This window comes from Dipodomys spectabilis, unplaced genomic scaffold, assembly GCF_019054845.1.
Source record: "Dipodomys spectabilis isolate Male_0828 unplaced genomic scaffold, ASM1905484v1 ptg000263l, whole genome shotgun sequence".
NCBI lineage: Eukaryota > Metazoa > Chordata > Mammalia > Rodentia > Heteromyidae > Dipodomys > Dipodomys spectabilis.
In genome coordinates, this window is record NW_024870940.1 from 1663798 (window position 1) to 1725254 (window position 61457).

Sequence of the window (61457 nt, forward strand, 5' to 3'; positions counted from 1 at the left end):
GCTCCTGTCCCTGGTTCTTTAGGGATGGCGGGCAGCCCGCTTCTTTCCTCAGACACAAAGAGATTTCTTCCCTCTGTTCCTCAGCAGCCTCCTGCTCCTCCCTCCTCCGCTGCCTGGGCTGGGAAGGAGGGGATGCCAGCCTCACTTAGATGGAGGAGAAGAGCTCAGTATGATCCCTTGCGCCCCCCACCCCCCCCAGCCTCGCGTCTTCTACCTTATATCCAGCTAGCTCACATCCAGAGTCCCTGGAAATCTCCACACCACTGCCCAGTGCAGACCTCATGATATCTCCAGCCCCAACCTGCTCTCTCCAGCCCACTCCTTCCTCCCTTGCCCCAGAGATCTTTCTAGAATGCTGCTCTGCTCACCTCAAATCCAATTAAGATCTTCAGGAGCTCCTTATTGTCAAAGCACGGTCTCTGCCAAGCACCCACCCCACCTAATTTTACCTCTGCCCACAGAGCCCCTGCTGAAGCCAAGAATGCTACTGTGTCTCCAGACATTGCCCACAGGCTCCCTGACCCAGAAGGCCCTCACCACCTTTGGCATGGCTGCATGATTGAAGGTCACACCAGCCTGCTCCTCCTCCCTCCTCCCTCTTGCCTCCCTCCTCCTCCATAGTACCATGTCTTTCCTTTCCCCATCTTCGTATCCCCACCCCCCACTCAATCTTGGCACTTAGTTGGCACTTAATAAATATCAAGGTCATTGTTACATTAGACTGAAAATATGTAGCCCCTGACCACATCTGGCTTACTATCTAAAAAAGGGCTAGAAAACAGTTTACATAGCCGCAACGACATGTTTTCAAATACCAAGACAAAGCACTGGCTCTCACAGAATTAATCAGCAGCAAGGCTGGGCAGCCTCTCCATACACGGTGCCCAGACACCCTCAGGAGTGAGGTGCCCCCCCAAACAGAGGTCGCCCTCTGTTACAGCCACAGATCTGCCTTCCACACACCCGGATCCTTCTCACTCAGAACAGGAGATAAAAGCAGGGACCCGGGGGTGAGTGAGAACTGGCAGCCTTCCTTGGCTTAATCCAGAAATGATGGCTGTCATTTCTACACGTCTCTGTCTTCCAGGCACAGTATCTAACAGCAACCGCAGGCAAGTCATAGATTAAGGCATGGTCTCCATGCCCATGCGGGAATGTTCGTCTTATAAAATGTATACACCTTTACAAGACTCCACTCATATCCTCATGAATTTGAACATCACTTTCTCAACGAAGCCTGGCTCCCTCCTGGGGCTGGTGAGGGGCCTGGCCCAGGCCACGGTGAATGTCTCCTCTGTACTGGCTTCTTTCATCTCTGCTTCCTCCATCTCTGCTTCCTCTTCGGGACATGAGCTCTGTGCAGGCTAGGGCACGTGGCTGTCTGCACTGTCACAGCCTTGCCAGGTGACAGGTGGCTGGCATTCCATGTGAGCGAATGAATGGAGGAGGGAGCAGAAGCGATTCCTGGCCTGCCGTCTGTTCTCCACCCATGGACAGTGCTGTTGACCACCTCCCGGTCTGACTTCTCATGAAATCCTTTGATTATGCCTGGCATTGTCTAGCGTTTGACACATTCTCTAGGAGTGAAGTCATTCTATCATTATGAGACATTCATTCGCTCAGTCATTTATTCAAACACATTTATGGGGATGTATGCTAGGCACTATGCTGAAGTTGTCACAAGACAAAGTAACTACACACCTCACACGCTAGTAAATCAGTTTGCACTTAAATAATATCAGGGGAAATTTGAATTATTTGGAAAGCCCAGCTCTCTTGTTCATTTGGACATCACTTTCAATCTTTTGAATGACACTGTGCATGCAAATAGCCTTCTAGGAAGAAAGAACCCTGGTCACAAAAGATCAGCTACAGACATGGCTGGATGACACCTCCATACGGACTGTACTAATGAAGACTACTACCTACCATCTGTGTCGGTGGGATAAATCAGGATGCACATCTTACCACACGTTTGTTCATCTGCAGGCATGGTGTCCATGTTGCAGATTGTGGGATAGAAGATTGCTATTTCAGCGATCGGCCTCCACCTGACTATCGTCCCGGGCCTGCCCTCAGGTGGGAACATTGGTGTGATGTCAGGAGATGGGAGTTCACACAAGGGGAGGCACAGGCAGGGGGCGGAGACGGAGGAAGCATCAAGAATGATGCCTAGGGGCTGGGAAGTGGCTCCGTGGTAGAGCGCTGGCCTAGCATGCATGAAGTCCTGGGTTCAATTCCTCAGCTCCACATACACTGAGAAAGCTGGAAGTGGCACTGCAGCTCGAGTGGTAGTGTGCTAGCCTTGAGCAAAAGAAGCTCAGGGACAGTGCCCAGGCCTTGAGTTTAAGCTCCAGGACTTGGGGTTGGGGGAGAATGATGCCTAGATTTCTGGCACACGCCACTGCTCAGGGGCCCCATCAGAAGGTCCAGAAACACCGAGTGGACCAGGCTTGGGCTGATGATAAGCTATTACTTTGTTTCGTGCTGTGCTGGAGAAGGGTGTTCCTCGAGAGGCTTAGGGCTTCCGTCTTGCACAACACAAGACTCGGCATCGTGGTGGCATCTCATCACACAGTGAAGAGGCAGAGGGAGCAGAAGGGACAGGGCAGGGCCTGGGCTGGCCCCACAAGCCCAGAGTGCCGGCTGCTGCTGGAGGCAGATGCCTTCTGTAGCTTGTGCATTTATTCCAGAAACCACAAAAGCAGAACTGCTTGCTCCCCGAGGAAGGCAGGTCCAGGCTGGGGAGGGATGAGGAAGGTGGAGAGGACGGGCAGAGGGAATAATTACCTGAGCTGGCAGCCAGCCCTGGCAAAAGTGACCCCAGGAACCCAAGGAGAAGGAGCTGGGCGCTTTCATGCAGCAGGTGTTGGAGTAGAAAATTTTCCATGAAGACGGGCTGTTCCACACGATTAAAATAGCCGCTTGGGCTCTTGGCAGGAGCAGGCGTTGGTTCTCACGTCCCCGCCTGTCCTTCAGCTGCTCGGAGGAGACTAGCCTTAGAGGAATTCACTCTCCCCTCACTTACACTAATAAGGAAGCGGGGAGGGCGGGTGCTGGGGGCAGGCAGTGGAGGCCCGGCAGGGCTGGGCGGGGATGGGTGTGAGGCTGAGGAGGGGTCCTGTGGCGTGAAAAGCTTCCTTGGGAAGTGCAGGGGCGAGGCCGGGGAGGTTATTGACACAGGTGGACTTGTGACAGCGTCAGGGCCTGGACGCTGTGACAGGATCTCGTGGCATCACAGCCGGGTGGGGTGAGGCTTAGCCGGGTGGTGAGCAGAGCATGAGCTGTGAGCAGCGCTCCGCCACAAGGAGAATTTCTGCCCTGGGTGGTTCCAGGGCTGTCATGTCGGTAGGCAGAAACCAGGCTGGAACACAGCACCTTGGCATCCTTCCTGCCCTATTGTGTGCGCAAGCTGCCCTACTGTGTGCACAGGCTGCCCTACTGTGTGCACAGGCTGCGGGGTGTCTTGCTTGTCTGGCTTCCCGTCTCTCCTGCCATGCACCAGCCACCGATAGCGTCAAGGAGGGTGAAGGTGGCATTTTAGCCCTCATCCAGCCCAGGATCTGAGTTCTCAGCCCTTCCCCCATCCTCCCCCACCAGTCCTAATAGCACAGTAGGTTGTTTTCTTAGTCTGTTGTTGTTTCCAGACTTGAACCAGGAAGCAGTGAACTGTCCACTCACCCTCTCCCCTCGCCCAGGGCAACAACGTAGGCAGCACATTCTCCCGGCCATTGCTTTGGTGATACTCGTGTTTTGTCGCAGAAGCTAAGCGTGGCCTTCCTCTGCTTGCTTAACGTCCTACGCAATGCTCTTCCCACCAGACGGTGGCCAGTGTTGAGCAGAAACAAACGCCTTCCTCCTCCTGACTCCAGGCTGCTGTCCGTGCTGTGGGAATGGAGTCCTGGGCCCTCAACCCCAGGATCCACTCTGCTTCCCACAGCCTAAGCTTCCCGGGGCTGCCAAATGCCTCCCCCAGGACCACCCATGCTGGAAAGCCTGCAGCCACGGCGCTTACAGATGCATGACCCCACACCAGCACAGACAGGCCAGCTGAAGCAGCAGCAGCAGAGCTCAGACCAGAGCCATGAGGCATGAGGCATGATTCTGGGAGTAAGAGAAGGCAGAAGAGGGAGGCTTCCAAGCCGCCTGGGGTGGTCAGAGAGAGTTTCCTGGAGGAGGAAGAACGGAGGCGAGAACCTGTTGGGAAGAACTCTCTGGGAGGCATGGAGACGGGCCTACTGGTCAGCTTCCTGGTGGGCCTGAGGGGGGTCAGCCAGGCAGCAAGCATTCGCCATGGGGCCTCCCTGGCCCGCGGACTGGCAGGCTGGTGTCAGGGCCGCTCTGCGGGCTCAGGCCAGCCACCCAGGACCACCCCACGCCCCAGATGCCTCATTGATTGGCCTGTGAAAGGACACTTGGTGGCCTGGTTGCCGAGAGACAGCCCCGGAGGCTGGAGCCAGGATTAGCAAGTGGCCCTGTTTGCTCTCGCTGCGGGAGCACGGAGGACTTTGCTCTCTGCTTATCAGACTGTCCCAGGTCTGAAAGCCCAGGAATGCAGCCCTGGGCAAATGTGCGGATTCACAGGACACCCATTAATCAAACAAGTTCCCATCCTCCACTCCAATACCCCTAATAACCTGACCCCACTTCACACACACATACACGTGCGCACGTGCGCGCACACACACACACACACACACACACACACGGGCTGCCACCAGCTCTAGCCCAGTCTGGGCCCTTGTTTGCCCGGTGGGCCCATGAGGCAGTCCCCTGGGGCTTCCTGAAGCCCTCAAGCTGCCAACTGCCCGGTCCAGCCAGCCAGCCGCATGGTGTTCTTTAAAACAGAGACTCCTTCCTTCAAGCTTCCCAGCTGAGCAGGCTGGATGTGTCCTTTCTGTGGCAGATGGAGCCTGGGGCCTCTGTGGAAAGCCTCACGTCCGGCCTGAGGCCCAGGCTCCAGGCTCTGCACCAAGGTGAGGCCAGGCCCACAGAGCTGGGGAGGGAGGGAAGGTTCCCACCGGTGTGAGACCCGGATGGAAGGTCCAGCTGGGGGGGAGACGGGGGGGGGGGGGGGTCGCACACCATTGACACGGCTTTGGCCGGAGCCGACGGTGGCTGTGGCTACCACACCAGAAATACAGGCCCCTGGTGACAGAAGGGAGGAAGACGAAAGAGGAAGAGAGTGCCAGAACATTCCCCCTGCTGGGCATTTCCTTAAAATTCTGTTTCCGCTTTCCAAGGAGAGGCGAGTAGTCTCAGAGGGTGGCCTACCGGTGTGGCCTTCCGCCCATGCCACGCGCCCTGGTGGACTCGGAGCCACCTGCACAGGTCCTGACCCCGCCCTCCACCCCCAGCACCTCCCACCCCGGCTCTGCCAGCTTCTGCCGGGGTCACCGCAGCAGCCTCCTCTATTTTCTCTGGCGAACCCACTGGACAGAAACCCCTTCCCTGCTCACAGGCCGCGGGCACCGCGATGCTCATCTGGTGCCACGGTTCCCCAGTGCCTGTCCCAGCTGCCGCACACTCGGCGGAGCCCATGCACATCTCGCTGACCGTGGTCTGTGCCTTCTAGCCTTGGCACGCTCTGTACCCATCTGCAGCCCTGGCCCCCTATGCGTGTGTCTCCTGACCCTCCACAGACCCAGCACGCTGCCAGGGGTCTGCTGCTGTTCCCCCACCAGCCTCCTCCGCTGGACGACCTACTGGACCTACTCCTGTGGCCAGCCATGCATGTGTCTCCACTCCCAGCACGGGGCCTGGCACCCGTGATATTTGCTGAGTGCCAGATACCAGCAGTTTTCAAAGGTATGAAAGACCACCCTACAGCTTGAGGGGTACAGTCAGGGGGAGGGTGAGCCACAGAGGGGCAGGGGCCTTTAAAATAGGCCACTTCCCAAGGAGGCATGTCACAGTCCCTGGTGCTCCCCGGATATCCTCTGAGGAGGTAGTAGCAGAAAGTTTGACAACATGACGTCCTGGCCTCTAGCCTCAGGACTCTCTCTATGACAGCTCTGGGCGCCCTCCACACACACACACCCCAGGGAGGTGCTGGGGTGCAGCTAGGGTACACTGTCCCTAAAAGGTCCACAGTGTGCCTACCAAAGGGCGGGGCAAAGCTGGTGTGGTGGTGCATGTCTGTCACCTCAGCTGTAAGAGCGGTAGAGACAGGAGGGTCAAGATTTGAAGCCAGCCTAGTGGGGAGGAAAAAACACACGATCCTATCCGAGGGCACAGGCCCTCTGTTCAAACCCAAACCACCAAAGAAAGAATGGCGGTGTGAGGAGTGTGGCATCTGCCCACAGGTGCCCAGGGGGCTGGGATCTTCTCTGCGGGGCCCGGCAAGGCCAGCGCTCTGCTCCAACCTGAGTTCACCTGTGCCACCGCACACCGGGTCTCCACCAGTGCACATGGTGAAGGCCAGGAGCCGGGCTGGGGGACGGCCGCATCCTGGCACCAGAGCTGACCCAGGTGCAGTAGGGAGGAGAGGGGGCCTTGGCGGCTCCGCGGCCCCCACGGGCGTCCTCCCAGCCGGCAAGGTCACGGTTATCTGCTCTGTGCTCAGGACTTGCGGGCCTGGACGCCCTCCAAGTATGCAGGGGGAGTTCTCACCTAGCCGCGCCTGCGTGCTCCTGGGCTGAGAGCTCCAGATGAGGACAGGAAAGGAAGGCACTAGGAAGCCCTTCCACAGCCACAGCTGCCGTCCTTACCCCGCACACACACGTGTGCACCGTGCGTGCCACTGGCTGAACCCCTACGTGAACGTGTGTGTGCGTGTATGTGTTCATGTGCATTTCAGCACATCTATCTGTGTACCTGTGTCCGGATGTGTCACTATGGACACAAGTGTGTTTGTCTGTGTGAATGGCTTGGGGTGGGGGTGGGGAGCAGGGTGAGCAGAACCATCTGCTCTGGCTGGAGGATGGAGTCCCCAGATGCATTCTGTTTGGGTGCCCCCTTCCAGACCAGGAGGGCAGGGTAACGAGGCCTCAAATCTGCACCGAGAACCACTGATTGCATGAGATTGGCCATTGCCCCTTGGCCGGCAGCAAGTGTCGGGGAGCTCACGAGGCCAAGCCTCACCATCCCGAGGACGCAGCGGGCTACCAGGTGTAGAGCTGTCAGATGAGTCCGCCCAAACCGTGTGACGCTTCTCCCATGTTCATGGAGCCCACTCTACCACAAATCGGCTTTCCTGAAACAGGAAAGCTGAGCATGGCGGCACATGCCTGTAATCCTGCCACTGAGGAGGCCGAGGGAGAAGGAGCTCAGATTTTAGCCAACTGGGGCTACTTAGGGAGATCTTGTCTCAAAAATAGAATACAATAAAAGACACAGACAGACAGACCACACACACACACACACACACACACACACACACAATTCTCGGTCTCTCTTTCATCAGGGTGCAGGTATGTGACTAAGGTTGCCCTGCGCGATGCCCATCAGGAGATGCGAGATGAGGAAGCGGGCTGGACTGACACTGAATGTGGACGAGGCTGCAGCAGAGGCAGAGGCAGAGGCTAGCCCAGCCCCAGCTGCGTCCTGCCCAGGCAGGCTGTCTGGAGCTCCTGGAGCGGTGCCCTCCCTTCCAATGGGCCTGGATTTACTCACGCCAGACAGTAAGTTCTTGCCTTCCTTGACTGCAGCTACTCTGGCTTCCGTGTGCTGTCACTGAGGGTCCCTGCCCCTGGGAACTGGCTCTGGTGATGGCCAGGCCTTCGGCAGCGGGCACAGCGATGCCTGGGAATGTCCAGAGCACAGGCCGCTCCCGGGGTCTCCGGGCGCCCTGCACACAGCTTCTGACCTCCCCCCACCGGAAGAGAACAGCGCTCTCTTTCTGACAGCTCCTGCCCTTGGTCGTGGTGGCAGTCACGCCTCCTGGGTGGAGCCTGAACCCTGAGTGGCAGGTTTCCCACCTCCTGCTCACAGCACGTGGGTGCGTGGCACAGATCGGAGTGTGTGTTAGGAAGATCGATTGTGTGCAAGGGCCTGGGCTGGCCTTGTTAACATTAAAAAAAAAAAAACAAACACCCGCTCATCAGCATTAAAGATGTTGGTCCAATGGATGGGGACGCTTCTCGGTTCAGTATCTCACTGACTAATAAGCCAGTTGAGTCCATCATTACCGGGGCTATGAAGGGAGGAGAGGGTTTGGCTGCCATGGACGGCATAACCTTCCAAAGGCAGCTGGGTGGGGCCTCGAAGGATTGGCAGGACTTGGAGAGACAGAATACGGGGAGGGATTCCCTGGGCCGAGGGGTAGTGCACGCCAGGAGAATCGTCCATGCTCAGGGCCGGTCTGCCAATGGAGGCTTGCGGGGAAGGACAGGGAGTTCTCCCTGGAATTATCAGCTCCTGAGGTCCCCCAAAGCCTGGATGAAGAGGTGACTGCCGGTCCAGGATGAAGACATGACTGGGGTTGAATGGAGATGACATGGCCTCACCTATTCCACCCGTCATTTTGCTCCCATCAGCCTCTCTCTCTCTCTCTCCTGGGTGGAGATGTCCCAGGTGCATTGTGGGAGATTAGCCCCACATCATGGGCAGCCGATGAAGCTGATGTTTGTAAGGCTTTGTCTTGTAAGACCACTCGTGTTTAATGCCAGAAACCTCCCAGTTGTTTTAAAGTCTTTCTGATGGCTTCTGACCACCACACACCCTGTTTCTCATCTCCCTTCTTTGCCTCTCTGCTTCCGTGGCCTACCAGGCTTTTCTGTGTGTGACGGAGGTGGTACCATCTGTTCCCAGGGTGCTAAGGCTATCTACTGACAACATGTGCAGCTCTCAGATGTCTTCAGAGAGCTCGGGCATGCATGCACACACATCTGCTGAGTGTGCAAACATGGGCCCTCCCGGTCCCACAGGAGATCTAACTCAGGTACCCAGCACTGTAAACTCAGCATTTCCCAGAACAAAGTCAGCCTCCTGAACCCCCACCACCCGCATCTCCTCAAACGCTGCTCTCAGTGTTACAGGGCACAAACATCCAAGTGCTGGGAATAACCTGGAAGTGGTCCTTTTGTCTTCCCCGCGCCACCACCTGCGAATCACAGCCCCTACATCTCCGCCTCGTCCAGCCCTGCCCCCTCCTCTCACACTAGCTGACCCCCGTCACTAGCTCTGCACTGGCCGAACACCAGGATGCTCATCTTCCTGCACCCCTCCTTGCCTGGCCACTCCACCAACGTGTGCACTTGACCCGCAGTGCCCTCCTTGACATTCCTCAGGAGGTCAGCATCACTCAGCAAGCAGAGGCCAAGCTCATTCGTGGAACAGTCTGCTCCTCCAAACCCGCCACTCCAACCTTCGTCTTTCACGCCCCCACTTGGTACTCATAGTAATGCTTATTGGGCCTGTAATGGCCGTTGGCTGGGCTGTTTCTTCTACTTAAAATATCTTCCTCTCTCCATCATCATCATCATCATCATCATCATCATCATCATCATCATCATCATCATCATCACTCTCCAGGGAGCCTCTGATTACCCTCTGAACCAGCTGCCCTCTCTCTGCGTCCTCAAGGCTCCTACATCCCATATTAAAAAATGACTATGATTTTATCTGAGCATACTACTATTTGAGTTGAAGGGCTGGGACTGAAGTTGTGTCTTATACAACTTTGGGGATGACACAGATCAAGACCCATTGTATATATAAACTGCTTTGCTAAATGACAAAAAATTCAATACTTAGCCTAAAAAAAATTAGGAAGAGCCAGGCGCTGGTGGCTCACGCCTGTAATCCTAGCTACACAGGAGGCTGAGATCTGAGAATCTCGGTTCAAAGCCAGCCCGGACAGGAAAGACCATGAGACTCCTATCTCCAATAAACCACCAGAAAACCGGAAGTGGTGCTGTAGCTCAAGTGGTACAGTACTCGCCTTGAGCTGAAGAGCTCAGGCCCAGAGTTCAAGCCCCATGACCAACAACAACAAAAAAAAAAAAATTAGGGAGAGTGAGGGAAGGGGAGGGTCTGGAGTGGTGGATAAGAATGTTGAAAGGGGGCTGGGAAGGCTGGGAGTGGCTCAGTGGTAGAGGGCTTGCCTTGCATGCATGAGGCCCTGGGTTCAATTCCTCAGCACCACATAAGCAGAAAAAGGCAGAAGTGGCGCTATGGCTTGAGTGGTAGAGCGCTAGTCTTGAGCTGAAGAGGTGAGGGACAGCGCCCAGGCCCAGAGTTCAGGCTGCATGACCAGCAAAAACAAAAACAAAAAGAATGTTGAAAGGGTTGACATTGATCCAGACGTGCTATGTTCACAAACAGCTTCGTTGAATGACAGTTCCTTCATACAACTACTTAAAGATAATAAAATATTTAAAATAAAAAGAAGATAAAATACTTAATTGTAAAATATATGTGCACCTAATTTTATATTTAAAAAAAAAACACTACTGGAAAAAGAGAGAGGGTTAGGGAAAGATAGGGAATGATGCGATAGTAGTGGAGACTTCAATATCCCACTCATCCATGCAAACATAGACATCCAGACAAAATCAACAGCAAAAAGAGAGGGGAAGTGCATCATAAAGCAAATGGGTATAGCAGACAGATACAATAGCTTCAGAGTACCATTTTCCTCAGAAGACGTGGAAAATCTCTAACCTAAGTAGTGTTTTAGGCCATAAAGCTAGCATTCACAAATATAGATATTGGAAGAATTGCTTGAATCTTATCAGATTATAATGGAACAAATTACAAAAGAAACTATACAAACACATGGAGATTGAACTGCATTTTCTAATTTTAAAAGCATTGAATAAAAAAGATCATTGAATAAATCAAGAAAAATTTAAACTTTCTAGAAGCATATGAAAATGGAAACACAACTTAGCAGAACCTTTGGGGTACAGGAAGGAGAATCATAGGAGGAAACTTTGTATCTGTGAGTGTTATATATATGTATCTATTAACTGATCTCAAATAAATAACCTAATGATACACATCAAGGTCTTGAATCTGAAACTTTGAAGCTACTACAGGGAAATCACATGAATATATAGACATAGGCAATGGCTTCTAAACAGAATTCTAATAACTCAAGAAATAAGAACAAAAATAAATAGATAGCATTGCATCAAGTTTAATAACATCAAATTAACAGGCTTCTGCACAGCAAAGGAACATCTTCCAAGATGAAGAGTCATCTTACTGAATGGGAGAACAATCTTTGCCCTGGTCAGATAAGTATCCAACCAGGGATTAATATTAAGAACTTGAAAAATTAACACCAAAAGAACAAATAATCCAATCAATAAATAAGCAGATGAATTAGGCAGTTCTCAAAAAAAGGTGTAGTATTGGTCAATAAATAGCCTTAAATTGTTTAATATCTTTAGCTAGAAAGGAAATGCACATCTGAACTGTGCTGAGTCCATCTGACTATCATCCAGAAAACACCAGTGCTGGAGAGGACGTGTTGGAGAGGTAGGGTAGGGAGAAGCAGAGCTTCCATCCACTGCTGGCGGGAATATAAACTAACTCAACCACTATGACATCACCCTTAGGGAATGACTCATCGTCACTATCACTGTCATTAAGAGATGGTCAGACCCGGCATTCTAAGAAGAGATTTGAGGTTTATAATTACACCACACTAAACCATTTAATTAATTAATTACACTAATTTTTAAAACAAAGCAACAGTATCAGTCATCTGCTCTGTCTTGTTCTCGCCCCCTGCCACCCTCCCCACACCCATTGCCATTTCTTCAATTCACTAACTTTTTTTCTGCACTATTTAAGCTGATATTTGTTTCATCCAGTCTAGTTTTTTAAAATTTATTATCTTCAAGTAGTTGTACTAAAAGGTTTCGATTCAACATACCAATTTATGAGTACAATGCAGCTTGATCAGCGTCTCCCTTCCAATGCTCTCCCCCACCCTTCTCCATCTTAACATTGTTTACATCTTTACAAATTATATTTGGATCTCTTACTTTTACTCCATCTACTCTATCTTCCTGAACATACAGAAAATACAATAATGGTTGTAGTATCCTTGTCTACTATTTCTATCTGTGTCATTTCTGGGTCTGTTTCTATTGATTGATAGTTCTCTTCAAAAAGGATTCCAATTTCCTGTGTCATTACATACGTGTTTGTTGTTAATAGGCTGACAGGTGTGAATTTCAACTTCTTGGGTCCTGGATCCTTTTCTTCTTTTGGGTCCTGGGGCTTGAACTCTGGGCCTGGATGCTGTCTCTAAGCTTCTTTTGCTCAAAGTGAGCGTTCTACCACCTGAAACACAGCTGGTTAATTGGCGATAAGAGTCTCACAGGGACTTTTCTGCCCAGGCTGATTTCTAACCTCGATCCTCAGATCTCAGCCTCCTGAGTAGCTAGGATTACAGGTGTGAGCCACTGGGGCCTGGCTGCTGGATCTTTTCCATGTCTCTCAACTCTTCTTGAGTTTTAAATCTGGGGACGGTTACATTTGGTGGTGAAGGGATAAACCGTGCCTCTCAAGGCAGAAGTCTGCTATGATGAGCAGGCTGGGGTCCAGGGTTAGCTGGACCCGCATCTCAGCTTCCTGTGCTCTCAGCTGGGCTCCCATAGCTTACCAGGCTTGGCTCCTCTGGTGGACAGGAAGAGGACCTGCTCCTGATTTGTGTGAACTCTGAGGATAGACTCATTCCTCGCAGCCTTTCTGTGGAATCCAGCGATTTCCTTGCACAAACGTGTCTTGTTCTCTGCCAGACACTGCACAGGTTCTGAGAGTTCTGCAGTCCTCTGCGAAGGACCCTGGTGGTCCTCACTGCCTGCCACTCCCAGGGCAGGGTCCCCTCCAGGCGTGGGGGTCCCCAAGCTCCTCCTAAGCTGCCCCTCCCTGCTACCACCTGGAGACTTCCAGACAGTAAAGGGAAGAATCTTCTCTCAGGACCCTCATCCCACACTTTCTGCTGCTCCTTGTCTAAAACCCAGAGTCCATATTTCCGCTTATCACGTGCTGAAGGTAGAAGTGAACCTTGTCCAGGGTGTGCCATCGTGGCTGAAGCTAGAAGTGAGTTCTCAAACAGCATAGTTCCTCCTCGCTGGGCACAGGCCTCAGAGTACCAGGGCTCAGCCATCAAGGAGCCCAGCCCCCGCGCCACCCAGCAGAGGACAGAGCAGGAGAAGGAGGAAAGTCCGCGCTGCCGGCTGGCATCCTCAGAGCTCCAGCTGAGCTTTCCCTGCAACAGCAGAACCAGGTCTCCGCTCAGGCCACTTGGAGTTAGTTTTTCTAATGCTGGCTAGAAATTCAGGTGATTCAGAATATGGTAGAGCACACCTATAACCCTAGCACTTAAGAGGTTAAGGCAGGCAGATCTCAAGTTCAAGGTCAGCCTGGGCTACTCAGTGAAACCCTGTCTCCAAAATAGATAGATAGATAGATAGATAGATAGATAGATAGGTAGAAGATAGATAGATAGATAGATAGATAGATAGATAGATAGATAGATAGATATGCATTAAAAACCAAGTGCTCAAATGCTTTGGTGTATCTTGTTCACAGATGATCTTCTTACCAAGACTTCAGAGCAGTCTCTCCTTTTCAGGAGGTCACAGGTCCAGCCCTGGGCTCTGTGAGCAGAGGCAGTTTTAAAGCTAAAATCCTACCACCTGGGATTGCAGCTAGCAGAGGTGTAACATTTGATAAGCCCCATTTAGCTCGGTGGAGCGACATTGTTTAAATTATTCAAAGACAGATTGCTCTTTCCAGCACCCACCCTCCCCCGTCTTCCCCAAAGATTTCTGCTCCACCGCGGCTGCCTGCAGTGCTGTAGAGGAAATAAGGCGCGGGAGTCAGCAGGGCAGTTTCTCACTGCACGGCAGAAATCGGTTCCAGCCGAGTTCTACACCCATCACACCCCATTATTCCTTGCTAATTGCAAGGCTGGTATGCAGGTTAACTCTTTGAGAACAATGCTGGCTTTGATTGCGGGAGTGGAGCCCTTGCCCACAGCCCCTCTCATCTCTCCCCAGTTGACTCCGCCCATCTGGGATCCTGGGAGTCTCACTTTGGGGTGGGAAGAAATCTGGAAATCTGAAGTGGAGCGTGTTCCCCAGGCACCAACCGGCATGGGAGCGGGAGGGGAGGGGACATCAGGTCCTGTCTGAGCTGAGCAGCCCTAACGCGGAGTGTCCACCAGATACAGCGGACACAGCGGACACTGTGGACACAGAGCTCCCATAAGCTGGTCCAGGGCAGGGCCTTTCTTCACCTGGGCGGTTTACCCCCAATACATGGCACCGGTTCACACTGCCGGCAGGCAGATGAGGAGGCATTATTCCAGGAATACGATTTGTTATTTCCATAACCTAGATTTGTGAGATCATCACTTAGAACAAATGAAAGTAATGATAAAACCACACGCTCCCCTCTCCCCCCGCACAGCCCCCAAAGCCTACTATCTTCTCTCTTACGGAGAGGCTGCAGGTCTTTTCCAACGCCTGGGATCTGGGTTGACTTGGACTAGGGCCATGAGACTGTGCACTCAGGGCACACGTGTGTCCTGGACTGGATCCGGAGCCGGAACACGGGCTCTGCTGGGCGCATGTGCGTGTGAGCGTCCTCTTTCCCATCCCTGTGCCGTGTGTCTGTGAGGAAGGTAGGGGAGGACATGAGGATGTGTATGTTCCTTTTGTACTATTTTTGCAACCATTTTTGGAAGTGCGAGAACAGAGCTCGGAGATGGAGATTAGCTGGCAAGGATTGGGGGTGGGGAGGCGCAGCAGCTTATTCATGAATGACTGTCTACTCACCCAGCCGAAGGCTTCCCTGAGATTACTGCCTTTATAAAATCTAAGCCGTAGAGCCCAGAGTTGTGTAGCTGTCAGAAGCTGAATGAACTGGTCGCCAGGATACAGGTGCAGAAGGGAGGCTGGCCTTTCTCAGGAAACCCCAGAGATACACTGCCAACCCCGTACTGTGCCACTGACTGCAGCCACCATCAGACAAATTACCAAGCAGCAGAGATGGCCCGAGAACAGTTCCCCACCCACCCCACACCGAAGCACACAAACTGTGCGTTGCCTCCTTGTGCCCTGGAGAGCACGGAGCCCAACTCGGGGCTGAACAGGCATCTCCCGAAGCCAGGCTTCCTCCAGCCCTGGGACGGAGTCCCTCACTGTGCTGTAAGCAGCACGACCCACCTGCGGATCACAAAGGGCTTGCCCACGGCAGACACACCTCTAAGCAACAGAGGATGCTCCCTGGAGAGCTGCTGGGTGGGACAATGGCCTAGTCAGACAGTGTGGCCATGAGGGTGGACTTCATAGACCGAGTCCAGGGCCAGCCGCAGGCAGTCTGAAAAGAAGTCCACCCTGCCAGCTTCCTGCCCAGCTTCTCCTAGCAGCAATAACAGACCAACCCCGGGCCAGCATGAGCTCCAAGATTCCTCTGTGGCGTTGCCAGATTTGCCTTTGCATGCCAGTCCAGGAACTCCCACCTGACTTGGACTGAGTCTAACTTTGCTCTGCAGATGCACAGTTCTAGCTTCTCCCCCCCCCCCTCCGCGGGTTCTCACATGCATCATGCACATCACTACAAGCTTCTCAAATGAGCGCGATAAATTCTTTTGCATATTTAAACCCATCCTAGCCTTTCCCTGTTGGAGAGTCAGGACTCACGCAGAAGGGTTTTGGGAGAGGCCGCTCGACTTCATGAAGCTTTTCCTAAGATGCCCAGTTCTGAGGTAGCTCTGAGATCCTTGTCCACAGTTCAGAGAGGAGAGAAGAATGCAGAACGTCCTCAGGAGGGAGGTACTTCAGAATAATGTTCAATAGGAGCTGGGAAGGTGGCTTAGTGGTAGAGTGCTTGCCTCACATGCGTGAAGCCCTGGGTTCAATTCCTCAGCACCACATAAGCAGAAAAGGCCAGAAGTGGCATTGCGGCTCAAGTGAGTAGAGCGCTAGCCTTGAGCTGAAGAGCTGAGGGACAGCGCCCAGGCCCAGAGTTCAGGCCCACAACCGACAAAAAAAAAAAAAAAAAAAGAAGAAGAAGAAAGAAAGGAAGGAAGGAAGAAAGAAAAGAAAGAAAGAAAAGAAAAGAAAAGAAAAAAAGAATATTGTCCAGTAGTTAGAGTGTGAAATATCGTAAATGTAAATATTACTGTGATTAAGAAGAAATAGTAAGCCAGGTACCAGTGGCTCAAGCCTGTAATTCTAGCTACTCGGGAGGCTGAGATATGAGCATTGAAGTTCAAAGCCAGCCTGGGCAGGAAAGTCCATGAGACTCTTATCTCCAATTAACCACCAGAAAACTGGAAGTGGTGCTGTGGCTCAAGTGGTAGAGCGCTAGCCTTGAGTTGAAGAGCTAAGGGACAGTGCCCAGGTCCAGAGTTCAAGCCCCACAGCCAACAAAAAAAAGGGGGAGGAGGAGGAGGAAGAGGAGGAGTAGGAGTAGGATGAGGAGGAGGAGGAGGAGGAGAAAATTGTTATGTACTTACTCAACAGCAAAAATCCCACTATAAGCCAGGTGCTGGTAGTTCATGTTTGTAATATTAACCACTCAGGAGGCTGAGATCTAAGGATCGAGGTTCAAAGCCAGTCCAAGCAAGAAAGTCTATGAGACTCTTATTTCCACTGAACCCACAAAAAAAGACAGAAGTGAAGTTGTGGCTCAAGTTGTAGAGAACCAAGGGACAGTGCCCAGGCCCTGAGTTCATGCCAGTCCCGGTACTGGCATGCACAAAAAATTCTACTGTAGGTTTTTAAACTCAAAGTCCCTGCCAGCCAAGTAACTTCTCACTTTTGTACAGTTTAGTGGTTATGACTTTTAAAAGTCTTATTGAAAGATTACTGGAAGCAATTTGTAAAAAAAAAAAAACAACAAAAAACAAAAAACAAACTTCCTCCCCCAAATGATGAAATTATTCCAGAAGAACAAGCCTAGGATTAGGACTTCTAAGAAGTGAGTGCACCCATGGAAAATATTGACTGGTTGAATCTCTATTCAATCACATGGTATTTAACCCAATGCCAACTGTCAAAGCCATACAGTTTAAATTTTTTTTTTTTTTGGTTGGTCGTGGGGCTTGAACTCTGGACCTAGGCGCTGTCCCTGCGCTTTTCAGTTCAAGGCAAGTGCTCTACCGCTTGAGCCACAGCACCACTTCTGCCATACAGTTTTATATTGGCTTTACTTCTCTTTGTACCCACTCGCCTCTAATATAAAAACATGCCAAGAAAGTCTAGGACCTAGGAAGTTGCTTCAGAAGCAGCCTGGTTTGGAAAGAGAAGGAACACCCGGCAAAGTGAAGAGCAAAGATGAAGGAAGGGGCCTCCAGCAGCCAGGGCTAGTTTCCACAATCAGCATCTGATCAGGGGATGATGGTTGGCAGTTACGGTGGCCTGCAGGGTCCCTTCAGAGAACGCCTTCCCCACACCCTCTGCCTGGGTGAAAACTCTCAACACAGAAGAATCTTGTTCTCTGAGAAGCAGGAACATGCAAAAGCATCTCCACACCCCCAACAGTGCTGGAGACACGGGGAGCCCCATGAAGGTGAAGAGTGGAGGTTGTGGGGTTCACCCCCCAGGATGGTGGTCCTGAGAAGAGTCTGGCCTGACATGGGGCCCAACATCCTCCTACACCACAGAGACCCAGAGCAAACACAGGCAGAGCACAGAACGAGGCCCTGAGCGTATACAGCCCAGCTCATTGCGTTAAGGGCTAGGAATGAGTCCGAGAGATCTAAAGCTACCAAGCCAAGAGCTGGCCTCAGTGTGTCTGACTGACAGCACCGCACCAGCGTCCTGACACCATCCTGGGGCTCCAATCACCAAGGCTTTTCTGGCTTCTGTGACTGTCACCACTCATTCCCTTCACTGGCTGTTAGCCTCGAAGCTGCCCCCAAAAGGCAGACTTGTCTGACTTTTAATTTTCTTACAGAAAGAAATAAACCTTACACTGCAGTCCAAACACACACCCATCCGTGTGCTGAAGATCGGAAACAAGTTCCTCAAAACGATGTTTGCCCCGATGACTTACAATGCATCCCGGTAGCTTCTCTCCTCACCTCTTCTCCTTTCCTGTCCTTATTAAAGATACGGCTCCCTCCCCACTTGGATAAGCAAGCCCTAGATGAAGGGAGAATCGTAGCTCCGGTGGCCCAAGGGTTCCTCTGAAGAGGCAGCAGGTGGTCACTAGTGGGCTGTCACCATCTTCTCTTTTGGACAGAGCTGAGTTGTGACCCAAGCATGTCCCTGCCGCCTCCAGGGACTATCCCAGCTGCCCCCCCACCCCGTACCCCAAACCACGGACATGCCCCACCTGAATGCCAGGGAGCACTTGGCTGTCAGAACAAGCCTTATACTTCGTTCACATTCATCGTGCCACTGGAAAACCTTCAGAACCATCTGGAAAAATGGGGATGTTTTTCTCTTGTCACCTGATGGGAAAAGTACAGGTCAGACCAGGTCAGAGGGTCAGAGGTGCCCATGGTTACCTGCAGTCAGTGTTGTCTAATGCTCGTTCTATCCCCATCCTCTGGGCCTTCCTCAGCAGTTGGCTTCTCTCTCTCATTCCACCTTCCAGTTCAGGCTTTGCCTAGACTGGGAAGGTCGTGAGGCAGAGGAGTTTCCAACCATTCCCTTACGTCCAGTTAGTCAACTAGGTACCCACCAGTGGATGCTTCAGCCAGCACAAGCTTCTGCGGTGTGCACAAGCCAATGTTTAGGGTTTAGAGAGAGAGAGAGAGAGTGGCTTGCTGGAGAAGAAATCTGCAAAACCCTGGCATCTCCAGCTCTGCCGAAGACCTCAGCCAAGCTGCTTGGCCTAGCAGCGACTTCCAAGTCCTCCAACAAACATGGCCAGAAGGCCCTGCACTGGAGTCATATCTTTATTAATTGGTTATGATGGCAGCTTCTTCAAAATCTGGCCTCCCTCTAACCCTCACTCAAGGAGCTGCAGCCGCAGCCCTCAGTTCATCAGAGGCTGAACCAAGGGCTGGCCCCTGGCTTCGTCCATCACTGACAGACTTCTGTCTGCAGGCGTGCAGGATTTGTTGTATTTGGGATTAAATGCGGGGAGGGGGGTGGGGATTAACAGGGTTCCTATAAATACAACTTCTCTGGCTCTTGTTAAAACTCGAGGGTCACAGGAAATCTCTGGTTTCAAACAGCTCTATGTCGACTGATCCTGTTTACTTGAAATGTCTTGCCAAGGTCTAGCTTTGCGCCATTAATACCAAATAAATAATTTCCACAGAAGCTAGTTTTTAGTCCCCTTTGCCAAAAATTCCAAGAAAAGGGACAAGCGCAGAAGTCTTCCATTGCATGTTTTATGTGATGTCCAGAGGAGGGCCGGGGGGGGGGGTTGTTCTTCATGTCAGAGCTGGTGAACCAGGTCAGGACAAGGCCACATTAGGGCTACTGTAGGGACCTCCATGGAAGAAGCCTCTTTTCGGGCTCCACTTGTCCATCTCTCCCCGCGTAAGTCAGCCCTCTGAGAAGGGACTAGGTCATGTGTGGCCTGAGCCATAAATGGGCAGTAAATCAGCTTGCCAAATGAGCACATAAAAATACATGTTGCCCAGTTAAATGCAAAGGCTTCAGACAAAGGATGAAGAACTTGTAGCAAAGATGTGTCCTGTGTAATAGTTGAAACATACTTAAGTCAATTTATTATCTGTGGTTTATAGGAAGGTGAAACTTAATTTGGCACACACACACACACACACACACACGCATACATGTGTCTATATATTTCTGGCAACCTCACTAGGAAGACCCAACGTGCTACCCTTCTGGGAAAAGTTCGTCTTGTTTGCTTGGGGGAGTGTTTGATCATTTTAGGCAGCGTCTCGTTGTGTAAGACAAGCTAGGCGGGAGCTCATGCTCCTCCTACCTCCGCTTCTTGAGGGCTGGAATCACAGGCAGGCCTACACCCCCCCACCCCAAGGCTGGGAAACTTTTAACAGGAGACAATAGTAGACGATGGTGTGGTGGGAAGATTGTGAGCTTGGGCAGTTTGCCAGGTCGAAGCAGTGCCCTTATTCAGAAGGCCCGCTATTCTGGCCCCACCTGCTGCAGCTCTGGGCCTGGTCTGTTGGGGTGCGGGGAGCTAGCACTGCAGGTGTTCCACTTTCCACTCACAGTGAGTTGGGTCCTGCTACCCACTAGATGCACACCATGGGGAGAAGCCGCCAGACAGCTCAGGACAGACAGGGAAGGGAACAGACCTCCTCAAGCCATGTGGGAAGAGGCTGGAATGGACGGCAGGGATACACACCTAGAGGTGCCAAGAGGATGAGATGGGGTGGGATGGGAGAGGGTCAGCGAGACTTAGGGCTGAGGTGAGCCCAGAGGAACCGGAGGCGATTCGGTCGAGAGTAAGTGTATGGCCGAGGAGCCTGGGGAGTGGGAAGGGAGAGCAGAGCTTCTCCTCCGAACTACCTGCGGCCGGTGCTCCAGGAAAATCAGCACTACTACATCACATCAACCTAACAAGAGCGCTTTGTAAAGAGGTCTGTGTGTCTCTGCGGGTTGTGACTGACAAGGAGAGGCCCCACTGTGACTCCAGGACAGCGTATTCGAAGTGTCTGGAAATACTTGGGGTTTGGTATAGGTGCTGCTATGGCTAAATGCCTAAGCCACCCACACCCACCATCCTAGCAGTGCCCTGTTCCAGAGACCCAGCCTACGCTAGTAAATTAGAAGCATCTACTGAGGACCAACTGTGGCCTCGACACTGAGACTTTGGGCTAAGCAGCAGTGCTTGATCTCACGAGTTCATATGCATGTGGGAAGGAAAACACAAAGGAAGTGCTCTGCCATACTGTGCCCACAGAGGCCAGTGCTCGCTCCCAGGAGGGAAGAGGGAGCCATTGCTTTGGAAGGTTTGGTGGAGAAGCAAGTTGAAAGAGGCCTGCGAAGGATGAGGAAGAGTTTTCTGGGCAGAGAAGAAGAGGAGTGCTCAGGTAGTGGACAAGAAGCCTAGAGGGGACCAAGTCATATGGAAGGTTCTAGAGACAATGAAGGATTCCTCAGAGTATGAAGGTGGAGATAGTGCCAGGAGCCCATCGGGGAACTTGATGGCCACTTGCAGTATGGACACTCAGGAGTTGACCAGCATCTAAACACAGCCATCATGTGAGCCTGATAAACTCGGCTATTGATGGAAGACAGTCTAGAACTAGAGACCAGCCAGAGAGGAGGCCATGGTGATAGGGTAGAGGCTGGCAAGGGAGGGCTGAGAGGGAGGACGGTGAAGGAGAAAGCGAGAGGATTTTGGGCCCTGGTGGCAGATCTGTGAGGAAGGAGAGGACTGGGGCGTTTGGATTGGAGAATGAGTGGAGAATGAGTGTGGAGAATGGGTGGAGAATGAGTGTGGAGAATGGGTGTGGTTGGTGTGGGGCAGGGGGCAGGGAGGGAGGGGATGGAGAGATGTATCAGTTGATAGAGCTGCTGTAACAAGCACCACAGACAACTGACCTAACAGACCTACCTCCTGGTAGCTCTGGAAGCTGGAAGTCCAAAGTCAAGGAGTTAGCCAGCGGGTCCCTCCGGAGGCCCTTCCTGGCTTGAGAGAGCCTTCTACATCTCTACATGACCGTCCTCTTGTGTCTCCGTGTCCTCATCTCTCCCTGTGGGGTCGCAGTTAGGCTGGGTGAAGGTTCCTCTGCACGATCTCATTCCTTCTCTGTAGAGAGCCCATCCCCAAGTACAGCCACCTTCTGAAGTCAAGGGAAGGTGTCGGAGCTTGAGCGTCAGGAGTAGGGGCAGGTTCCAGCAGATTCCATCAGATCTTCCACCCCTGCCCAGGAGCCAGCAGACCACCACTGGTTGACAGAATCTGACTTCCCTAAGTAAGAAGAATCCACTTCCCATAGACCAAGCGGCCATCTTGTCTTCTTACCCAGGAAAAGCAGAAGTGCCTGCTCATTGAGTAGCTGCTCGGTGGCAGTGCTCCATCCCTGGGGGCCGTTTCCTCCTCATAGGGACGCTGCGCATAGCCATTGCACCCTTGTCGCTCAGACGCCAAGACCAAGGTTCCCACGCCTCATGCAGCAAGGCAGCCCTACCCCACCAGGACCGTCCCGCAGAGCAACATGCCTGGGGAGAAAGCCCGGTTCTCCCCGGAGGCCCCTGCCATCTTGTCTCTAGGGAGAAGTGGGAGCCTCTATTTTTCCCATCCTAAGCCCAAGCCAGACAGATCTGCCTCCATCGCGCCAAGGATGTGCCTGAGGAACAACAGGTAGCTCGTGGGACACCGGAGCCTCTGGTCAATATTGACCCAGCCATTCAAGGAGGTAATAAACAGCTTACAGGTAGCCTTCCTCACCCGCACAAGCAGGCCTGGGCCCGGGGCCGAGAAGCCATGGCTCCTGACCTGGCTGTACATTAAATCTCCAAAGGAATCCTTAGGATCCTGGCTCAGCGGCAGCCTGGGGGCCGGGGGGGGGGGGGGGCGGGGGAGGCAGGGGTCCATCAAGTAGACTTGTCTCACCACATGGCGCGGGATGAGAAAACACCGCTATGCACCAACATGGTGGCCATGCCTCACAGTTCCTCATCCTGAGGACCGGAGCATGGCGTGTGGCCCTTGGTCAGGCCCCCTTTCCCCTCTGCACACAGCACTCCACGTTACAGTCTCCAGTGCTCCACACACAGGTGAATACATGCTCGGGAAGATGTGCACGCTAGTCACCGACTAGAGTTCACACACAAGGTTCATCCATGCCGGAGCACATGCCACAAGTTCCTTCCTTTTTAAGGCTGAATAATATTCCATTATATGGACATTTCATTTTCTGTTACCCATTCATCCACTGGTGGACACTCAGGCTGATTCTACACTCAGAGCCTTGTGAATAATGCCGCAGGAACACAGGTGTACTAATTCCTCTTTGAGATCTGACTGTCAGTTCTTCTGGGTCTATAGCTAGAAGACAAATGCTGGATCACACAGCAATCCTGTGCTTAATTTTCTGAGGAGACTCCATACTGTCTTCCTATATCCCCACCAACCCCTTTTCTCTAGGTGGTGGTGGTTGTTGCTTTGTGGTTACTATCACTCTTACAGATGTGAGGCAGATTTGATTTGCATCCTCCTAATACTTAGTGATGCTGAGCATCTTCACCTATGCTCATTAGCCATTTACCTCACTTCTTTGCTGCAGTAATAGGAAACTTACAGCTTTTCAGTGAGTGCCAGTGCCTGAGCAAATGGGAGGGTCTGTCCAAATGCCCTTCTCCTACATGGCCATTTTCCAAGTTCCTCTTCTTTCCTCAGAACCCTCCTCTTCTTCGGGCAAGACTCCACATGCCACAGGAGTCTGGTTTAAGAATGATACCAATTGATCAAAATGAACTAAGCAACTCAATGGCAGCGATGGGAGGGAGGGAACGAGTGGGAAAGAGGGAACAGCTGACGCTATGCAAAACAAAAGAAAGGTACATATCACCCGATGTGGAAGAAACAACTGTATCGCAAAGCTCATAGAACTCATAAATGTTATAGACCATGATAGACAATTTGCCCCATGAAAGTTAGAATGTGTTTGTGACTTTAACTAAGCATCACTATCCCACAATACTGTGAAATTTGGGGAGTTAGGTAATCACTTAATCACAATAAAGAATTTGCAAAAAAAAAAAAATGATGTCCATAGGTGTGTGCAAGACTGCTCCTAAACATTTAAAAAGCCTAGAGAACTCAAGACATCGACCAATGGGAACGGAAACGAATGAACCTTCCTCAGAAAAAAGATCTCTCTCTCTCTCTTTCTCTAACCTGCCCAACAAAAGTTCACCAGTAGCCAGGCACCGGTGATTCACACCTGTTACCCTAGCTATTCAGGAGGCTGAGATCTGAGAATCACGGGCAGAAAGCTGGAAGTGGCACTGTGGCTCAAGCGGTAGAGTGCTAGCCTTGAGCTGAAGAGCTGAGGGACAGCGCCCAGGCTCAGAGTTCAAGCCCCACAACCGACAATAAATGAATGAATGAATAAATAAATAAATAAATAAAAGCTGCAGTGCCTGTCGGCCCCTCAGTTACGCCCAGCCACTTGGCAACTCTGCCAAGCCACCCCAAGTCACCTGCCGGGGTCTTCCTGCCTGGTCCTGTGCCCCTCAGCTCCTGGGCAGCGGCTGATGAGAGCGGGCATGAGTGCAGCCACTGCTGTCCGTCAGGGAGGAGGCGGAGGGAAGTGAGGAGAGGGCAGGCCGGGCACAGGACTGAACGCAAACAGCGAGGAACAACCACCCACTTCCTTAGACATGTCCCCTCTCCGGCCTCCCTGCCAGCTGCGAGGCTGAGCTGGCAAGATAGTATAATAACGATTGAGCTCGGCCCAACACTGGCTGTTACCAGACTCCTTCAGTCCATCCTTGCAACAAACTCTTTGGGTAGGACGTCATTATTACAGGGCCTTCCTTGGCCTGGCCACCTGGCTAAGATGAGGCACCCCAGGATGCCGGTGCTGACAGCCTAGAGTCCTTCACCCCAGTACCGAGGTGTCAGCCTCACCTTCAGGCCCAGACCCAGCTCAGCTCAAATGCTGGAGCACTTGGCCCACCCAAGGCTCTGGCCTGCTCAGCTGGGAGCACCCCCCAGAGCGTTGGGAGGAGCCCCGCTTCTGGGGCGGGTCCTGCCACGGCTCCGGCCAGCGCCTGCCCAGACCCAAGGCCGGTTCCACACGAGGATGGCTCCTGCTCTGGGACGCTCTCCCCGTGAGTCCTGCGTTGTCTTCTTCCCGGCGCTCCCTTCCCCCCCAGCTCTGCACTGCCAGGCCGGGGTGGCCGCGCCGAGGAGAGCTGCCTTTTCATGCATCCTGGAGTGGGAGGAATTCTGAGTTTCTAGGCAACCAGCTAAGAGGAGATGAAGACAGGAGGGGCTAAGGCAGCCTGGGGTGCAGCAAGGGAGGACGCACACAGGGGAGAGGGGAGAGGGAGCGTCCCCGGCAGAAGTCCCCCACGCCGGTCACGCATGGCTCCAAGTCCTTCCACGGCAGAGCGGAGGGCCGAGGTGGCCCCATGAGATGATTGTGATAAAAGCTCTTCTCGGGGCTAGCCCGGGCTGCAGCCCTCCTGCCGATGCTTCCCTGTGTGTTTCTGGAGGTTACACTGAGTGACATGAATTCTCGGAAAGCTTTGGGCATGTAGTTTCACGGTGTTAAGGATATTCACATTTATAGGTGATTTGCATCCACCGCGCCACCTGCCACTTGTTGCTTCCCGGCTCCAGGAGAAGGCTCAGCTGTTAGTCATCCCGGGGGGCGGAGCCCACGGGGCCCTCTGGTGCCCTTTCTATCCCAGGCTGCCCGGAGCAGGACAGGGCGCCCACTCTGTGCCCAGCGGTGCAGATTGCAACACGAGCACCTTTAGACTGCCGGTGCCACATGGGCAAGGACTCTGCTATTTATCTTGGCTCCACCTTTCTTATTAATACCCTGCTGTCCTCTTTTAGGGCCCCATAAAAGAACAGAATTAGAAAGAAATAAATAACCAGCTAGCCGTTGGCACTCCCTTTGCGGGGAGATAGGGAGGTGCCCTACTTCCCAGGTTCAGAAGTGGGAAATCTCCCCTTTCACCCCCATGAGGACAAGCACCCAGGAGGCTCCGCGGAGCCCAGGCCTGTCTGCCTCCTGTCAGTGTGGAGCGGTCCCTCGGGCTCCAGGCCCGCTCAGTCCACTCCACTGCTGTCCCAAGCCATGCTTTGAACACCGCTGCGCCTCTCCCTGCCAGGCAAGGGTTTAGCCCCCAGGGGCCTCCACCAATGGTGCTGAAAGAGCAGAAACGATCCAGCTCTGAAATCTGGGGGCAAACCCTTTCAGGGAGATGGCGGGGTCACAAGAAGTCAACAGAACAGGCCGACCACGGCTGAACCCTGCTGGTGGCTTTATGAGAAGAGACAGAAGCACCCACGCCGGGCACTGGTGGCTCACGCCTGTAATCCTAGCTGCTTGGGAGGCTGAGTGCTGCGGATTATAGTCCAAAGCCAGCCTGGGCAGGAAAACCCTTGAGCCTCTTATCTCCAATTAAATAGCAAAAAATGCCAGAAGTGGAGCTGTGGCTCAAGTAGTAGAGCAATTGCCTTAAGCAAAAGAGCTCAGGGACAGTGTCCAGGCCCTGACTTCAAGCCCCAGGACACACACACACACACACACACAATCAAGTGAAAATGCATCTGACAAAACAGGAGCAAAAGGTTGGAATCCACATGTGTCCATTGTGAGTTTAATATCCAGAATACATAAAGTCTCCCAGAAGACCGGCTGTAAAGACCAGGAGGGACATGGGTGGCCACGGCTGACCTCTCGGTCCTGCCTGGTCCCTGACTCCACTCCACTGGGTTCTCTGGTGTCACAGGCCTGCTTCCAATAATCTCCAGCGAAGACATCATCTTTAACAAGCAGCTCCCAAAGGTCAGCAGCTTCCTCAGGTCCTACTTAAGCTACTCACCTCCTGTGCCCTCTGCCCTTTTCTAGTCTGTCCCCATCCTTATTCCTTTATTACCAGTCCAATGCTTCCTGATTTCCCTGAGCCCCCCACCTTGAAAACTGTTCTGGTATTTTCTGTCTTTTACACATTTGCAGCCCAATGTGACCGAGTCCATACTTTCTGTGCCTGATCCTCCAGCCACAAAGAACAGTGGACAGTCTTTAGGACCCCAGGTCCCTAGGACCCCTCCCCCTAGGGAAAGGGGGAATCTCATACCTGTCCCTTCCCCCCAGACAGTCTGAACAAGCATCCTTGGAAGAGGACATTTATTGCCAAGACAAATGCAGATAAGGGAGGATCATCTGTCTGCCAGAATGACTTGAGCTGGCTCTGAGTTGCAAGGTTGTCAGAGTGATTTTAGCACAGGCCCTGGGAGACATGAGGCTCTTACAAACTCTAGATAAGACCCCAGCCTTTAGAGAACTCCGAGGAGTAGAGGGGAGCCGGGGAGTTGTAGCGATAGTCGCCGCTGGAGATAAGGAGAATATATATTTTGTTTAACCAAACCTACTCGTTGGCTAGCGACGCCAATGAACTGGCATCCATCAAATCCTTTCTGAGTTACACGAATACCTGATTTTCCCCGATAAGGAAAAGTGTAAGTCAACACAGCTCTGTTGTAATTGGGTGTTACCTGCCCAGATATTGGACTTTTTATCTATAGACTCTTTTGCAGGCTCCTTTTGGCTTTATCTGCATCTTAGGTGTGACCAAATTGTGTGTGTGTGGGTGTGTGTGTGTACGTGTGTGGTGCATACACGGGGGGGGGGGGGGGGGGGAGTCTCTGTTCCTGAGCATGTCCGGAAGAAATGCCACCAAGAAATAGGGTGATTTGGAGTCCAAAGAGGAAAGAGAGGGAGGTGGCAGAAAAGTGATCGATCTATTTCATAGTCAGACAGAGCTCTGTCTGGTATCCATCAGCCCTAGCATGGGGAAGCTGAACCCAGGTCAGCCCTGATAAGAGGCCAAAGTAGCCGGTCATCGCACACCTCCAGACTCAGTTTCTCCATCCACGAGAGTTCCATCCACCACCACCTATCCATCATGAGGATAAATGGCCTGCATTACGCCAAGTGATGTTAAAACAGGAAAGGCTGGTGGATTAAATAAAGATTTACAAAGAATTATGTCCAAATGATCCTTATTTATGATGTGTTCCGTGAAGGTAATAGACAGTAATTGGAAGAGACTCCAGGGAGAACCTACCTCCAGTGCTTCATTTTCCAGATTAAAAAAAAAAATGAGGCCCAATGAAAAATAGGAACTCACCCAATATAAACTAACTCCTAACTCCCACCCCACCTCCTCTGCTGGTTAGGGAAGAGGTGTCTACAGCCAGAGTCACTGGTAAGTAACATTGTCAGCCTGAAAAGCCATGCCTGCAAAGAAATAATAGCAGCACAGGCAAGCAGCTGTACTCCAACACTGAGCAACAAAGCAAAACAGACAACAGTTCACAGTCTAGGATTGCAACTGTGCAAAAATGAGGGGCGGGGAAAAAGTATCCGCGACCCCCCCATCCACGACTCACTCCCACCACCTCAGTTACCCAGGGTGGGCTGTGATTATATCAAACAGCAAACTGTACAAATAAGCAATTCGTCCGTTTTAGTACTCTTGTTTTTCTGACTTGCGAGATGAAATATCATGCCTATACCACTTCCCCCGGTTCTGAGCATGAATTCCATCCTGGTTGGTTGTGTCTTCCTGTGTCTGATCTGTAAGCTAAACTGTGTTGTGGGTATGTATGTAAGTGTGGGGAAACCATAATGCTAGTGCTTGGTGCCGTTGGCAGTTTCAAGCTTCCACTAGGGTCTGGGAATGGTAGTCCCCGTGGGTGAGGGAAGACTCCCATTTCAAAATGAAAGAAAACCATTGTATTAAGGGGGGTGGGGTTCTAATTGACTTTTTTTTTTTTAATTTCCAGTGTTCTTGCTCTGTTACTGGTCTATTTGCAAATATTATGTTCTCATTGTAAAAGTTTTATTCACATCATACAAAAGTGTCTAAAATTTGAAAGAGGAAAGCCTCCATTCCCACCTTTTCTCTTGTTTCCTAAGCCCGGTCTCTCAGGGTAACAAGTTTGAAGCCTGCTCTTAGGAACAAGCCTGAACCTGAGTGTTTATTCCTTTGTATTTGAGTGTTTATTAATGTGACGGTGGAGGTAGAAACCCTCAGTATCACAGTTCCACAAACAAGCACACTTGTGCTATGGTGACAAGCCAGGAAGGCAAGGGACACACTTCCCACGGAGCCACCAGGAGACAGCCCTGCAAGCTGCCAGAGCAGGTACACGCACCCTCTAGAAGGACGCTGATTCAGCCGGGCTCCTCGTGGACAGCCTCTGAGCCCACAACCTCCAGGACTCAGCCAGCTCTGGTTTAGACACACGTCATTTTGACGGAAGAAGACTTGGAGACACCACTGAGTCAGGGCATGAAGGAACTGGCCACATTTTTTTTTTAAATAAAAGAAACAAGAATTAGAGGGCAGTGGGTGCAGCAGACATTATGTCCACTGTACCAGGCAGTGTTCTGGGAAGACCCCACAGAAGCCCATCTCTGTAAAACCCTCACTATTTTCAACCCTGGATACTTACAATGTTCTATCCGGAATATGTTTGGGATACAAGTAGTCTTGTGTAGGAGGCCCTCCAGCTCCCCCATGTCCCGTCAACACATAACCCCAGCCCTTTGCCCACAAATCACGTGCAGTGCCTCTCCACAACATCCTCAGTAAACAACTTGTGTTTCCTAACCTAGTTGGCATGAAAACTATACTTCAAAGATATTAGCTGTTGTATCAAGTGATCTTTTGAGATTATATTCCAGTTAAAGACCAGTTAGGAGACAGAAACTACATTAGTCATTTTAACAGAGGTAATTTAATAGAGAAAATGTTAGCTATGTGTGGAAAATTAAAACACGCACACACACACACACACACATACACACACGATAAATGGACAGGAATTATGAGTCCACGGTGGAGCATCACATTTTGTAATCGTGGATGCTGTTTCTAGGAGTCCATCACCCCTCGTGGCCCCTAGAGTTGGAAATCAAGAAGAAAAGGCTGAGACTATGCTAGGGAAGGACCAGCAGGAAAAACATCGAGTGACAGCAGATTTGTCGGTAGAGACCACACAGTCCAGAAGGGCAAAAGAAAATCCGCAACTCAGAATTCTGTACCCAACCAAAATATTTTCCAGGAATGAAGTGTTAATCAAGACATTATCAGATGAAGAAAAACAAAGAGAATTGGTTGCCAAATTAATCTTAAAAGACTTAGCTAAATGATTATATTGACATCAAAATAAAAGAATGGCTGGAGGGCCTGGCACTGGTGGCTCACATCTGAAATCCTAGTTACTCAGGAGGCTGAGATCTGAGGACAGTGGTCTGAAGCCAGACCAGGCACAGAAGTCCCCATGAGACTCTTCTCTTCGATGAACTACTCAAAAACAGAAGTGATGCTGTGGCGGTAAAGTGCTAGCCTTGAGCACAAAGATGCTCAGAGACAGAGTCTACGACTCTGTCTACCACCACCAACAGCAACACAAAAGAATGGTTGGAGGATATTTTCTAACCAGAAAGGAAATAAGAAAAGATGGAACCTTGAAGCATCAGAAAGGAAGAAAAACTGAACAAGAAAACACAGCATTTCTTAAGTGTTTTAAATTATATCTGAAGTTGAAGTAACAATTGTAGCAGTGGTATTATGATCCTCAGTTTATGTACAGGGAATTAGTTTAAGATAATTCTAAGTGGGAGAGAATGAAAGAAGATAAAAGGAGCTAGCTTTCTGAAGTTCACTCAAACTGATAAAATGTTGGTATCAGTAGATAGTGTATATCATGCAGTAGTTACTGCACCAACTACAAAGCTATACAAAGATATACATTCAAAAACACTACAGAGAAAAAAAACTGCAGTCTTAAAATATGCTCCACAGGAAAACAGGGAGGAACAGAGAAAATGACAAGAACAACAACAACAGCAGAGGAAAAGGGAACCAACTAAGGTGCTAAAATATAAAGTACATAAATGAGCTCATAAAGCAATTACAAGATAGAATTTAGCAGAGAAGATTAAGAAAGAAAGAAAGAAAGAAAGAGAGAGAGAGCAGCAGTATCCCAGGCCTGTAATCCTAGCTACTCAGGAAGTTGAGATCTGAGGATCAAGGTTCAAAACCAGCTTGGGTAAGAAAGTCCATGAGATTCTTATCTTCAATTAATTGCCAAAAAGCTGGAAGTAGACACATGGCTCAAGTGGTAGCGTGCTAGCCTTGAGCAAAAAAGCTCAAAGACAATGCCCAGGCTCTGAGTTCAAGCCCCAGGACTGACACAGAAGAAAAAAAGAAGCCAGGCATCAGTGGCTCATACTGTTGTCCAAGCTACTCAGGAGGCTGAGATCTGAGGATTGTACTCTGAAACCAGCCCAGGCAGAAAAGTCCATGAAACTCTTATCTCCAATAAAACTACTCAGAAAAAGCAGGGAGTATCCTGCAGCTCAAGTGGTGGAGCGCTAGCCTTGAGCAAAAAGAGGCTCAAAGCGTCCATGAGTTCAAGTACCAGGACCAGCAAAAAAGAAAAAGAAAGAAGAAAAGAGAAGGAAGGAAGGATGGTGGAAGGAAGGTAGAAAGAAAGAAGGAAAGGAGGGAGGAAGGAAGAATGGAAGAAAGAAGGAAAACTCCACACTGATGGTTACGTGTATCTGTAACCTCACTCACATTTTGTATCAAAGTCAAAGTCCTGAGTTTGTTGTATAGAAGAATTGTATATTATAAATCAGTGGGGAGATTTGGAGAGCAAATGGACTGTGTCTTTACTGTGTTTTTATCTTCCTGAGAATCTCTAGTTACTTCAAAGTTAAAAGTTTATATAAACCAGCAGTAAGTGAGCAGCTAACACACTTTTCTAGGAGCTGAGCTGCAAAAGGATGTCTAGTCTTCTTATTTTAATAGCATACATCTTTTCTTAGTAAAATGGAAATGCTGGCTAGGGATGAAATCAATAATACACCTTTTTCCTTTTAGAACATGTAATGTCCAAGGAAGCCTTAATTGTTGAAAAATTGATATAAAATATTTGTCATACTATAAGAAGAAATATTGTGTATCTGCTGGGTGCAGGTGGCTCACGCCTGTACCCCCTAGCTACTCAGGAGGCTGAGATATGAGAATCATGGTTCAAAGCCACTCAGGGCAGGAAAAGTCCGTGAGACTCTTATCTCCAATAAACCACTCAGAAAACTGGAAGTGGCCCTGTGGCTCAAATGGTAGAGTGGGAGCCTTGAGCTGAAGAGCTGAGGGACAGTGCCCAGGCCCAGAGTTCAAGCCCCACAACTGACGAAAGAAAGAAAGAAAGAAAGAAAGAAAGAAAGAAAGAAAGAAAGAAAGAAAGAAAGAAAGAAAGAAAGAAAGAAAGAAAGAAAGAAAGAAAGAAAGAAAGAAAGAAAGAAAGAAAGAAAGAAAGAAAGAAAGAAGGAAGAGAAGGAAAGAAAGAAAGAAGGAAAGAAAAGAAGGAAGGAAAGAAGGAAGGAAGGAAGGAGGGAAGGAAGGAAGAAAGAAAGAAGGAAAGGAAGGAAGGAAGGAAAGAAGGAAGGAAGGAAGGAAGGAAGAAAGAAGTATTGTATATCCACAATTTTCCTTTATAGATAGCCAATCGGTCAATAGGATGTGAGGTATCCTGTTTGTCAGTGTTCTTCCTGTTTCAAATGTCAAGAAAATTCAATGGACCTAATTAAGGCACCACTGAATCTAGAGACCTCAAATATATGTTTTTTGGAACCTCTACAGTCCATATTTCACCATCTTCAGAACCTAATGTATATATGGGTTTTGCCCATGATCCCTCTGGAAATCCCAGGAGAAATCTGAGTGTCTCTTCAAGGTAGCCAGGCTTAGAGTACTCATTACCCCTAAACCATTGACAGTGTTAGTTTCCATCTCTTAGAGAGATGCTACATGAAGTCAGAAGAGACCCTGTGTTGGAACCAATGCTTGCAGACCTTATATTCTAAAGGTAATAAAAAGATGAGCCCAAGTTCACAATGCATGCACACACCCACATAAGATAGAGGGGACTGTGAATCTGCACAGACTGAACCTCAACCTCATGAGCAGGTATCCATCCATCTGAGATTCTAAGCTTGTCTCCCAGGGCTGATTCTGGCGCAGAGTGACTCCTCCGAGCAAGTTCAAAGGAGGCCAAGGATGAAAAGTATTTGCCCCTCAAACACAAGTTAAGGGGAGGATCAAATGGGAAAACAGATGTGAACACTTTGTAAACTGTCCACCACTGGGCAAACAGCTGCTCACATGGCTTAGCAAAGAGTCCAAACAGAGAATGCAAGTCCAGAAGAAGAGGGGTAAAGCCAGAGCCAGCCCAGCCCAGCAGGAAGATAAGAATGCAAGGCCTTCTTGTAGTATGAGATATGAGGATAAATGATCATTCACATGGAGCTGAGAGCAGGTCTCATTGGTAGCATGACTGCTGAGTATATCCGGCCCTGAACTTCATCAAGACAGAGAGACAGACAGACAGACAGACAGAATGTGTGTGTTAGGATAGGAAGTATCTGCCCAACAGTCCCCTACGTTAAAGGCTTAATCCCCAGACAATGTAACCAGCCATTGGGAAGTGACTGGATCACGAGAACTCTGACTTTATCAATGGATTCGTCCTCTGATGGGCTCATACATAATATAATGGCATTATTAGGAAATGGCAGAAAGTAGCAGGTGGGGCCTACTTGGATGAAGTAGTTTGCTGGAGACATACTGAAAGATACCTGGGCACACCTATGTCCCTCATCGCATCCCAGCTCTCCTCACCTCTGTCTCTCTGTGTGTCTCTCTGACTCTCTCTCTCCTTCCCAGCCATCATTAGGCAAAATGCTCTGTTCACTATACCATGATGCTCTCCTTTCACCATAGGTCTACAGCAATGCCGCCAAGTGACCGTGGGCTGAAACCTCTCAACCACAAGTCAAAGTGAACCGGGAACGATGGGAGGGTTGACATGGATCAAGATGCATTGTATGCACGGCCTGACTTCTGGGATTAAAACCCCTTTCTACAACTACTTAACTTTTTTAAGTTAAAAATAAAAAGTTAGGCCCCTTTTTATGGTGTTGCTCTCAGGTATTTGTCATAGCAACTAAAAGTGACAGATAAGAGACATATATAGAGCTGCTGGTGCAGCATCCGGTACCTGGTAGGTACCCAGCAGTGATCACCACAAGCACCAGGAACCCTGGCTCACCAGCATCAGGGAACAGAAAGAACAGGGAGTAGGTGTGACCTGGGGACAGACTCACACCCTCAAGCCGGCCTGGAGCTGGACTAACAAAGCTACCAGTACTGTCTAACCAGATGCCTGGAGTTTTACACAAGAAACTGGCAACAGTCATTTTTTGAATCCAACCAGCCCCCAGCCCCCGGGGATAAACATGTTCCGGTGTAGATGCCGATGCTGGCTGCGTCACCTTCTGAAACCACTGAAAAGCTGTGAACGTTTAAAGAGAGAGTTTTATGGTGAGTGAATTGTATTTTCCATTTACAGTTTTGAAGTGTGGCGGACTGGAGCAAAGAGCAGCCATCAGAACCGAGCGGAAGTGAGGCGTGGACTTGGAATCGAGCCCTGTGAACAGCTTGCTTTCAAATCCTCTGCCCATATTGCAGGGACTTCAGGGAATCTGAGAGTTGCTGCCTGGCAAAGAAGGTGCCAGCCCCAGGAGTTAGTCACAAAGGAACCCACCATCCTCTGGCCATGTCCACAGAATAGAGACCTGCCCACAGGGCTCCTTGTCCTGCTGGGGTCATGGCTGGCTAATACTAGCCTCCAGTTGCCCATTGGCATAGAAGGCCAGAGCAAGCTCACTAGTTTGAAGACAAGCCTCCCCTCCTACCATAGCTAACACTGACAATATAAGTAGTGAGTGATTGTTTTTGAAGTACCAGGCATCAGACTACATGGTTCTCATGGCTATCATACAAAACCTTACTAGGAACTCTATGAAAGAAGAATTCTTACTGCATCCATTCGACAGACTTGAAAACAGAGGCTTTAGAGGTGAAGCTGCTCATGCTAGAGTTAGGAATGTCATTTCTGGCAGCTATCACTTAATCGTATGCTCAGTGTCAAACATGCCAGCAAAAGGACACTCCTCAGAAGGGAAGTCCCAGTGTAAGAGGCACCTGGTAAGGGCATAGGGCAAAGGTAAGAGCTTGTCTCTCTGTCTCTTTCTATCTTCCATCCTACTTGCAAGTTTAGCAGCATTAGCAATTGTTACACACTTGTAATAGTTCATTAAGAAAAAGGTAGCAGAGTACCAGTAGCTCATGCCTATAATCCTTGCTCAGGAGGCTGAGATCTGAGGATCACAGTTCAAAGCCAGCCCAGGCAGGAAAACCTGTGAGACTCTCATCTCCAATTAGCCACCAGAAAACTGGAAGTGGTGTTGTGGCTCAAAGTGGTAGAGTGCTAGCCTTGAGCAAAAACAGCTAAGGGATAGCACCCAGGCCATGAGTACAAGCCCCATGACTGACCAAAAATAAAAAAAAAATGAAAAAGAGAAGGAAAAAGTTTATGTGCACATTTGCATGTCTGCCTGTGTGTCCATGAACATAAGTATACATGTATGTGCATTGTTCTGTTTGTGTTTATAGGGGAGGAAACCTCACAAATGACTCCTCAGAAAGTCTTCCTGGCCTCTTGAGCCTGTGGGTATGCTGCAGTTGGGGAAAACGAAGCTCTGGCTGGTGTTATCAATAGCCAAGACTCCACATCCCTCATCCCCAGGTTGACCACGCAGACCAAAAGCATGAGCACAGGAACATGGGAGACAACCAGCCTTTGCCAAGGACAGACACACTCCAAAGTCACCGGCAGCTGCTTCTCTAGCTCTGTGCCATCAAGCCCTGCCCACCTGAGCTACCGCAGGGCCTTAACTCCAGGCCCAGCAGTGAGTAAACCCCACTAGGGGTGTGATTTCCCCCTCCCGAAGACTTTCACTGGCACGAAAGTCTTCAAAGTCACAGGTGGAGTTTCAAGTTCCCCCAATTACATAAATCCTGTGGAAATTTTGAAGCCTAGAACTTCCTTCAGCCTCACAAAATAAATCACAAATGGATGGAGAGATGTGTCATGAAGGCTCCTAGCATTGCCTCTTTTTTGTCCTTCATTTTGCAACACAGGAATATGTTTGCTATGACTTGGGGCTTCTTCCTGGCCACCGGTGACCCTGTGTTGCTGTAGGAACCCAGACTCCCATGGTCACACATAGAGGACAGAGGCAAGGAGATGTCAGAGCTAGAGTAAATGCAAGTCTTCTCCGCGGTGTTCTGTGAGGCTGGGGTTTCCTCCCTAATAGTTCAGTGTAGAATGAGCATCCTCTGTGATCCAACACACGTGTTCTCTTCACAAAACGTCTGAGCAGGCAGGGCAATCAGCTCCTCAATATGACAACAATTAGGATAAGTGGATATTTCTGCTCTCCAATTTTTAGATCCAAACTCCATAAAAGGCAGAAAATTTTATGGCCATGGTTCAAAATATGAAACATGGAATTCCCATACGATCCAGCAATCCCACTTCTGGGAATATACCCAAAAGAACTGGAAACAGGAACTGAGGCAGATATCTGCACCCATGCTTATAACAGTATGATTTCCAACAACCCAAAGTGGCAACAACCCAAACAGCCATCAACAGATGGATGAATGTGGTCCGCACACAGGCCACAATGTCACCCGGCCACAGAAAGGGCAGAAATGCTGATGTGTGCTGCCACATAGATGAACTCTGAAGCTGTAACACTACATTCAGTCACAAAGGACAAATACCGTAGAGTCCATGGATGCCGGTCTAGAGTAGCCAAATTCACAGAGGCAGAAAGTAGAGCAATGGCCAGGCACTGGTGGCTCAGAACCTGTAATATTAGCTATTCAGGAGGCTGAGATCTAAGGCCAGCTCAGGCAGGAAACTTCATGAAACTCTTAGCTCCAACAAACTACTTGTCAAAAAGCTAGAAGTGGTGCTGTGGCTCAAGTGGTAGAGTGCGAACCTTCAGCAAAAATGCTAAGGAGCAGCGCCCAGGCCCTGAGTTCAAGCTCCAGCACCAGTGTACAGAAGGTAAGTAAAATTAAATGATTGAACTGGTCAACTTGGTGTTGTGTGTGTTTTACACTGATAGCAGCAACTCTGCAGGGAGATCTTCCCCGTGAGCCAATCACTGTGCTGGTGACCGTGGCTAGGAGGCTGCACTTGGGAGGGTGGCAGGGTTCTGCATGTGCACAGCCTCCCGCACAGCTCACTCTTCAGGAATTTTAATGATCTGACACTGCAACCGTGTCTTCTGTGGCACACAAGTCATAGTCCAGGGAACAGCACAGAGACAGAAAGCAATAATGGACACCTTATTCATCACTTAGAAAGTATTTATAACAGAAATGGGGGGGAAAAGGAACTCTCATTGGCGGGGTGTAGACTAGGACGACCACTCTGGACAGCAGTCTGGATCTAAACACAGATCTTCCTTTCGACCCAGCGATTCCACCCCTGGGCATTACCCAGAACATCACTAGCCAGGATACCATAAAAACACTCTTATCCCTGTTCACTGCGGCAGTAGACACAATAGCCAAGTTATGGAAACAGCCAGATGACCTACAATCGATGAGTGGATCCAAAAAATATGGTACCTGTACATGATGGAACTTTATGCAGCCATTAGAAAGAACAATATTATGTCACTTGCAGGGAAATGGATGGATCTAGAACAAATCATGTTAAGTGAGGTAAGCCAAGCTCAGAGAGACAAACAGCACATGTTTTCTCTCTATGCAGAAGCTAGATCTAAAATATACTGGGACAGGATAAATTATTCAGGACTTTAGACATTCATACACACACTCTCAGTGAAGAGTGAATCTGATCATACAAAATAATATTTATCAACATGAACTCCAGGAAATGGAAACAAGACTTTTTTCCTTGTTGCTATTTTTTGACTTGTTTGCTCATTTATCTGTCTTGGGGGTGGGGGGGAAACGGGTACAGAAATGGAGGGACAAAGGGTAACAAATGTAGCAGTGTTACTCAGTCTACATGATGTTGAAGATGAACTACACAACTGTGAGTGGCAGTGGGAGGAAAAAACTGGGAGAAAGTGAGGGAAGGCGTGACTTTGTCCAAAAAGAAATGTACTCCTATATGACCACAGAAGATGCTGCTAAGCGAAATGAACCCCAAGATAGAGACACAAGAGGTTTTATCTTTGTTGCTGTTGTTTTGAATGTACTTATAATGTACTATGTGATTTTTTTTTGTTTCTTTTGTATGTTCTTCCCCCAAAGCCCCTGTTTTCACTGTATTTGATTCCAGTGCCTTACATCTTGTATATACATTTTTCTAATTGGGGAGGGGAAGGGAAATAACAAAATGCTGAAACAAGGATACAGGTTGACCCATAGTAACAATGAGGTGTACAAGACACTATGTTGAAAATGAACTTTACAACTTCAGGGGAAGGGGGGAGTAGGGGAGGTGGGGAGGGAAGGGATGGTAGGGGAAAAACAAAGGAGGGGGTAACAATACTCGATAGGAAATGTACTCATTACCTTACTCATGTAACTATAACTCCTTTGCATGGTATTTTTACAATAAAAAAATATACATTAAGAAAAAGAAATGTACTCCTTATCTGACTTATGTAACTGTAACCCCTCTGTACATCACCTTTAAAATAACAATACAAAAACAAAAACTTCAACCCAATGAAACTCTGGTAACTTCAAGTTGTTTGGGACCTCAAAAAAAGAAAGAGAGAGAAGGACAGAGATAAAGAAACAAAGAAACAGAGAAAGACATCGAAGGAAGGAAGGAAGGAAGGAAGGAAGGAAGGAAGGAAGGAAGGAAGGAAGGAAGGAAGGAGGGAAGGAAGGAGGGAAGGAAGGAAGGAAGGAAGGAAGGAAGGAAGGAAGGAAGGAAGGAAGGAGGGAAGGAAGGAGGGAAGGAAGGAGGGAAGGAAGGAAGGAAGGAAGGAAGGAAGGAAGGAAGGAGGGAAGGAGGGAAGGAAGGAGGGAAGGAAGGAAGGAAGGAAGGAGGGAAGGAAGGAAGGAAGGAAGGAAGGAAGGAAGGAAGGAAGGAAGGAAGGAAGGAAGGAAGGAGGGAGGGAGGGAGGGAGGAATATTCATAAGAAAGCTTCTTGGAAGGGAAAACTATTCCTGTGTGTCTTCTATTCTCCCTTCTCGCATGCCTTTCTAGTTTCTTTCCTACCACACACTGGCTCTTTGATATATGGCGATTCCCCTGTTGTCTCTTCCAGATTCCTGATCTATACCTAATAACATCTAATAATCCTCTTGCCTGGAAGGAATTGTGGTTACATGGAAGGAAGCTACTCACTGGGGACCGTGTTTGTATGTACAGGTTTTGTGTTTTGTTTTCTAGGAAGACACCCGATGTTCCTTCATGAGTTCTCGGCCCTGCCATCACTTGGGGGCCAGCAGAGTAGTGCTGAGCACCCCACAACCATGAGAACTGAGCACCCCAGGACCATGAGAACTCAAGTAGTGCAGACAGTCGCCTATGGGGGAGCGGTGGAAATCATTGATTGCAGAGGCGATTGGAATTTCAAGGTCTCTCGCTATTGTAAGAATCCATTGTAAGAATCCGGACTCCATTGATCTGGATTTCAATTTGGGCTCCATGCCCTCCTTGCTGTGTGACTGGGCCTTTCTGAGCTCTGTTACCTCACCCGGAGTATCTACACTCTGCCTAGCTGCCATTGCAGTGAGGAGCCCCTACAAGCTGACGAGCAGGGTGCTGGGAACAAGTATCAACACCATTGCCAAACCAGGTGTAGCACTGCTGTTATTATTTCTAGCCCATCGCAGCAAATTCGGCCGAGCGGTCCTCCCTGCCTGTCAGCGTGGCCCTGTGTCTCAGCGGGCTGGGGCCTGGAACAAGCCTTCTCCCCAGCAGTTCCCCAGGTCCTTCTGAATGACCTTGAAAAGCAGCTCTGGAGCTTCATGAGCACAGGCTTAAAAAAAAAAAAAAATTCAGCCAGGCTCCATTCCCTAGCAGGGTTTCCTTGTACTTCTACACATACCAAAAGGAAAAGGAAAAAAAAAAAACCCACAGGGCTTTGCTGAATTAATGAACCACTTCTCTTATCTATTTTTCCTGTTATCTAATTCTGAGAGGAAAGCTGGGAGCTCCAGGGAGCTGGGAGACGCAACTCACAACGTCTCCCTCCCACCCAGATGAGAGCAGCCTGGAATCCTGCCCCTGAAAATTTGCCTCCACCGGGCCTGGAAGAGCTGCAGCCCCATGGGTGAGTCCTCTCCTGATCCTTCCAGTGGTCCTCTGCCCCTGGGCCAGGAGGAGCCTGGCGGGGGAGGGATGGTGGAGGGCACATTTGTAGAGGGAAAGACATCAGAGAGCAGACCTAGAGCACCAAGGCCCAAGGCCGTGGGGGAGGCTCTCCCATCTTGTAGAAGGGAGAAAGGAAGGGATTGTTTTCAAGGCCTCTGCTTCACAAAGGCTTCTTCCTGTCCCACTTTCTCTCTCTGCTTCCTTCTCTGTTTCCCTCTCTTAAGTTGGCTGATAGTTTAGTTTCAGAAATGGAAGGGAAAGCCGATCACCTAAAAAAAAAAAAAAAAATCAGGCTTCTGAGCAGGTGTGGCTGGGCGCTGGGTCTTTGCTCCTCTAAGCGAACCCAGATCGCATTGCTGTCATCTGAGAACCCCACTGGGAAACGCAGGCAAGCCCTTCAGGCCTGGCCCATGGTGGAGCTGGCCTACAGGGCTTCTGGACAGAAAGTCTCCATGCTGATTCATGTGGGGCTCATTGGCTGGCTAGCAAGTGGTCTTCCAGCCAGGGTCTGACAGTTTCTCTGCCTGTGTACAAGGCTTCGCCAGGCTTGATGTCGGTTTTAATTTTTGTTTACTCTGAAGCCAGCGGTGGCGGCGATGAGTCTTGCAAGCTTTTGTCCTGAGCTTCACTTTCTTCCTGCTTTGAAGGGTCGATGGCCTATGCTGTGGGCTGGGCATACGTTGGCAGATGAGTCGAACTTAACCTTTTCTTCCTCTAAAGCCCAAGCGTGAGCAAATGAACTTTGCATTTAGCTACAACTGAGGGGCTGAGCAAAGAGGAAGTCTGAAAGAAGAGGTAGAAAAGTAGAGTCCGGCTTTGAGAGGGTCCTCATGGAGAATGGGAGGCATTGTCTGTGGCTCAGGCTGTGGGAGTCTGCACCCTCCTAAGTTGTCTCTGCCTCCTCCTAGATTTGGTTGGAAACGGACAATAGCACTCTGAGGTCTGTAACCTTAGAACTAGGAGAGGCTTCTCTAATGCCGGGTAGGATCTAGCAGTCTTTCTCTGAGTCCCTGTGTACTAAGAAGATGAACCCTGTCGAGGAGAGAATAGAACTGTGTTTCCCATGGACATTTTCCTCCCTCCGGCTGACCCATGGATTTCTAGCTGTCTCAAAATGTACCCCACCTCCCCCGTATCTCCAGCTTCCACACCTCACTTACTCTTCCCAAGGCTGACATTCTCACTCCTGCTTCTGCTCTACGAATTAAGAAAACTGAAAGGATTTCAGCTGTGTGTGAGAGAGAGAGAGAGAGAGGAAAGAAAGAAAGAGAGAGAGAGAAAGAAAGACCAAAGACGTGTCCATCTGAATTGTAGTCAAACTTTGCTGTGTAAAGGCTGGTAGAACCCTGTGGTTTATCATCACAAAAGCGTCTTAGTTCATCTTCTTCTTGTCATTCTGTTGTATTTCTTGGTAGTAGTAATATCAAGGGTTGGGTTTCTGCTAGCTGTGAGGAAAGGGTTTTTGGAAACAGGGTTTGTTAGCTTTTTTACAGGGTTCATTTCTAGCTGTAGACTTTGTCCTCAGTTTCCTTCCAAGGATTTGTCTCTGCAAATGCTTTTCCATTTCCTGGGGTCGTTGGTTGGGAAGGGTACATCTTCAAGACAGGTTTTGGTGTTTGGTGCTGAGATGTTAAGTTGCTCTTCTTGCTCTTCCTTTATCCCTGTTCTCTCCCTTGACCCCAATAAAACACATGTTTCAAGTGGCTTTCTAACGCCTTGTTCTATTTGCCCAGTGATTTACAGGACGGAAAATGGCATCCGGCGAGTGTGTGGCTCAGGGATGGTTTAGAGCGAGACGTGGAGAGGAGGAGGCTCGGGGCTGGGGGAGACTCAAGAGACCCGGGCCATCAATCTCCAGCTGTCTAAACACGGGAGGGCGGAGGACCCCAAGCAATTATCCGAATAATTGGAGGTGGGGGGGTACTTTCACCTGAATTATCCAGATAAAAAGGGGCACCACGAGGAGATGGCAGCGGGCTTCTCGGTGGGCGGAATTCAGCCCACTGTTCTGTAAATCCTGGGATCAGAGACGGGGCTGGGGGGCTGGGGAAGGGAAGCGAGGTTTCTTGGAAAAGTTGGGGGGGAGTGACCACCGCCCCACAGGGCCGGGGCCGCCGCGGGACGCCCGGCCCGGCTGATAACGCCCAGGCCGATCTTAGGTCAATAAACCCGGCGGCGTCAGGCGCGGAGGAGGGTCGGCGGGCGCTGGAGGGGCGGCGGGGCCGGGGGAGGGGTGATGGGATCCAGAACCGGCGGAGCCCGGGGCGCCGCGGGCCGCCGCCCGGCCCAGCCCCGTCCTGGGCGGACGGCGAGGATCCCCTTGTTTCTTCTGTTAAGGGTCGAGGGGGGCGAGAAGGTGCGGTGCATCTCGTTCCAGATTCTGGAACGTTCTAGCACAGAGCCAGAGCCCAGCGCGATCGGTGGCGAGTGGGCGCGCGGGGACCAGGGAGGGACCAGGGAGGCCGGGCCGCGGACTTCCGTCGCCAACTTGGAAGCGCTTTCCAACGAAAACGGCTCTGGAAGTTTCTCCCGCTCCCCGCCCCCGAGCCGGCGAGGCTGGGAGACGTGACTCGATCCAAAATCACGCCCGGAGTGGGGGGACGGCTCACCGCGGGCTCCCCGCCACGCACGCGCCCCGATGCCCAGGGCCCGGGGCGCAGCAGCTCCTGGGGCGCGCGGGCCCCGAGGCCCGGACAGGGCGACGCGGGCGCCTGACCCGCGACCCCGCCGCCGGCCGCGCGGGTGGGAGCGCGGTGCGGGCGCTGGGGGTCCCTGGTAACACCGTGGGGCCGCGCCCCGGGGCAAACCACCAGGCCTGGGATTCGACGCCGCGAGGCCCGGCTCGCCCGTCCTCCCCGTGCTCGGTCCCCGCGGCGCGCGAGGCTGAATCCGGGCGCCCGGGGCCCCTGGAGCGCCGTCCTGCGCGCGCCCCGCCGCTCTCCGGGCGCGCGGCCGGGGGTCGGGGTCCCCGGGAAGCCATCGAGGCCGGGGTCCGGTCCCTGCCGCCCGCGCTGCCCGGCAGAGCCCCAACCCCAGGCCGGCTCCAGCTCCCCAGCCGGCCCCCCAGCTCTTCCAGTCGCCCCCGAACGGGCTGGGGTCCTTCGCCCACGTGGAGCGCAGCGGAGGGGCCGGGGCCTCGCCCTCAAAGAGTGGCGGGGAAGAAACCCCAGGCCTACGCCCGCAGCCCAGGCCCCCAGCTCTCCTACCCCTCCAGACCGTGCAGAGCCCCCATCCCCCGCCCAGCCCGCGTTCGAGTCCCTTCCCGGGCGGCGTCGGGGAGGGGGCCCGGGCGGGCAGCCCCGGCTGGGCCCAGAGAGAAGTGGTTTGGGGGTTTCAGGGCGGTTCTCAGAGGCACTGGCTTCGCCCCCAGGCCTGGGCCGCGTGGGACCCGGGCTGGAGGGCTTGTCCGGGCCCTGGGCTTCCCAGGCTCGGGTCCCGGGGAGGGGGTCCCGCGTGTTACAAACGCCGCGCCTCCCAAAAGCCGGTGGCGGGGACTCGCCCTGGGTCGGGGCGAGCGGGAGGGAGGGGTCCGGCCGCCCTTCGCTCCCACACCCCAGCGTCCGCGGGACCCCAGCGTCCGCGGGACCCCAGCGTCCGCGGGACCCTTCCTTCGCTCCGCTTTCCTTCCCCTCTCCTTTCCTGGGTTCTGCGCTCCCAGACGGTGTTCCAGAGTGTTCCTTTTCTGGCTGAACCCACCTCGCACCCGCCCCCACCCCACAAGCGCTGCCTTTGTTAATTCTTCTCTACCTGCCGCCTCTCGTTCCTAGCGTCCGAAGCGGGCCCGGCTGCGCGGCGCTTCCCCAGGCTCTGCCCGGCCGGCCTCCCGGTCCACTCAGCTCCCGACCCCCCAAGCAGCCGCCTCTCACGCAAGAATTTGTGGCAGAATAAAGATCCCGGGTCAGAGGACCCACAGCCTTCTTGCTGGCGAATATTCTTTATTCTTTGTTGCTGGTTGAATATTCTTGCTGGTGAATATTCAATATTCTTTCTATATAGTAAACGACGACAGCGGTAGCCATGCCATTTGTCCTTCGGGAGTTACTTAAAATTCCCACCAGCGAATAACTATCAAACTCTAATAGCTTTTCAAAATTCCAGTAATTTGAGGGTGGGTATCTCTAATTAAATTGTGATGTGAGATTTTTTAATGTTGTATAAACTTACAAAACTGAGCCAGATGATTTATCCTGTCACAATATTTATTATGGTTTTTCTACTAACCCCTAAGATTTAACAGGAAATTGATATGGTTCAAATAGATAACTTTTCCTTGTTCACTAGCTAAGATTTTATTTGCTTTCTGTTAGATCTCAGTACTTCTATCATAATAATGATAGAACAATTAGCCTTTCCTTGTAGATAAATAATGATTTTGAGTGTGCAGTGTTTGCTTTCTGTAGAATTGGTTGTAGATCACACTGGAGAATTTTCGATGCAATAGTGTTGGTAGATAGTAGGTGGGATTTGCTTTCAGAAAGTGATTAGAGGGAAAAACACTCTTAAGGAGATTTTTTTCAAGAAACAAAAAAATTGCTCTTTTTAAATGCTTATAAAACCTTAAGAAGCAAGATCCTTGGAAAATAAAAATTTGGATGAGCTCTGGTGGCTCATACCTGTAATCCTAGCTATACAGGAAGCTGTGGTCTAAGGACTGTGGTTCAAATACAGTCCAAGTAGTAAAGTCCACAGACTCTTGTCCTCATCCCAAAAAGCTGGAAGCAGAGCTGTGCCTCAAGTGGTAGAGCACTAGCTTTCAGCAAAATAAAACTGAGAGACTGTGCCTAGGCCCTGAGTTCAAATCCCAGGACTAGCACAGTTTTTTTTAAAGTTGTAATAATAATGATAAAATTACAATTTTACCCTGCAAAGGAGGAACAGTGGTACTCACTAGAAACCATGTGGAAAATGAACTTGTAAGTGAGGACCAGAGGGGGAAAACTGGGAGAGAGGGAAGGAAGGGGTGACATCGTCCAAAAAGAAATGTTCTCGCGTTAACCGACTTATGAAACTGTGACCCCTTTCTACATAACCTTTATAATAACAATTGAAAATCTGGAAACAAATAAAAATTTGATCCTGACAGATTCAGAATGGGAGGGCGGAAGCCAGCTCTGCGCCTCCCCCGTCCCTGACTGAAGAGCAAAGGCAAGTGCCTGCCTGCTGTGGGGCTTGGTTGTCCCTGTTTAGACAAAAATCTTAAGCAAAGGAGTGTCTCCACGTGTTCCTGGCTTTTTAAAAGGTTGAGCAGGCCAGGAAAGTTAGAATGAACTTGTGACTTTAAATGAGCATCATTATTCCACAATACTGTGAAATTCCGGAAATTATGTAATCACTTAATCACAATTAAAAACAAAAAAAAAAGAACCTCGGGGGAGGGAGGGAGGGGATGGTAGGGGGGATAACAATGGAGGGGGTAACAAAAATAAATAAATAAAAGGATGAGCAGGAGAATGCAGGAGTTATTGTCTTCCAAGTATACCCTCCAAAGCGGCAGATAGCAGCTACGGATCCAACCCCCTGGCTCACCTGCCCAATTAAAAGCTATGGGGTTGGGGGAAGACTTAAGGTCCTGGAAAGTTCTGGAACAGGGATGCAGTGGAAAGAGCCTCCATGCTGCAGGCTTTCCCACAGCTCTCTAGGCTTCAAGCCCTCTCTGTCCCCTAGCCTTCCCTTGGGGCCGCCTTGGAAAACTTGGTGGGGGCCACAGGGGCGGACTCCAGCGCTGATAACAGAAGCCCTGCTATCTAATCTGGGCAGCAGCATGAACAATCCATTAGACTTCTGCATTTATCTGGGGTTGGGGGGGGGCGGATGGAAGGAAGGGGTTTGGCTGTCCTACCCAGCCCTGGAAAGCTCTGAGAGGGAGCTACACACCCTCTCCGGGTAGGGAGAAAGGGCACTAATGAAATGGGGAGTTTTGTGTAGACTTCCCACTCATGGCATTGAATGATGCTTCCTGATTGATTCCCATCCATGGCAAGACCGCCCTTGTCACTGGAAGGAAGAAGAACCCTTTGAGATGGTGGGATCGCTGTCCTTTGCGCTCCACCTCATCTCCTGTAAGCTCGTGGGAGGATGGTGTAAGACTCCAATTTGGACTGGTATTCCTTCAGACTCAACTCCATCCGCCCATTCTTTCATTCGGCAAACATTTACAAAGCTTTACTCCTCGCCAGGCATTGTGCCTTGTACTGACAGGTTAAATTATTTGCCCAAGATGAGGACTGTGCTGGTCACCGGGCGGGACCCTAAATCAATGATTCCAGTCCCATGACTGCTCACTTCTCTCCCCCAAGACACACAAATCAGAGATGCGGGGAAGGGAAGGGCTGCAGAGGTTATCTGGTCCAGCCTTCCATTCCGTGCAGGAATCCCCTCCCCAGGGGGCCGGTGGTCAGGCCTTTGCTCTGCCCCCCACCAGAGGGGAAGGTCCAGCCCCTGGCAGTGAAGTGGGCCCAGGCCGACTTCATGCTTCACACTTCCCTTTCCTGGGCTCACCTCGGCCTCTGCTGTGACTGTTGGCCTCTAACCCAGCTGTGTGATCCCTCTTCTTCAGCCAGATCCCGGCGGTCCCAGCTACTGATGCTGAGCCCTTGAAACTTTAAAGCAAGCTGACCTTCCTCAGTGGACCATAGGGGACATTAGCTGTTTGGTGAGAAACCACAGGAGAAAGTTAGCCAAAGAATTGCCTGAGCCTGGATTCATGTTCCAGCACAGCCACCAACAAGCTGAGTGCCCCTGAAGAAGTCATTTGGTGTCTATTTCCAGCATATTCTAAAAATACAACACCTCAGTGGCCTTCTCAATAGCTGAGCCCGCCACCTATTTTCAAAGATAAAATCGTTCCTAATATATAATCTAAGATTATAAAAAGAGCAATTACTTGACAATAAGTTTACCACAAAGAACATTCCAGAAGGTTTTTGGCTCCAGTGCAGTACTAAGTGTACATTGTCCCTGGGTAAGAGTCTAGACTCCAATGTTAGAATGATATGACCTGAGCCCCATGTGACTTACTTACTGCCTGATTAACTTGGGCAAATGACTTCAACATTTCTGTCCACTTGGATTTCTAATGCTTTAAAGCGTCTATCCATGAGACTCACCTCCAATTAATTACCAAAAAGTCAGAAATGGAGCTGTGGCTCAAGTGGTTGAGCACTAGCCTTGAATGCAAAAGCTCAGAGACAGTATCCGGGCCTGAGTTCAAGTCCCAGTACTGGCACAAACACAGAAAAATCCTTATACAACTTGATTTACAAGCAAGTCTCCCCAATCACTGAGAAAAGGTCTTCAAATCAATGTATTTGCTTATAATGTAGTTTTGTTTTGTTTCTTAACCTAGAATTTGAAACTCTTCAAAAATTAAATGTACGTTACAATTTAAGTGACAAATTCATAAACATGTTTTTGACTTGCTTACCTGAAATTGAGTGCTGCTGGTGGGTGCAGAATTGTGGGAGACATTTGGGCAATTCAAATACAGAACCGGAAGTGGTTGAATCTTTCGTGGTCTTTTCCCCATGAACAGAAATTCACCTTAAAGAAATTAGTTTTATACGATTCTTTGATTATCAAAATGCATGATTTCACAGTCACACATCAAAAATGCGTTTTACTATGCATTTATTATAGTGAAGAATAGGGACTAACGTAAACACTGAACAATTCGCATTGAGATTAACTGTGTTAAATTCATGACAAGTTATGTTTTCTTAAGATATTTAAACTACGTAAGAAAGTTTCCTTTTTTAAGAAAAATTTTTTGAGGTTTTCGTTTGCCATTGGAGCTAGGGCTCCAACCCTGGCCTTGCACACACTAAACACATTCTTTCTCAAAGTTGCTTGCTATTTGTTTTTATGTTTTTGAGACTCCTGCCTGCTGAGTGTTGGGATTACACGTGTGTGCCACTGTCCCTAGCTTGTACTTGTTAAAATGCATGCATGCATACACATATGCACACAGACAGACAGGAAAGGGCTTGAGAAGCAGAGGGGAGCCCAGTGATTTCAGGAGCTCTTTCCAGGGATTGGTTAAGAATACTCTTGCTTTTCCTCATTACACTTTTCTGAACTCCAGATGAACCACAAATGAGGTCTTATTTATTTTATTTTGTTTTGTTTTTATTTACTTATTTTTTGGGGTCCGGTCGTGGGCCTGAACTCTGGGCCTGGGCGCTGTCCCTCAGCTCTTCAGCTCAAGGCTAGTGCTCTACCACTTGAGCCACAGCATCACTTCCGGCTTTTTTCTTTTTGCTTATGTGGTGCTGAGGAATCGAACCCAGTGCCTTATGCATGCAAGGCAAGTGCTCTACCACTGAGCCACCTTCCCAGCCCCTTATTTATTTTAAATTAGAAAAATAACCATTTTGCGAGGGATGAGGAAGACTGACCCAATCCTGGATGAGCCAGGCATCTGAGGACCTTGCGGCTGGGTTTTCATAACAAAGGCTTCATAAAATGTGAGTCCCCAGTGCAGCGCGAGAGCCTTCTTGGAGGCCACCAGCCTCCAAGGCTGAACTCCCCAGCTCTGGGAGGATTTTCCACCAGCAGCTTCTCCCCTCAGCTATCCAGACTGCGGAGCTCTTCCCTGGCAACCTTGAAACTGCCACGGATAGTGGGGGTAGTGCGGGGTTCCTATAACTTTTCCCTAGGCTGCAGCCCCTGGCTGGCAGGAGGACGTGAGCTGAAAGACCAGGTGCTAAGCCAGCTGGAAAGCGAGCTGATTATCCCAGCCCAGGCCCAGGGAAAGGAGGAGGGAGTGGGGGGGGGGGGGTGGAAAGTCAGACCTTCAGCCATGCCAAGAAGCCTGGGGCTGTTCAGAAAGAACTCTCTGGTGAAGGCCAGACAATTCTAACTAGAACGCCAGAGCCTGGAAACCAAATGAACTGCAAGACAGCTATTAATAATCCCCACGTGCTACGTTTGAAGTTGAACTCCTCAGCCATTTAGAGGCCAAGGCTGCCTTCCTCTCACCTTGTCAACAGGGTGGGAGGGGGAAGGGAGGAAGGAAGAAAAGAAGCAAGACCAGGCAACCGAAGCCTTCCTAGGTATATAGAGCGCTCTGTGTGTGTTTATGTAACACATCCAGAGAAGAGCGGACACAGGTAATACTTTTACATTGGTTACTCAGCAGGAAAGTTTTCAGAAAGGAATTTGTATTATGAGACTAGCAGGGGATGGATACACAGGCAAAACTTCTATCTTCTTTCTGGAATCGTACAATTGTTTTTTGAGGTCAGCTTTTGTTTGTTATTTGGGTGGGTGCATGATGGTTGCAAAGGCAGAATTTTAGGTCATTGTAGCCTGGAGTCTGCCCCACCTCTGCTCATCTCGGCCCTTCTCCGTCAACAATGCAGCAAGGAAGCACACTGCAGTTTTATCTTCCAGCTCATTTGCTGACCCTCTGCTCAGCATTAGCACGGTAGATGGTACTGTCTTGGAGATTGATTTGCACAGGGCAAATTCTTAAAAAATAGTTTAATTAGTGTTAAGTAGGTGTACAATGGTGATTTCTAGTCCACAAATCAGTTAATAAGTACAATGTATCGAGTATGTGTGTGTGTGTGTGTGTGTGTGTGTGTGTGTGCGCGCGTGCGCGCATGCTTGTGTACCAATCCAGGGACTGGAACTCAGGGCCTGAACACTGATGTCTAGTGCTCTATCACTTGACTGGAGTCACAGCTCTACTTCTGGCTCTTTGGTAGTTAACTGGAGATAAGAGTCTCATGGACTTCCCTGCCCAGGCTGGCTTTGAACTGTGATCCTCAAATCTCAGCTCCCTAAGTAGCTAGGGTGATGACAGGCGTGAGCCACCAGTGCCTGGCTAGTAGAAGCATCTTGATCAGCATCTCCCCTTCCATCGTTCTCCCCCACCTCTCCCCTATCCACCACCCACTCCCTCAAGTTACGGTGGTTCTGTTTTCACCCAGGCACATAGGACAGAAGGACTATGTTGGCCCACCCTTCCTCTCCCCACCATCTGCTCCTCCTCTCCTTGTCCACCCCCTACCCCCCAATCATGTTTCAGCTTCCTGGGATTCATTTTGTTAAACTGTTCTTCAGTTGTTGTTCGTTCAGAGTTATACCATTGGGATCCTCTCCTGGGGACAAGTTCTAAATCCCTCTGCTGACTGAATTCTCTGCAAGCCAAATCCTCTGTTCCCCATCTCGGATGGGAATCTGACTGACCCTTGAACAACCATCTGTGACCCTGACCTGGCCAGGATCTATCCCAGAGCAAGCCCTGTGAGGCTGTGAGGCGGGAGGAGAGCCAGGCTGGGAGAGCCCATACCTCTGTCCTTGACAACGACTTCATTTCCTTCTAGCTGGGAACGCTGTGACTGTGCTCGCTATGATAGCTGGCAACTTTCTCGTCACTTTACTATTTCATCTTCCAGAAAAGTCCCTACAACACAGGTTTTCATGAAACAGCCATAGATTCCCCCCAAGCTCAATCTTTGTATAATTTTAAAATAACTTCACTTGTCCTCAACATAGATTGGAAAAGCAGTCAGTCCTTCTCTCGGCCCTGCTTCCAGTGGTTCAACCTAGTAGCACCTGGTCTGCCTCATCTGTGTGCTGAGAACAATGAATAGCATTTATGGTGTAACAAAGTGCACTGAATTCTCCCAGCAACACCCCCTCCCACAGGGGTAATCAGCCTGAGTATTATTAGATATTATGCCCCTTTTATAGTTGAGGAAACTGAGACTCAGAAGCATTGTCTCGCCAAAGGTCATACCACTAATAAGTAACAGAATTAAACTCCAGGGCTCTGCTCTAACAACCAAGCATTACCCCACCAGCCACACCTTCTCCCATTGCTCTAATAGATACTATCAGCGCCCCTCAATTTACCCATCAGAAAATCATGGAACCAAGGCGCAGCTACCAGGTTCCTGGAGTTGGCAGCGCTGGACCTATCCTCCTGTGTTTCTTGGGTGGAGCACCTGGAGGTTACATGACCTGCCAAAGGTCACCCCAGGAGTGAGTGGAAAATGACCAATGTCATTTTTTAAAATTAGTTAAAAGAACTGCCAACCAAGCCCACTTTTATGGCTTATTTTAAACAAGTTAATAAGTATACCAAGCACAGGTTTAAACCCAAGTGAGTAAATGCTGACACTAGTTTATAGATCAGGCTGATAAGAAGCAATAAGGAATTATTCTTCTCTCATTTATCATCTAGCCCCTCCAACATGCAAGTTATAAAGAGAAGCAAATAGCAGTTCAGAACTCCCACATCTGGGGCTGGGAATGTGGTTTAGTGGTAGAGTGCTTGCTAGCATGCATGAAGCCCTGGGTTCGATTTCTCAGTACCACATAAACAGAAAAGGCTGGAAGTGGCACTGTAGCTCAACTGGTAGAATGCTAGCCTTGTGAGCAGAAGCAGCTCAGGGACAGTGCCCAGGCCCTGAATTCAACCCCCAGGACTGGCAAAAAAAAAAAAAAAAATCCCACATCTGAGATCAAAACACTGAAAAGAAAATTGCCCATTTATATTGCATCTCTGCCCAAAGACTCCTGAGATGTGAAAAAAGAAAATATTTGGGAACTATATCTGCATTTCACAAGTAGATACATTTTGTTTGAGCTAGTCATGGGCTTGAACTCAGAGACTGGATGGTGTTCCATTCAACACTGTCCTTCTTCCACGTGAACCACACTTCCACTTTCAGCTTTTTTGTTTTCTTTTGGTGGTTAATTGGAGATGAAATCTCATGGACTTTCCTGCCTGGGCTAGCTTCAAATGGGGATCTTCAGAAATCAGCCTCCTGAGTAGCTAGTATTACTGCGCCACTGGTACCCAGAAGCACATTTCTTATATAGAACTCTACGTTTGGTCTTCAGATGTATTCAATCATTAATTCTTTCTTCAGAGTAAGTATTGAGCACCTACTGCATACTGTGGACAATTATAACATTATTATATACCATTCTGGCCATCAAGAATCTTGCAAATTTTTTTTCAGCTTATGCCTTTCATTAATTCATACATAATCGCTTGTCTTCTGGTTTGTTGAAGCAGAAAGTTAGACAACACTTGCTACAATCATGTCTGTCAAAATGGCTAACAATAAAAACCCAGGCACCACATTCATCTGAAGGGCACTCTCAACAAAGATGGCTAATTTTGCCATTTTCATTCACGTTATAGTATTCCAGGACAGCCAGTTTAACCTTTCTCTTGTGCTTGTTCTTCTTGGGAGTTGGTGTGAGACGTTTTCTTCCTTAGCACAACCCTGAAATCTCAACACTAGGTGAAGAGTGGACTCCTTTTGAATGCTGTAGTCAGATAAAGTACATCCATCTTCCAGCTGCTTACCTGCAAAGATCAGGCTTTGCTGATCAGAAGGAATTCCTTCCTTAGCCTGGATCTTGGCCATTACATTTTCTATAGTATCCAAGGGCTCAACTTCGAGTGTGATGGTCTTCCCTGTAAGGGTTTTGCTGAAAATCTGCATCTTGGCAGTGGTCTCACCGCTGATGGTTGGTAGATTGGAAAGGGTGCCCCCTGCCCCCTGGGGTTTCCTGTCTCTCACTTGAATCTCTACTCCATGGAACTCTAAGAAGGTGCCTTGAATAGGGGAAGGCTACTTGGTAGGGCTGGAGTAGCCACAACAGAGCTGTGGGAAGAGGTGGCTTTGCTTTATCCCATCCCCAGCAACACAATGAGAATGGGGCGAGCAAAGAAGAGTAGGAATTGATGCTCCCAATTAAGAACTTAATCTAAAATTCCCGAGAAGCCCAAACAACCTGGTAGAGAAATGGATTGTGTCCATCCATCTGTTACTATATATTTGCAAAATATGTTGGCAATGTATGAAGAGACAATTTTGCTTATAAGGGAGGTGAGCCTAATAATTCTTCAGGTGTTGTTTAGTGAGCTGCTTTATTTTTATTTTATTTTTTATCAGGTCACATTTACCAATGGATCTCAGGCCCAAAGTTCAATGTCAGTACAGAGCAGCCACGATCTAATAAGTGACTTTACACTCAGCTCCCCACACAGGAAGCCTTGAGACACTGCTGGGAGAAGCAATGGCCGCTCCTTCACCTTTTCTCCAGTGCTGGCATGGGGCTTCTGGGCCCATAGCTGTAAAACAGATCATGTTTTATGGATGGATGGAGGATATTTATTCTAAAATGCTTTACTTAGTCCCCAGAGTAATTGAAGCTCAGCAAATTCTAGTGACTTCTACATAAGGTAACCATACAACTTAGGTAAATCATGAGCATTTGCCTGTGCCACTAAGAATTACACAGGATGGCAGGTGTTCACTAAGTTGTGTCACAGGTGACCAGGTACATTGTGTCACCCCATACAATGACAGGAAAAATAAGACCCAAGTCAGAACTGTTGTGTTTCCTCCATGCCTACAATTGGCATATTGTTTTTATTTTGATGGCTGGTATGTTTATCCATCCACCGGGTATTTGGAAGATACAGAGTCTAGAATGTGACATGTACTCTCAGTGCCCATAGGTCAGCCTCTCCTCAGTCTGAGGAGGGCATACGGTGCCTGTGGTCCCACTCCCAATCCTTCACCAAGCTTTTACCCATCACTGCCATTGACTGGCCCATGATAACTGTGTCTAGTTCTCTGCAAAGGGTGGGAGTTAAACCAGGGTCCAAGGCCCTGGGATTTACCCTGGGAGTCCAGAGCTGCCTTATCACTAATTGCTAATCCTCTTACACTCTGATTGCATTGCAGTGAGGAAAGTCTGGCCTTGGGATTCAGATTTATGGCGAGAGATATCAGTATCCCAGGCAATAGGTTGAGGTGGAAAAGCAGACTGTGTGTGACCTCTCAGGACACCTAGTACTGGCCAGCCACATACATCCCCGGCTGTGCCCCTCAAGGCCTCTTTGACTTCTAGAGGTGTCCTTCGTCTGCTTTGTGTGCTAATTGCTTCATCTGGATTGGACCAGAATCCTACAGGTCCAGTGCCACCCCAGAGTTGTGTGTCAGTGTCCCAAAGAGGGCACCTGACTGATAAGTGGGCCAAAGGTAGGTAGGTAGGCTCATGGTCACCCTACCAACAGGGGACTTTCCCGCTAAGGGGCTGATGCGACATCGCGTGGCATCTTCTGCATGTGATCTTCTCTGCATCCAGAGGAAGACACCCTAGCCTATGTGTCTCAAGCACATCTCATTGATGCAGGGGAGAATTTAACACAGTCTAAGATAAGCTGGAAGCCTGATTTTCTGAATTTAAGTCAGTGAACTGTCACAAAACGTCTAGCACATGTCAGAAAATACAGAAAATACAAAGCTATCTGGCAGGATTTCTGTCGTCAAGGATATTGATATTTGGGGAAGAAAGGGATGTATGTAGAGTTTAAATTGACACCTAATGCATTAGAGCCAGAACAGTAGGGAAGGGTGTGTGTGTGTGTGTGTGTGTGTGTGTGTGAGAGAGAGAGAGAGAGAGAGAGAGAGGAGACTGGAATGGATATGGAAGCTTTTTTAGTATCAAATAAGAAGATATGTTAGAAAGTTCTCACCTTCTTCCCTTTATTCCCCATAGCACCAGTACAGGCTCAGAACACAGTTCCTTCCTTCCTTCCTTTCTTTCCTTCCTTCCTTCCTTCCTTCTTTCCTTCCTTCTTTCCTTCCTTCCTTCCCTTCTTCCTTCCTTCCTTCCTTTGTGCCAGTCCTGAACTTTATTGCTCCAACCTAGTACTCTACCACTTGAGCCACAGCTCCACTTCCAGTTTTTTCTGAGTAGTTTATTGGAGATATGAGTCTCACAGACTTTCCTGCCCAGACTGTCTTTGAACTGCAATCCTCAGATCTCAGCCTCCTAAGTAGTTAGGACTACAAGTGTGAGCATCAGTGCCTGGCTTTTTTCTTTTCTTTATTTAGTTTCAGTACCAGAGCTTGAACTCAAGACCTGGGTACTGTCCCTTAGCTCTATTGCTCAAGGCTAACATACTTTTACCACTTGAGTCACAGCTCCACTTTTGGCTTTTTGCTGGTTAATTTCCTGCCCTGGCTGGCTTCAAATCAGGACCCTCAGATTCAACCTCTTGAGTAGCTAGGATTATAGGACAGCCCCTGGCTTAGAGGGGCAGTTTTTGCATTCTGAACTCAAGGCCCATGAGTTACCTTCACTGCTGATTAAGCTGGTCAGATAGTTAGTGTCTTCACCTGTAAGATGGGTGACGGATTAACTGTGCAGATAGAGATAATTCCTGCAGCTTACTTGGCACCATGCCTGACAAATAGTGATGCCCAGTGTTAGGTATTACTGCAGGTTTCCACTTGCAGCCTTTATCATACTTATTCAAATGGGTCTCCCATTCCGAATTCCTCATGAAACACAATTATTATCTATGGCTAAGACTGAGTTCAAATCTAGAGGCCCGTGTCTCCAGACTCCATTATCTGGGACCAAGAATGAGCCCAGTGGTAGAGAACTACTTCACTTGCACACCTTGGCAAAAATCAATCTGTCACTCAAAGCCACAAAACACTGGCAGAGGAAGGGACCCCGCAGACATTTACCTCGATCTCTTCATTTTACAGACAGCTACCCAAGGCCCAAATAAATAAAGTGACTAGCTTGTGGTAACCGCCTCATCGGGTGGCAGTCACAGGGACAGAGCTACCAGGTCCCCAGGCCCAGGACAGAACCAAGATGGAGGAAGGCGGAGACGGGAGAGGAGGCGCGGAGGCTGGGAGGGAATGAGGCGCCCGGCCCCTTTCGGGCCGAGCAGGCCGGTGTTCCTTCCAAGCGGGGGACCGAGCCAGGGAGAACGCGCGAACCGAGCGGCGCGGAACCCTCCCTGCCGCCCTCCCCTGCGCACGCACCCGCTCTTCGCACAGGTCTGCGGGGTCTGCCCCTGTGCACACAGGCGCACGAACTCGTACACAACCGTCACCGCTGTTCTGACGGCGCCGATCGCGCGCGGCGTCGGTCACCGGTGGAACGGCCGGGAGCGGTGGGTCTGGACTCCCGCGGCCGCGGCGCTTTCCCCGGGACGCGGACCCGGCGCGGGTAAGAGCGTGGGGACCCTGGGCGGGCGGGCGCGCGGACCCGGCGCGGGGACGAGGTCGGGAGGGGCCGCGCAGGGCCGCGCACGCGCGGGGCGGGGAAGGGAGCGGGGTCGGCGCACCGGGCGCCAGGTTCGGGGGATGCTTCTCGGCGGGGCCCAGGCCGGGGCGCGCCGGCGGGGCGGGGGACGGCCGGCCGGGGGCTGACCCCGAGCGCCGCGGAGTCTGCGCCCGCCCACCGTCCCGCGCTCGCCTCCCGCCGCCTCGGGTTACGGGCGGGCCGTCAGTGCGCACCCCATCAATAAGGCCTGACAGGCCGCCGGCCCCGCGGCCATCCATCACCCCGGGCGGCGCGGCCGGCGGCCGTCGGGCGGGGCCGGGCACGCGGGAGCCGGGAGCCGGCGCCCGCACCCCCCGGGGACAGCCCGCGGGGTCCCCTCCCCGGCGGGCCCCGCGCGTCCCGGGCCGGGTGGACCGGGTGGAGGCCCCGGGGGCCCGCAGAGCCGGCGATGGGACAGCGTCAGTCGGTCCAGCGACCCGCGTTCGGCTCTACCCCACTGTTTCATCCCAGTGCCACTCAAACCGTGCGTGTCCTAGATCCCGGACGCGTGTGTGAGCAACGCGGGCCCCCTCGTGTGCGTGCTCGCGCGTGCACAGCCACGCGGAAAACGGAAGCGAGGGTCCAAGGAGGAAAAACACCCTTGAATAGAATACGTTTCCTTCTTCCCGATCGTACTTCCGGCCCGGCGTCCCTGCCTCTCCGGAAGGGACTTGGGCTCTCTTCCCGCGTCCATCCGCCCGGCGCTCTCCCCAGATTCGGGGCACGGGATCCCCGTCCTCTCCGGTCTGCACGGTTGGGGTGGACACCGGGGTTCGGCTGGCACCACCGCGGGGACTCGCACGACTCGCGGGGATCGCTGGAGCTGGAGCGCGGGGCCGCCCGCCGTTCGGCGAGGGTGGGGAATTCAGATAATCCGCTGCCCGGACCGAGAGGCTGAAAGAAGTCAAAGATCCCGAGGCCAAGTTCAGCCTCTGGGGCGGAGAGCGGGCTCACGGCGTCGGTCGGACTCACCTAGGCCCTCCCGGGGCCTCGGGAGCCCCTTTTTCTTTAGGTCCCCGGAATCTCCCCGCAGGCGGCGCGGTTCCCCCGGTTCAGGGTCCCGAGCTTCTTTCCTTTCTCACCTTTTGTTCCCTGGCGGCTTCTCTTAGCCAGCGCTGCAGGGGTTGGGATGAGCTCTGTTCCGCCACCAAACGGCTTTGTTTCTCGTTTGTTTTTGTTATGGTGATGTTTGTTTGTTTTTTAATGTCTCTGCTGGTTTTTTTTTTTCTTCCTCTAATTTCGAGTGTAAAAGATGAAATTAAAACCACTGAGGGAGAGCGTGTGTTAACCTCTCCCCTCCCCTGCATGGGTGCGAAGCCTGTGGGGGGGGGGGGGGAGACGTAGCTGGGGCAGAGCAGTTCCCGCGTGCAGGTCCTGGGTTGGGTTTGGTGTCCAGCTCAAGCGGGAAAGCACCTCGTGTCCCGCGTAGTCAGCTTTGAGGCGCCCAGGTGGTGTCCATCAGATGATAAAATCTGCACATTCAGGTGCCACCATGGCTTTATCTGGCACAGAGCAGTTTTACTCGTTCTTCCTGCCTAGTTTACCTATTGGGCATGTGAGCCCCACAAACCGCACCCGAGTGTAATGAAAACGGACAGAAGAATCAGAGCTATCCGGCTTCTGCAGAGGCACCCTGTGCTGGAAATGCAGTGTCTCACCCCTAATCCGTTCAGTCCTATGGGGGGAGGGGGACGCAGACCCCGGGTTCCTCTTTCAAGCTGGGACTCTGGCTTACGGTTGCTTCGTGGGACTAGATGCATGAAAACTGCTGAGCATCTGGGTGATGGGCAGGTCCCTGTCAGGGAACCTTCTCCCCTGCGGCCAGGGGGTGGCCAGGGCCAGCAGAGTTACTGCATGACTTGGCACTTGCCAGGCGCAGAATGATCTTGCTCCCTCACTGCCTTCCCAGAGCGGGGACCGTGTGAAGTCCTGTCATTGGATGTGACCTTTCCCCCTCCTCTGCAAGGTCGGGAAGACCAGCCCTGACAGTCCATCCTTAAAAAGAAATGCAGACGTTTCTTTGGCATAGAAGGCACTGTTCTGAAGCATTTTAGACACGAGTATCAGGAATGTGGAGGTTCCCTAAGGGAGGACGGGGTGGGGGTGGGCATGCTTTTTACACAGTCAGAGTTACATACAGTAAGCACACTCCTTTCCATGTACCGTTTTATGCCTTTTGAGAAGCACACATTGTGTCCCTGTCAAGGTGAGGAAGGTACCAGAACACCAAGAACACCTGACAACCCTCACTCCCTTCCCTCCTTTGTACTCAGCTCTTCTCAGCAGCCTCTCTGGTTTGTTTTCAGTCTCTCTGGTTTTCCTTTCTCTGGAATGTCACACACGGTTTCTGCATATAGTCTTTTTGAGTCTTCTTTTGGACATCAAAGTGTATTTATGGTGCATCTGAGTCACTAAGTGTAATTGCCTCATGCTTTATTATTTTTTGGTTTCTGAGCAAGTAATATTCCATTGTCTGGACAGGCCTAGACTTGTTTATCCCTTTTCCATTTAGTGATCATCTGTGTGCTTCCAAGTCTGGGACAATTATGAGCTGTAGGTTTTGAAGATCCTAGGAATAGGTTTGGTTTTTTTTCTTTTTTAGATGAAAACATAATTTATATTGAGCCTTTCTTTCCCCCAAGGAATTTTGTAATTGGTTCACCTGCTGGACAGGATGTCATTGTCTTTCACAAAAACTAACGTATAGCCAGGCACCAGTGGCTCACACCTGTAATCCTAGCTATTCAGGAGGCTGAGATCTGAAGATCTCAGTTCAAAGCCATCCCCAGCAGGAAAGTCTGTGAGACTATCTCTAATTAACCGCCAGAAAACCGGAAATGGTGCTGTGTCTCAAGTGGTAGAGCGCTTGCCTTGAGATGAAGAGCTGAGGGACAGCGCCCAGGCCCAGAGTTCAAGCCCCATGACTGATGAAACAAACAACAAATAATCCCTAGTGTATTGAGACATAACTGTGTTGTGGCGGACCTTGATGGATCCTGTCCCCCGTGTCCCGCGGGGGGTCAGAGTGGACAGTTGCCGCTGCACATCTGGAGCTGTCCTGGCGGGGTGCGAGCGGACCCTGCCTCTCACTGACTAAAACCCCAGTCCTGGTGGAAAAGTAATGTGAAAATAGAGGAGCCAGGGCTGCAGTGGCTCTCCTGTGATCCTGGTGACAGGAGGCTCAGAGAGCTGCCCACCTTCCTAAATGAACCCTTGCAAAGTGAACTCCTTTCCTAAGTGAGCACGTGTGTGCACGCGCATGCGCCAGTCCTGGAGCTTGAACTCAGAGCCTAGGCACTGTCGCTGATCTCTGGCTTGAGCCATGACACCATTTCCATAGTTTGGTTGTTAGCTGGAGCTCAGAATCTCTCGGACTTTCCTGCTAGGACTGGTTTTGCACTGTGATCCTCAGAACTCAGCCTCCCCAGTAGCTAGGATTACAGGGCCACTGGCACAGGTGTAAATGAGCACTTTTATCCGAGCACCCATCCTTGGCTGCCCTCTGTGGTGGATCTTGTTTTTGGTCTTTGTGGCTTGGCAATTTGCTGTTCATCCCCAGAGCTGCGGCAGGGCCAGAGTGGAGAGGCCACCAAGGAGGTGGAATGGTGCTCTCCGGGTCTTCTTCGCTCGGTTCAGGATACACTCAGCACACTTTTGTCAGAAAAGGCTCCACACCCGCCTGCCTTCATCCTGCCAATGCCACCCGGACTTCGTGCCAGTGAGCGGCACCTGCTGCGGCCCTGCGGCTGCTGTCCAGCAGGCCTGGACTGGAGGGGCCTCTTCCTACCCCGCCTCGGGCCCCCACGCTGGCTGGGCAGGCGCTGTTTTCGCACTTGGCCTTCGCACTTCCTAGACGTTTTCCTGTCCCGCGCTGGGCCGTCTTGGGTCGCGGCGCCCGCCAGGGCGTCTTCCTGGCTCCGGGTCACCTGGGGCTCCGCAGGGAGGCCAAGGGTGCTGGGGCGAGACATGCGAATATTGGCTGGAGCTGGCGCCGGCAGCGCCAGGGCCCGCGGGTCCCAGAAGTCCCCTGATGTCCAGGGACGCACAACACCCCAGTTCCCACCGCTGACCACTGTCCTGCCCGGAAATGGGCCAGCGGAGGCCTCCTTCCGGGATGATGAGCTCTTTGTCCTTAAAATGTCTCCCTCTCTCCCTTTATTTATCACATACAGCTTTATTTTCCCACTGTTTAACACCCGCATCATTGGTTGAACCTATTGCACGCCGTTCTTTCATGGAGTGTGCGCTCCTTGAGGGCAGACATTTCGTCTGTTTCGTTCCTGGCTGAGTATCCCGGCACGGAATGGGATGGATGGGCAAATAAAGGACTCCGCCCCCTCCCCCACCCGGCCTGCTGGCTCTCTCCTCTCCGCCCTCTCTGCCTCTTCACGCTTTCCTCTCCCCGCTCCTCTCCTCTGCTCCCTTTCGTTTCTCTGTCCTCAGGTGTGAGGCGGTCCCGCAGTCATTCCAGGATGTGCGGGTCTGGGCCCCCCCAGATGGTGGAAACGGGGGCCTGAATTCCTCTGCCACCAGCACCCTGGGTGTCCTCACTGCCTCCCTCGACAGTGGAGGCCAATTTCCAATTTCCAAAATTCTGCGCGTGCCCAGAAATCCTCCCCCCACCCCTCCTCGGGGATTTCTGTGTTCCCTTTGGAGTGACCTCGATTGTAGCTAGTGTATGAGGACAGAGACTTGATCAACGTCTTCTGTGTGTTCTGGTCCCCACGGTCCTCCTCTGGGAGGCAGCCTGGTGCCCTCCCACCCCCAGCAGACCTCTAGGGTGGATTCTTTCATCCTCTCTTCTCCATCCTCCCCCCCCCCCCATCTTGAGAGTGCAATTAGCAACTCCATGAGTTCAACCACTCCACCAACCTTGATGGAACACGTACTAGGTCGCCTTCAGGGGATTCCTGGTGGAATGAGAGTCTGGGCATTCAAATCCCGGGGGAGACAAAAGGCCTGGCAATAAAGCAGGTGAATCTTTTATATGAGTTAGGGTTTTGGTTAGTTTTTGTTCATTTTCTGGGATCTGTGCTGGGGGAACAGCCACTTTAGAAGTCTGATGGGAAGGGGAAGGATTCCCACAAACGAATAGAATGGGGCTCCAATCGCCAAGAGAGATACAGAAGGGGCAGCTTCAGTCCTCCAGGAGAAGGGTGGGGACAGAGCTTAGGAGCCAGCAGCCGAGCCGAGGGCCAGGGGGTGGTTGCTGCCACTTGCTGCTGCTGTTTTCCCCAGGTCCTTCCCAGAGGAAGGGTGGGTGAGCTTCAGTTCAGGAGCAGCACGAAGGGCCACATGCACAGGGCTTCAATGCAGCCGTGGTGCCCAGAGTGCAGGACTCCCTAACCCCCCCCCCCGGGGGACTTCGGCTGGACTCCAGGACATGGAGATCCGGTCTGCCCCTGGCCTCCACTGCCCCGGGACACAGAGCGCCTTCCCTATTCCAAAAGGCTCTGGCATCCTTCCAGAATGTTCCAAAAAAGTTCAGACACTGTTTTCCAGTTTTCATTCCCTTCCCACGGACTCTAAGGTCACTAGACACAAAC

At 50.7% G+C, this 61457-nt stretch overlaps 1 long non-coding RNA gene across 1 annotated transcript; it reads right to left on the reverse strand.

Moving 5' to 3' along the window:
- Nucleotides 1–34446: 34446 nt before the first annotated feature.
- Nucleotides 34447–52186, reverse strand: LOC122125299. Its single transcript, XR_006150748.1, has 3 exons — nucleotides 52052–52186; nucleotides 36924–36930; nucleotides 34447–34460 (listed from the first exon to the last, which is right to left on the reverse strand). It is a non-coding gene; the product is annotated as an uncharacterized LOC122125299 (long non-coding RNA).
- Nucleotides 52187–61457: the final 9271 nt, after the last annotated feature.